This window comes from Gossypium raimondii, chromosome 13 (assembly GCF_025698545.1).
Source record: "Gossypium raimondii isolate GPD5lz chromosome 13, ASM2569854v1, whole genome shotgun sequence".
Taxonomy (NCBI): Eukaryota; Viridiplantae; Streptophyta; class Magnoliopsida; order Malvales; family Malvaceae; genus Gossypium; species Gossypium raimondii.
Window position 1 is genome coordinate 25,295,590 of NC_068577.1, and position 72,089 is coordinate 25,367,678.

At 33.2% G+C, this 72,089-nt stretch overlaps 1 non-coding gene across 1 annotated transcript; it reads left to right on the forward strand.

The window, feature by feature from the left end:
- Window positions 1-21,064: 21,064 nt before the first annotated feature.
- LOC128036408 (small nucleolar RNA R71) lies at window positions 21,065-21,171 on the forward strand. Its single transcript, XR_008193205.1, has one exon. It is a non-coding gene; the product is annotated as a small nucleolar RNA R71 (small nucleolar RNA).
- Window positions 21,172-72,089: the final 50,918 nt, after the last annotated feature.

Here is a 72,089-nt window from a genome sequence, read left to right on the forward strand (position 1 = left end):
TAGATGTCATTTCTGGCATCAGTGAGTCACCAACTGTGGGTGTGGCCACTTGTAAATAGGTGATTGATACTTTTTGTTTCTTAATTGTATGGTATAATAATTTTTTTATGCAAAAAAATCCAAAATATGAATGTGTTTTTCAGATGGGCGACGATACCAGGAATCAGATGATCGTACACCATTTATGTATACTGCCAGATGGTAGAGGCTCATTCTGGGAATAATGTAAAATACACTTCCAAATTTATTTTATTTACCAAAAAATTTAACTTAACTAAAAACGCCTGCTCTATACTGTGCAGTTTCTATGGATGTCGTATAAGGAGGAGAAAATTGCGGCCCTCATACCATCATGGGTTCACGAGTGGCAAACTCTATTCGTGACAAACGTCCCATTGATTAATTTTTATATGGTCGAGTGGCACGTAGTGGATCGGGTATTGAAACAGTTCAGTTGCATGCAACCTATCTCGAACCCTCCACAGGACTTCAAAGAACTCCACGAGATAGAAAAAAAGGGTAGAGACACCATAAATTGGGTGAACCAACATGCTCCGTACATTATTCTATGGAATGCCCGACATCAAAGGTGGATCCCCTTGTAGTCTCAAAGACTGGGTTCTTTCCTACGCGTGAGTACGCAACTTAGTACATGGTCCCAGAACACGTACAACCAGGATGTTCTCGATGGCAACGAATGAACACATGGCCATGCTATAATCGAGTTCTACCATTCGGGAACACAAAATCTGCCTCATACCCTGACCCTGAGCCCCAATATACGACATTCAGATCCTCATCGCGTACCCTATACTCCTAACAACAACCTTTTTTGCTCGAGGAGATGTTTGGCGATGACCCCAACCTTTAATATTCGACACACTTCGAGTCATCCTTGTACAGCCTAGAGCTTCAAGAGAAGTGCATACACCTATCGTGGAGGATATTTTTGGGTCAGCCCCTCAGGTATCGCAATACCCCGTCACACCCAATGATGGGACATATGATTATGCCACTTTTTTAGTACACTGGTACAAACACTGGAGGCTGGCCCAAACATTTACCAATCCCCACATGCAGGTGCACCCCCTCGCCAATGGAGATAGCCCGACCGTTACACTTTGAAGCCAGGGACGTCACCAGGATCCAAACAATTCTGATTTTTTGTAATTATTAACTTTGGACATATTCTTTCAATACGAAAAAAATATATTTTAACATAATATTTTGTTTGCATAGATGAATACAAAATATTAAGTATAAAAAAATTATAATTCGACCAACAAATAATATAGACCAAAATTGGTTTATAGATACAAAAATATATGAATATTGTATACATTTGATATACGAAAAAAAATCCAACAACAAATAATACAAACCAACATTGATTTGCAGATAAAAAAATACAAACATTTTGAATAGTAGTTTTTTCACAGTTAGTCATCTTCTGCTTGAATCAGGTCTATTTTGCATTTAGTAATTTTTACCATGTTTGCCCGCCATCTTCTTTAACTGTAACTGGTCTACACAATTTGTCATCTCTAATGAAGATAGTCATCAACTTTTGTAAACAGTAATCGGGCGTAACTGGTACCTCCACCCTTTGATGGTATAACCTTTACGGTTCACGTGACAATATATAATTCAACTCCGCTAAAACATGACAGTTTATAATTCAACCCTAAAATTCGGTTGTACACTCCCAAACATTCCCATCTACAATTCACTACATCACACCTATTTGATGGTACACTCCAAAATTTGGTATCCCTATTTGATCGTACACTCCAGTTGATGGTACTCTCAACAATTTTTTCCCTCCAATTACAATACCACAACCCAAAGAGCTTCCATATATATAGATCAAAGGGGTGCTAGCAATCAATGTCCCAGCAACCCAAATTTTTTTTTAAAAATCTAGTGCTGGGGTGCTGACCATCAATGTCCTAGCACCTAAAAACTTTTTTTTTAATTTTAAAAGGGGTGCCGGTCATTGGTGTGCAAGCACCCCAAATTTTTTTTTCAAATATTGGTATAAATGTATAACAGTATGATACGGGGTGAAAAAATTACAAGGGTGCTGGTCATCTAGTGTCCAACACCAAAAAAATACTTTTTTTAACTCCTGACACTATCATTAGGCAATGATTGTGTTAGGAAAAATACTGGTGCAAGCCATTTAGTCTCCCTTATCCAATTTTACTATTCATTTTAACTCATTTAGGTGATTGTTTTTGAATCAGGGTCATTTACGTAAATAATTAATTTTTTAGGTCATTTGGGTAAAATAGCCGATAATTTGTAGGTGAAGTAAGATACAATGGTAGATCTCAAAACTAAACAATATTTTTTATGAGTAAATTACGATAATTGTTACTTTAAATTAGGTTTATATTATTTTAATCACTTTAAAATTTTTTAATTTATATATTTTAACTAAAATAATTATTTGAATTAGTTATTGTCATTAAAAACTCCGTTAATCTAATAACGGATTGTCAACATGACACATTATTCCATTAAGTGACTAACATGTTACAATTTTTTGACTTTTGATTAAAGTCAGAGACATCTTTATAATTTACCCAAAATACTTTGTTTTTATTTTTATTTTTTATTCTTTCTCTTCTCTTCTCTCATTTTTCTTTTGTTTTATTTTTGTTTTTGAGATGACATCAACATATTTAAGCTGTAAGTACTTTCACAACATCACCAACATTCACCATAATAGCATTACAAATTGATTTAACTAGAATTTATTCGTCTTTATGCCAAATTTGGAGTCCATGAGCCTCGTTATATTGCCAAAGTAATGTTACTATATCTAAATTAGAGTGAAGGCTAAAAGAATAAGATCAACCTTTGAGCATGGTGAATAATAGTTTTATCCAAATATGGGTTTCCAGAAAGATAAGGGAAATGATTGGGGCAAATCTCTGCTATAGATTGGATAGATAATTGGCTTTTACTTAATGAGGGACACTAAAAGAAAGAATAAGTCTTATTATTGATACATGTGAGTAGCATTCTTTTGATACTTCCAAAAGTGTTACTGCGCATTTTACTTGTGCTTAATGGTTCTCGATTTTACTCGAAATCATATAAGAGCTTGTTATAAGCGGATTTATCGAAGTCATTCATCAACGGTGGCATGTCACAATTCCCTTTTCTTTTTGACTCTGCGCCAATAATTCCACTATTATTAGTGAACAATAATGGAAAAAATTAAATTCCTTCATATTTGTTTCATATTCATAAAGATAGGGGACATAATACACATGGATATAGTAAGTCTTGCTTGGGTTGCTTTAATGGTAGTCTTTACATTTTCCCTTTCACTCGTAGTATGGGGAAGAAATGGGCTCTAGGGGTACTCCTTGTAACACCCCTTACCCGTATTCGATGCCGGAATAGGGTACGAGGCATTACTAGAACACATACACTTGCATACATATTAAACCGAGTTATAAAATTTCATTCAAATTAAGGTTTTCCAAATTATTAACATGCTTTTATAAATCTTTACATTATAACTTCAAAATACTATAATTATAACAAATAGGGCCTACGAGACCCGATACTTACTCATGTAATTCAATGCTTCATTTTTATTTCATTCAATTCACAATTTCTCATGTTCACAATTCAAATCAATTTCTCAATCCAATATACATTTCAGTACCACCATAATTCTTTTAATTCAAAACATATCACTAGAAACTTTCATTTAATTTATGTACAATTCAATATCATTAAGTTCAATACTAATACGTATTCACCATTTAACTCAACGTTTATTGATTTTACCCTTCATTAACACATTTATAAAATTCTTAGTATTGCAATGCAAACATCACTTAAGCTTAAATAACAACATTGAATCAACTCACCATCCTCTTTTCATCATTTTATTCTTCAAATATGAACTTAGTATTTCATTTCCTTTCCACACCCATTTCCTACTGAATGTTACACAAAATAATAACATATCATTCAACCATAGTCGCAAGCTAGTGCATTTAATCCATATACCATTCATTACTTCATACCAAATCATATACCAAATATACAAGACATACATACTATGAAACTTTATTTTCCTATATGAGCTTAAACCATGATCAATAACATACAAATGTAAGCATCATTTCTATTTCCACGTTTATCGATTATAATCGATCATATAACCAATTACACATAAATCATTCATATATATATATATATATATATTTAATTTTACTCCTCCTCCTCTCCATTCCACATCCTTAGTGTACTTAACATTCTTAGAAATAACATTTTCTATAGTTTCTTTATTCACCCTTATGTATATTCAAAGCTGTCTATCCGAGTCAGTATCACTAAATTATTTTTATCTGGAGCTACAGAACTCCAAATTAAGAAACGTTAATTTTCCCTGAAACTAGACTCACATATATTATTACCATAAAATTTTCAGAATTTTTGGTTTAGTAAAATAGTACAGTTTATTGTTTAAAGTTTACCCTGTTACGCAGTCTAACAGTTCTGACCACTCTTCACTAAAAATGAATTATCTAATTGTACAGAATTCAAATGATGTTCTAATTTGTTTCTCTTGAAAATATACTCATTAATGATTCTAAGCATATAAATTATAAGTCATAATTATTTTTGTACAATTTTTAATAATTTCCCAAAATTAGAACAGAGGATTCCGAAATCAATCCGTCCCTATCTAACTAAAATTCAAATATCTCAAAATATATAACTCTTTTGCTTGCTCAGTTTCTTTTATGTAAAAATAGACTCACTAAGATTTCATTTCATATCTTATTCACTCTATAACCATTTATTTTATAACACAATACAAGACTTCATCACTTCAGTCACTCTTTCACAACTTATCACGTTCCAATCACATACTCATATCTCCTTGAACATGTCAGTATAACAACAAATATTTGGGGTTTTTCACACAGTACTACCCATGTTACTTTTATCATTCGATACACGTAGTAGCCTTCACATAGTACTACACACGTGATCAAGTTTTATGGTTCACGTAATAGCCTTCACATAGTACTACACACGTGATCAAGTTTTACGATTCACGTAGTAGCCTTCACATAGTACTACACACGTGACCAAAGCTTTTCGGTACACATAGTAGCCTTCACTTAGTACTACACATGTGACCATCGTTTATCGATTCACGTAGTAGCCTTCACACAGTACTACACACGTGACCAAAGCTTCTCGGTACACATTGTAGCCTTCACTTAGTAGTACACATGTGACCATCATTTATCGATTCACGTAGTAGCCTTCACACAGTACTACACACGTGTTCATCGATACCTTATTCAAATCTTTACCATTCCGACAGTTCCAGAAAGATTTTTACTTTCCAATAATTTACAAATTCTCCATAGCACATTATAATATCAATCTTTCCACTCAACTCCATAACCAATTTAATAATTCGATTTAAATCACTTCAACCATTACTGGCAGTTGGTATATCCATAAACCAAGCTGATTTTAAACAAATCAACTATCAATTTCAAATTTCTAACTTTCAGATAACTATTTCATATCCAACCCTTTCGCATATATTGTCACGAAATATAACAAAAATAATTATAACAATGCATTAATTACATAAAACTTACCTCAATACAAAATGTAAAGATTTTAGAATTTAATCCCCAATCTTCTCTTTTCCCCGATTAAGGTGGACTTCTCGTCTTTCTTGATCTATAATGACACATTTAACTTATTTAACACTCACATTTATCAAAACAGTCCTTGACTCGAACTTTAGCAAAATTACGATTTTGCCCCTAAACTTTTGCAAATTTACACTTTTTCCCCAAAGCTCGGAAATTAAAATTCATCTCTTATTCTTATATTTTATGATATGCTGAACATTTTTCCCTTCTATGGAAACATCAAATTCCCACTCTAACACTTACTTATGAACATTAGGTATTTTTACCGATTATGTCGTTTTACTCATTTTCAATTAAAATCGCTTAGTAAAAGTTGTTTAACATAATTTATAGCTTCATATTCTACCTTAAAACATCAAAATAAACACATTTCATCTATGAGTATTTTTCCAAATATAAACCCGAGGTTAAATTATTGCTAGAATAAGCTAAATCAAGTTACCAGGACTCCGAAAACGTAAAGAACATTAAAAACGGGGTTAGAATAGACTTACAATCGAGCTTGGAAGCTTGAAAACCCTAACCATGGCTTCCCCATTGCTAATTTCGGCCATGAGGTTGAAGATGATGATTTTTGGCCTATTTTGTCTTTTTAATACTTTTTAATTACCAAATTACCAAAATGTCCCTAACTTAAAATTTTCCTATTTCACTTATCTCATGTCCATTTTTGTCCACAATTTAACCAATGGTCTAATTACCATTTAAGGACCTCCAATTTAAAATTTCATAACAACTGGACACTTCTAACATGTAGAACTCAACTTTTGCACTTTTTTACAATTTAGTTCTTTTGGCTAAATTGAGTGCCCAAACGTCGAAATTTTCGAACGAAATTTTCACAAATTTTTTTGTGAAATTATAGACCATAAGAATATAATAATAATTATATTTTCCCTCATCGGATTTGTGGTCCCGAAACCACTGTTCCGACTAGGCCTAAAATCGGGATGTTACACTCCTAATTGGGGTTGAGGAATCAAACTGTATCAATTATTTTCTAGATTGTTTTGCAAAGCCTTTTTTTTATTTTAACTATTTTATTAGTCTTCATTTCAAAATTTTTGGATTCTAGTGGAGTAATGTATTCTATGAATAACACCTTTTCAATCAAAATCAAACAAACATTTCAATAATCCCCATATTCGTATTTTGAAAGAAAAAGGGATCCAGATTATAGACAATTATAAAAAAAAGAACCAAGCGTAAGATAAGGGAAATGATTGGGGCAAATCTCTGCTAGTACCAAGCATTTAGGAGATAGTGAGTAATTATCCCTATTAATTCCTGAAAAATACATACAAGCTCACAAAGACAGGTCACTGATTCCTCATATGATATCTTTTTCATTTCAATTCCAGTTATTTCAGTCCAAATATAATATATAATTTCTTTGCATATATATATTGGTATGTAACGAACAAGTAAATAAAGTAAAATTGAAAACATCGAACACGCAAATTTTACGTGGAAAAACTCATCAAAAGAGTATAAAAAACTACGGGCAAAAAGAAATTTCACTATAATAAAAGGAGAGTACAAAAGATGGAGAGAATCAAAAGAAAACCTGAAGCCTTGAAATAAAAACCCTTCAAAATAAATAACATAATTCTCCCAATCTAAATGTTTCTGTTATGTAAAACCTAGAGTAATTAAGGCATATTCCTAGGCTGAAATTCGTAGCATATATGACTAAAATAACCCTAGGTTAATCAGAGCTTAAGCGGGAAACTAAAATAGAGTTTAAATGGGAGAAGAAAACCAAGAAGCTTGAGAAATGCATCGCCACGTTGTGACTTGGAACTCGCATCGTTGGGACAAATGAGACGTCGCATTATCAGGACGAAAACTCTCTTCTAGTCGTGGCTTCGACTATTCGTTAGGACAAAGAGCAATTCCTCATTGCCACGTCACACACTGTTTGGTCCAAAAATGCAAGGCAAAACTTTACAAATCTCCACCTTGACTCGTCTTTGACTTCACTCCCTTGCCAAAGCCCTATTATGGGCCTAATTTGATCTTCGTCAGATACTCACCAAGTCTAAGAAATGCTCAAACTTTGAAACTGAAAGACTCTTTGTCAAAATGTCGTTCGGATTGTGTTTTGTGTCAATTTTATGAATTTGAACATCCCCTTGAATGATTACCTCTCGAACAAAGTGATAACAAATGTCAATGTGCTTTGTCCTTTTGTGATGCATCCGATATTTGGTGAGATGTATGTGTAACACCCCTAACCTATTTCCATCGCCGAATTTAGGTTATGGAGCATTACTGTACAATTGGAATAATTTTTCATCCTAATATTTAAATAAATGAAATATAAAATAAACCATTCATACACATGCACTTTGTCCTTAAATCGAGCCTTTGAGACCTTAAAAATAGCTTAGAAACAATTCGGGACTAATTTAAAACAAAACAGAAGTTTATAGATAAAATTGTAAAATTTGAAAAATAAGGGTCACACGGCCGTGTACCTCACACGGCTAAGACACATGTAACAATTCGTTTTTAGTGAAATTGAAACAGTGGTTTTGGGACCACAAATCTGATGTGAAAATATTTATTTTATTATTATTTTAATGTCTACAATATGTTAGTAGTATCGTATACAAATTTTGTTAAGAAATTTTATTGTTTGCACGTTTAATTTGATGAAAATGACTAAATCATAAAATGTGCAAAAGTTACATTCTATAAGCTCAGGGGGTCTAATGGCTATACTATTAAATGGTTGGGGGATTTATGTTGTTATTAGATCATAATTATATTGAGTGGAAAAATATGGGCATTTATTAAGTGGTTTTAAGGTTTATAATAAAAGATTAATTAAGTAATTAATAAATATGGTTAGTAAAATAACCAAAACAAAAGCCATCATCTTTGTTTTTCCATTTTTGACCGAAAATAAGAGTAAAAAGAAGTCATAGCCAAGCTTGAGTATTCGGTCATCTCTTCCTTGTGCATGTAAGTGATTTTTCATCCCATTTTTAATGATTTTTTTTATGTTTTTGAAGTCATTGTAGCTTAATCTAGCTAGCCTAGGGACTAATTTGCAAAACTATTAAAAGTTTAGGGTTTTCCCTTGAATGTATTCATGTGGTTTTGATGTTTGATGGAAGAAAATGAATCCTTGTTGATTTATAAACAACTTTTGTAAAGTGAATTTTGTTGAAAATTTTAAATAGGGATTTAGTTTAAAAATGTGAAGTATTCATGGTGAAAATTGTGAAATAATGAATTGTATGAGTTGATTTGGATCTATATTGAATTCGACTAGCTTGGGTTAGGGATGAATTTGCATGAATTTCAATTTACAAGCTTAAGGACTGAATTGTAAAGAAATCAAAATAATAGGGGAAAAGTGTAATATGCAAAAATATTATTTTTGGATTAAATTGAATAGAATGATTATTGAATGGATTGAATTTGATTATTTAGATCAAGTTAAACCTCGTACAAATTTAGATCGAGGGAAAGATAAAGTGTTGGACTAGTCAATCCTATTTCAACATTTTGTGATCAAGCTAAGTTCATACGTTTAAATAGTGTTTTAATGTATTTGATTTAAATGCTATTATATTATTTATCATATCATGCCATGACAGAAAATTCAACGATGATATGACGACTATTGAGCCCCGTTTGAACCTTAGTAATATATAGGATACAAATGACATGTCATTAGGGTTACCATGTTTCGGGTGCTAGTCTTGAACGTCCTACCGATGGCTGAGTTTCGGCATTTGTTGCGAATACTCGTCAACTTCTGTGAGTGGCATTTTTTTTGCTATGTTTCGACCATCAACTTGTGTGAGTAGGCCTATTTATTGCTCGTAGGAGCGTTTACGTAAAGGAAAAGGAAAAGAATGGTTTCGACCATGTGTTAGCACACTATGTGTGAGCTTTCCGTGAATTCGATATTATTTAAGTGGTTCAACATGTATGACAAGGGATGAATCGGTAAGGGTTCCAATTGATTTCACTATGGAATTATGGAAAGGTATGAAGTATTGATGATCAAGTTTGTATAGCCATCATATGAAAAGTATTGAGTTCATATGTATTATGTTCATTAAAATTACCTTACTATGTGATAATATTATTAAGTTATCTGTGTCATCACTAACTTGTGTTGTTGATGATACTTAGGCTTGTGCTAAGCTATGTTGGATTGATTCATGTTTATTTGTAAGCTTATGCATTGAAATGGTAAGCATCGTTCATGATTTACGAACTTACTAAGCATTATATGCTTACGTTGTGTTTCTTTTCTTTGTTTTATAGATTATCGGAAGCTCGAATGGTTTGAAAGCTCGTCGAAGACTTATCAAACTATTCAACAACTATATCAGTAGATTTTGATGTTTTAAGCCATGGTTATAATGGCATGTATAAGTGAATTGTGTTTGATGAAATGACCATTATATTTGGCTTGTAAATGTGGTGTTTTGGTTGATGAACTTTTGGTATGTTAATGTTTTGATGTTTGGTGTTGAAATGGTCAAGTGAAGTTATGTTTTGAATGGCTCTTTTGGTATGCTTGAATATGATTTTCATGTGGCCATTGTGGTAAGATTTGGTATGGAATTAGGTTACAAATGTTTGGTTGATGAATGGCTAAATTATGTTTATGTTTAGGTAGATTTGATGCTATGTGATTGAGGTACATTTTGGCATATTGGTTGTATGGATAAATACCATGTTGAACTAGCTTTATTATGCATGTTTTAGGTATATTTCGTAGCTTTAAATTATGCGCAAATGGCTTGTAGGTGTGAGCATGGTTTGGGTGAAAGATATGGCTTGAAAATGGACTCTTTCTTGTCCACATGGCCTAAGACACGGGCGTGTGTCTCAGTAGTGTGTGACACACGGCCATGCGACACGGCTATGTGTCCCTTGCAGGTTTTAAAGGGTTGCAAGTCAGGCAGTTACACGGCCTGGCACACGGGCGTGTGAGGCCATTTCAAGAGTTACATAGCTTGGCACACGGGCGTGTGGCTTGGCTGTGTAACCCAAGTCAGAGAGTTACACGGGCACGGACACAGTGTGAAAAATTCTATCTTTTTCCATGAAGTTCTAAATGTTTCCAATTTAGTCCCGAATCATTTCTAGAGTGCTTTTAAGGCCTCGAGAGCTTGAATAAGGGACGTTATGCATGAGTTTGATTGAATTATGCCATGATTTATAAAATGGTTGAAATTGAATGTTTTAAGTTAAAATTTTATGGTAATTCTTTGTAACCCTATTCTGGCAACGAATACGAGTTAGGGGTGTTACAACACACGCTCGTGTCTCAGGTTGTGTCACCTTCAAACTAGGGACACACGGCCGTGTCCCAACCCGTGTCCTCACTCGTGTAACTCTTTGAATAGGGTCACACGGTCGTGTCTCACGCTTGTGTAACTCATTGACTTGTACCCTAAGAAATCCTCAGATGACACACGGCCGTGTCGCCAGGTCGTATTCCAAGCTATGTGAACCCAAAATTTACCTATAAACAAGCCATTTCACAACCATTTCATGCATAACTCCCTATACCATTTGTGCACACTTTTAAGGAACTTAAACATCATTCAAAAATACATAATCTTGCAAATTCAAACAACCTAAATCACCTAACCAATATGCCGTTCAAAGGAACCACATTTACATTCAAACACCATTTACCAAAACTTGTTAACATTTCTTAATTCCATGCATAAAGGCTAATTCTATTATATGTTTAACCACAACATAAATACCTACTTCAAACAGCTACCTAATCATACCACATTTATCACTTTCAAGCCATTACAAACATACCATGACACCATACATTTCAATTACCTTAAAGTAGTCAACAAGACTTTATTTAACAAGCTTTATAGGTTCGTCAACTAAACATCATCTTCAAATACCTAGACATGCTAAATCAATCATTTTATTTATCTATAAATCATCAACACAAAAGACTTATACATGTTCACATTTCCATTTCCATACATGATAACCTAATTCAAGTATGAACTAAAACATGTCACAAGTAACCATTTTCAAGCCATCATCATCATGTCAAGATAACCTTATAAACAAGCACTTTAAAGTAACCAAAATCACATAACTTGGTAAGGCATCAAATTTTATCAAACCAACATAGCTTTCCAAAGCTTACACATGCCAAAACAACAACAACAACACATACACCATAATACCATTACAAAGCACCCTATACATGTCATTATAAACCTTAACCAAATTACTCAAAAACTACCATATTGTCTACTGGATAGTGTGATAGATCTCCGATGAGCTTCCAACCGATCGAGCTTTCGATAATCTATAAAACAAATAAAAATAACTACGTAAGCAATGAATGCTTAGTAAGCTCGTAAAAACTTTAAACATAACATACCATTTCAATAATGAAATTTGTAGAATAAGTATAAACCTTTACCAATGCCATAAGCATAATAAAGCCTATATAACACAATCAAACTCACAAGTTAGTATACTTGTTCATGATACATATGAAATCAACCATATATAAACATAATATTTAATTTATCATCGTTACCATACGATCATGATTCATTCCATTTGTTTACTTACCATTTCTAATACCATAAGTTTAATATAAGCCTATTCAAGCATCATTAAGCTCATATGTTAGTAGATTCATTGATAATCATATAAGCTCATTTATAAAATAAATAGATTTCATAAGATACATGATATAAGCATCAACCTTTTCATATAGTTATAAACCTTTCCATTAAGACACTTATCGTTCCATTCCTTTTTTTATCCGTTGAACCATCTCGAATTACATCGGATACTCAGGAAAGCTTACATAAAGTGTGTCTTTACATATAATCGTAATCTTTCATTTACATCATTGCTTACACGAGCTGTGGGTCAGAATGTAAGCTACACATGCTGCTCACACGACCTGTGGAGAATCCACAACAAGTGTAGGACCTCAGCCATCGGTAGGACATTTAAGACCAGCACCCGAAACATGAAATCCCTAATGACATGTCATTTGTATCCTAAGAATTCTTAAGGTTCAACCGAGACTCGATATCTGTCAATTCGTCATAATGAGAATAAATTCTCATATATATTGATTCATTTACATTAAAAACAACATAGTAAACATATAACTTAAATAACGTTATAACGATTACAGTTTATACAAACTTACCTAACTAAATTGCAGCAATTTTAATACGAGAACATAATAAAAGGGTTTTTAAGGTTTTTTTAATGATAAAATAAAATAACATAAAAGAAATAAAATTTAAGAGATTGAAGAGTAGAATGAATCAAATCTTGATTATGGGTGATTAGCTCGCTTCGGTAATCCCCATCAACTGTCATTTTGGGTTTCTCGTCAATCAACTAGTCGTTAACCTAGCAAGATCGTCTGATCTTCCACTAACATAACAAGTCAGCAATGACTACTTATCTTTCGACCTCACAGTCCAAACTGGCTTAGGGTGAAGGTGTTCACAGATGGGCAATACCAATTTTGGGTTAATTCCCACCTTGATGACTTCCCGGGGTTGTTATGCTTAGGGTTTGTTTCATGTTCTTCCTTTCCTAAACAATTGATCCGTTGAGTAACCCTATAAAACTATTAATAGATTATATCTCCACACGCTTATCACCCATAGGAAGATTAGTTCCTCATGGCTTTCATAAATAATATGGAGTTGGTGTAAAGAGAGAACATGATAAATGAATTAAAGTGCAGAGTTTAAGAAAACACCTAATTTGTATTAAAGACAAAAACAAATCCATAGAGTTTGACGATTTCCACAAATCAGATCTATTGTGTAACAGCCCGTTTTCTAGTGGTGTCGAAAATAGTGGTTTCAAGACCACGACTCCGATGTATCAGTCCGTAAATATTAATTATTTAATGTTTACGAGGTCATTAATGTTGGGTTAAAATTTTGTTAGGAGGGATTTAAATGGTAATTATAGTGGACATTTATGGACATGTTTTAGTAATTTTATAAGTTATAATTAAAGGGTTAAATTTGTAAATAGTTAAAATTAAAGAATTAAAAGATAATATCATCATTTCCTTTCTTCTTCATGTTGAGAGAACCAAATAACCTAGAAGAAGCTAGAGATCAATTCGGCCAAGCTTAGGTCCTTTGATTTGATCAAGAACGAGTTAAAAATTGAGGAAAAAAGAAAGTTGTTGAATAGTCCTTAAACTTTTGTCATTGCTGCAGTTTAGCTTGGTAAGTTCGTTCAGTTTAATTTAATACATTTGTTATGTTTATCTTGTAAAATTAAATTGTTAAATGTTAGTTTAAGATAGTTAATGCTAAGGTAAGGAGAATTATAGATATGATCTGTATATACCATTTATGGTAATGTGAACCCCTGTGCCAGATTAATGTAGGATAGAGTACGATTGGCTTGCCAATAGGTTATAATATGCACTGTACAAGATTGACATGAGACGAGATGATGATTCCTGTATATTTCCTATTCACTAAATATACCAAAGTGATGCATTTGTTGCAAACTATCATGTTATATTACAGTGTTTTCTGGCGTGTTATCGGGGGCGGATGTTAGCCTACGGGCTAGGCACCTAGTGCCGAGGCATGTTATCGGTTGGATTGGCTCGTATAAGTGTTTGACGTGTTTTCGGATGGTTAATCGTGTACCCATATCCATGTAATGTTCATCGGGCAATGTTCTAGTGAAAATAATTTATTATTGAAGTGTGAAAAGTTTGGTCATAAACTCCTGATATCTTTATGAATCGAAAATGAATAATCGAATCCTTGTTTAAGTATTACTCACCTATTGTAAACTGTAGTTAACAGGAACTCTGTTTATTAATCTTGTTATTTAAAATATTATGTTTAATTCGGTAAGCTTATCATTTTAATCGATGAAATTACTAAGTTTTATGAAAGCTTACTCTTGTCATTTGTCTTGTTTCTTTGTAGATATTGTTTTGTCGAAATCGGGTGATCGAATCAACTTGAAGAAATCACACTAATTGAGGACCTTTTGGTATATTTTGAATACAAACTTGACTTATATGGCATGTAATAGAAGGATTTGAATTTGTTTTATAATGGTTCATAAATACTCATGTTGTAAAACTTGTTATGCATGATGTTGTTGTGTTGGAGTAACCATTTGAGATATGCATGCTTAGTACTAATTAAAGCATAGGTGGATGTTTAAGTACCTAAGCATTTGGGAGTGAAAATTAAAATTTTTGGGCCAATTTTGGATGCACATGGCCTAGGATATGGGCTGTTATAGGGCCTACTAACATGGTAGTGTACCTTATTTGTTTTTAGTGCAAGTTGGTCCAGATGGACATAGAGATTTACACAGCCTGGCGACATGGTCATAGTGAGTTACATGGTCTGCCACACTGCTGTGTGACCTTATATTACACGAGTACAATTAGTTACATGGTTAGCGTACATGGGCATGCCAAGTAGTCACACAGGCATGTGAAGTAGCCACACGGCCATGTCTTCAGCCATCCGGCCCGGGCTTTGTCACACGGCCTGACACACAGCCATGTGACCCATGTCTTAAAATTTTTCATGTTTTCCCTAAATCTTCTGATTTGTTTCTAGTTGGTCCTCGATTGTTTCTAAACTATTTTTAAGGCCTCATAGACCCGATTTTAGGCCCACGAGTGTATATTTCACTTTAAATTACATGATAATATAAATTTTGATAATTAATTAGAAAATTTGATGCTATTTGATACTAAATGTTCTAAATTGTACTGTACTACTCTGTAACCCTACTCCGGCGATAGAGACGGGTTAGGGGTGTTACATCTTGAAAACAAAGAACAACTGAAAAATAAATTTTAAAAACCTAAGAAAGAAAGAAAACTAAACTAAATTTGAAAAGGAAAATCTAGGCTAATTGAATGATGTATATAACATGTGTCAAGGGAGCCTATTTATAGATTTTAAGTGGTTATCGTCCTTAACCCTAGGTTAGCTGAATTCTCGAGCTTTAAGTTTGATTGTACAAACCAAAATGCACCTATTTCATGTTTCTCTCTCATCTAGAGTCAATGTCGTGACACAGCAGGACCTGTGTCGTGATTTAGCAGTCAGTGTACTCCTCTTGGGATATCTTTAGGGGTATGTCGCGACACCCTTGGTCTGTGTCGTGACATTGAAGGCTGTCTTGAGCTTTTTTCACAATACTCCCTATGTTACAACATCAGACATCCTGTGTTGCGATGTAGCAACCAGTATCAGTTTAGTATGCCTTCTAAAGGTCTCCTGCACATTCACAAAGTGTGTTAGCTCACCCTTAGGCCTTATTCGACCCTTAAGGTCAATAAAAGACTCAATTTGCACATTTTATTCACTTATTAAAAACTTAAGAAAACATAATTCAAACCTATTGAAAATACTTGTCTTCAAGCTCCTAAAGTGCGATAATTAATTTAATTTGCTACACCGAATTACGACAAATCAAACTCCCCCACACTTAAGTCGCTATTTTTCCTCAAGCAATAAGAAATAAAAGTGAAGATCCTTGAGCAAATATAGTACAAGTATTGACTTCGAAGCACATGACTTAGGCTTTTCACATTCACTAACTACTTTAACATGATGAATAATTGACTTGTCACTTTTGATTACAAACATCTAAGTTCAGTATATTGAAAAATATAGAAATATTAAGGGTCTCACCCGTAAAGATCCATAAAAAAATTATACAAGTACTTTAATTATCCGATCAGAATACAAATAGTCATTTATGCAATTGTTTAGTATAAATCTATTCATGCATAAGGATATTTCGGTCACATAGGACTTTCGGCTTGTAACGTTCTGAGGCTTAGGACAGGTATGTAATTCAAGAACAGTAGGCATTAAGAAGGTTACAAACAAGAAAATAGTTTTGCATATCGTATTGATCCCTATTCTTCCCCCCTTAGTGACCCTTACCCACTCATCGTCTTATTTCTCATTCTCTCACCCTCCTTGTTTCTCCACATAGGAAATCATAGCATAACATAGTAACTATGGCTAGCCTACGAGTTTCTATGCATTAATGAACGAGTTTTTCTTATGCCTGTGACTTTGTCACTTTTCTCTTTTTTTGATGCATCTAACTCAGGAATGTTTGTTCACTATTTCAAGACTTTTTATACTCGTACTTTTTTTGCTTTTTGAATTTTTCTATTGTTTTGCACTTTCAAGCTAACCTATAGTTCCCATATCACACCAATCTTTCCTATTTAACTCTATTTCTACAAACCTCACTGTGATGTATCTACGTAACCCTTAATACATATGGCCAAACATCTATAGTCGTGTAGTGTAAGACCAAAGAAAAAAGGTAAATACAAATTAACGTTTTTAGGCTTGGAATTTGTAATGAGGTTCATCAAGAAGTGTCAAAAGACTCAAAAATTGGAACTAAAGTTGAATATGACTAGGTCAACTTTTTGGCTCTGGATGTGTTCCAAACAATACCCTAGGTCATCCCTTAATATATCACTATGCACAAATTTAATCCACTAAACAAACTCACATTCAACCATTTATCATTCATACTAGCATGCTCGTTTCCTTGTGTTTTCTATATCATTTGGTACAATTGATTACTTAATACCTATTTACAATGTAACATATAGAACTTAGTAGTCTAATAATCAAAATTTTAAAATCACCTGTCATCATGCCAAATTTATTTGTAAACACAAGCAACTTGTGTACATGCTCCTAACCAATAACTTGTATTTCTACAAGTTCAAGCTTACAAAAGTCAAAAAAGTCAAAAAAAATGTAGAAATTCAAAACAAATACACAAATTTTCTATGTTACCCTCCACACTTTAGTTGATATATTGTCCTCAATGTGTAGCCTCTAAAGAGATAAGGAAATAATTTACCCGATTGATCGTGGTTGCTCCAACTACTAATGGTGGGTGCTTCCTCCTTTGTTCATGTAACACTCGAATTGTTTGTGTCTCCTTCGTGTTAGGTTCCTACATAGAAAACTTAAAAAAAATATATAACTAAAAATCTACTATTAATCCTACTCCTACAGTGTTTGAAACAAAATCATCTAAAAACTAATACAAGTTTTTAAGAACAAAATTTAAAAAAACTTGTTCAATCTTCTTCTTCAAAATCCATCTCCTCGCTTCTGTCATCCTCTTTATCCTCTCATTCCTCTTCGCTTTCACGCCTCTCTTATTCTTATTCCAGATTTGTTGTCCCAAACATGTCAAAGGTATAATTGGGGACTCAGATGTTTTTTTTGCCTAGAAAATTCCTGAAAAAGTGGTCTCGACTCTTGCATCCATTGAATCATCCAATCTAACTTTGGATGACTACTCTCATCAACTTCCTGTTAAGCTCATGCCAACCTTTGTGACGAAGTTGGTGTAGCTGTCGGTTGTTCCAATCTTTTATTTGTTTGGCTCGTAGTTCTATAAGTTGTTGGAACATTGTGTCCTTGATAATACTTCAGGAAGGTTTCAGCGACTACTCAGTAGATGTCATAGATACACCCGTGTTTTTGCATAAGGTTGACACTAGATGGGGAAAGAAAACTCCCACCTTCTGGCCATAAATGCATCCCTTCATGTTCTGGTGGATCTATTTGCTGATACATACCTGCTTTTTTTGCAAGATTGCATATAGTAAAACTGTTCAAAAGGTATTAACATTAGAAACATTTAAAGCAGGTATTATTTGCATGCACACAAATTGAATCCACATTTTAGCCTCTGGAAACATAATAGCTTGATAAAAGGACACAGGAACATTGGTACCTGAGCAATATTTCCATTCGCCCCTTCCTTTAGTTAGAAAATTTATAATGTTATCCATGTTTATGCCTCGAACATACTCTAGATTAGTTTCCTCAATAAAATCTTTTTCATAGTATGCAACATTATAAAAGTTACAAATAATTCGAGGGGTTACTTACACATCTTTCCCTCGCACAAGTACCGATTACCACATACATAATGATGCATAAAATTCTTGAACAACAGGGACCACAACACTATCTTTAAGGATCATCCAAAGAAGTTCCCACCTATAATATCTGACAAAAGGCCATATTTCTTTACACACAATCATAGATGGATCAATTCCTCTCTCTTGAATGAATGTTTTTCCTTGAAGTTCATTAAAATATTTTTCGACATTTGGATTTGGGAAAATAGAGAGATTTTGAACCATTGATGGCTTTGTTTCCATAGCTCGCCTAACTTTTTTAGGAGGCATGATGTTTTAATTCAACAAACTAATGAAGTACTAAGCAAACAAACTCAAAAGAATAGTAAAATTTGAATTTAGGAACCCTTAACCTTAGATATATTGTTGGATTCCTTGTCACACTTTGTTTTCTCATCGTTCCTTGGATATTCTTTCATCTTTTCCGACACCACGTGAGTTTGACAGAAGAAATACCTCTACATAAATCAAGAAGCAAAAGAAAAGGGTGAGTTTTTAGGGTTTTAGGGGTTTTAGGAGATTTAAAAGATTGAATGGTGTAAATTTTGTTTAAATATGAGTTAAGTATGTTTTTAGGTTAAGGAATAGGTTTTTTGGGTGTTTAAAATCGGGTAAATGAAAGGTTAGTTCATTGGGTTACGCAAACGGGTCAAGTCAACCTTGCAAGAAATTACAGTGATGTTGCGACACAGGGGTTCTGTGTCGCGACAGTTCTTCTAGTTTGGAAATTTGGGGAGACTGTCCTCTATGTCCCAACTCGCTTCCTCCATGTTGCGATGTCGGGGTGGTTTCTTCAGTTCCTGTATTCTGCACGAAATGTCGTGACATAAGGTTGCTGTGTTGCAACACAGACTCTATGTCAACCCAAGTTTCCATCTCTAAAGATTTTCCAATCTTGAATGAACATATATCAAATAAAAGTTAACATATAAAATTTTTGTTTAGTTAAATATACAATAATTTACAAAATTTAAGCAATTCAAATATTTTTAAGTTTTACTGCTAGATATATTTGACAATATCATTAGTTCACCGATAGATGATTCTTTCGTTTTATTAATATTAGTCCATTTTCCATCGTGTTATTCCACTTGTGCCCACCTTTCCCTTTCCTTAAACTTGTTTATTCTTTCTGCATGCATAAAAGGAAGTGTGTCCCTTGACTTAGGGATGTTAGAAATAAAAAAAAGCATGTCCCTTGACTTGGGGATAATAGCACTCCAGGAAGTGTTTATACTAACATGTTCACCAACCTTAATTTTCCTATGCCTAGACATAATTTCCTTTAAAAACTTGGCTTACTTAGGAACTTTCTCTATTAATTAAATTAAGGGTAGGTTAACATTTAATGTTTTGAAAAAGTTCAAGAAACTTACAAATTTTTCATCATCCTGCTTTTGTTTTTCCTCTAGTCTTGAAGGGAATAGGATTTTTGCACTGGTAGAATCTTTAGTTATTTCCATCTCTGTCTCTATAACCCGTGTGGTTACCTCTTTTGGCTTTGGTTCATCTTCAGCCTCTAGGGATTCCTCTTAAGGGTCATCATTATTCTCCACAATTGTCTCCGGAGTAGTGGTTTCTATGCTACTCAATGCTTTGCCCGATCAGAGTGTTATCACTTTCACATGCTCTTTAACTTTCCTCTGTGGATTGTTTTCCGTGTTGCTAGGAATATATGTGCCAATTTGTCTTTTGATGTCACCCATCATGCTCATCAATTAGCTATTTGATTCTAGAGTTTAGTCAACATTCTTGTTAAGTTGGTACAATCAGATTGCACTTGCTTGACATCTGTTCTCATTGATTGCATTTCTCCTTCAATTCTATCCAGACGTTGACCACATACAGTATGGTCGCTTAGGTTGACCCTATCTTGTTGTTTCTACAAATAAGGGAGTTGATAATTAGTATTTTTAGCTTGATTTGAATTGTTACCTCTTCCTTGGTTTCCTCCCCATCTCAAGTTTGGGTGATCCCTCCAACCGAGATTATATGTATTTGAATAAGGGTTTCCCCCTATTTCTAATGTAGTTTACATCCTCAATGGGATTATTGCTACAGTGGAAGAGTGGTTTGTCTCCTCCATGTATAGATGGTGTAGAAGTAAATTTTACTGTTGATTCTATCTACTATCTACTGATACTTGTCATCCTCTTAGATAGTTTTGACCATAGTGGGTTTCTAGCCATGTCTGAATTGTTCAATCGGCCACTAACAAGAGTTTAATTCCATGTTTTCAATAATTTTGTATACATCCTCGTACATCGTATTCATAAGGGCTCTTCCTACTGCTCCATCTAACCCAGATCGTGCACTCGCATCCAACCCGTTATAAAAGACCTGCAATCGCATCCGATTAGGAGACCCGTGGTATGGGTATTTTTGAATCAACATTTTAAAACATTTCCACACTTTATAGAAACTTTCTCCCTCCATCTGTCTAAAAACAACAATCTCTCTTCTTAGTTGAACTACTTTGCTAAACGGGAAGAACTTCTGTAAGAACTTTCCAGCAAGTTCATCCCATGTTGTGATAGACCCTAGTGCCTACGAGTCTAACCAAGAAAAGGCATTATCAATCAAAGAGAAGGGGAACAACCTAAGATGAATAGCATCATCAGTGACCTTGTTATACTTAAAAGAATCACAGAGTTGGAGAAACCATTTTAAAAGTTGATTAGGGTCTTCTGTTATAGTGCCCCTAAATTGCAGATTATTCTTGATCAAATGAATCATCACTGGTTTGATCTTGAAATTATTAGCTATAATCGCCGGTCTTGTTATACATTCTTGAACCATGTTTAGACTTGGTAAGGCGTAATCCCTTAGGGTTCTCTCATTTGGAGCCATATGTACGTTTGCAGGTAGCTGTTGTGCTGGTGGGTTTCCTAAGGTGTTATCATCAACGTCACCGAATAATGGGTTTTCACATGCTACATTACCTGTAGCAGGTGGTGGTGGATCTTGCATTTATTGTTACTGCTGCTATTACTATTGGCGGTTTCTTCATATTATTCTCTCTAGATCTGTGATTGCTACAATAGGTGTGGCCCTACTACAAGTCATACACTAAACCCAGAAAGAGAAGATTAGTAAGAATAAATAAAATAAAATAGAATCGTATCTATAGCTTAAAAATTTTCTAATTATTCTTTCTACGTGAAAATTAAAATCAAACTAGTGGCATTGCCTCCCTGACAACGGCACCAAGAACTTGACCGCCTCTAGACATACTAACGTCCAGAGTGTGAATACTGTAATAAAGTATAGAAATACAAGGTGGTATCCACAAGCATACGGGTCGAGTTGTAATATAGTTTTACAACAAAGTAGGTGAGTACTCTGAGAATTGTACCTAAGGGAGGCGAGTGATAGATCAATTCTAACCTGAACACTAAAAGATATAATTAGTACTCAAAATTAGTTATAGTACAAGAACATAATAAATTGGTTTTTAAGGTTTTTGTAATGATAAAATAAAATAACATAAAAGAAATAAAATTCAAGAGATAGAAGAGTAGAATGAATCAAATCTTGATTATGGGTGATTAGCTCTCTTTGGTAATCCCCATCAACTGTCATTTGCACTACAATCAAGCCTTAAAACATACCTAAATCATGCATATTAAGACCAATTCAATAGGTCATTTATCCATACAACCAATATGCCATAAGGCACCTCAATCACATACATCAAACATACCTAACACGTGCATATTTAACCATTTATCAACTAACTTGTTTCCATACCAAAACATATCAAAATTGACACATATCAACCATACCATATTAGATTCATGCCATATCAAAATAACCTTACCATTTGGACCACTTCACACATGCATCAAAACCATCAAAGTGACACCAAACTAGCCATTTCCAAATGGTTCCAACAACTAACATATATACATACCAAATTTGACTCATGCACATCTATTCAAAACCTTTCCAAAGCATACCATAACTTGACTATGTTGTGCTCAATCCATCATCTACCATTTTAGTTATTCAAACATACATTAATACATTGTTAAAATGACACACATCAATAAGGCATCAACTAACATGAACCACAAGTTCAATTATATATGCCATTATAACCTTGATCAAGACATAAAAATCTACTAATATAATCATTGGATAGTGTGATACATCTCCGACGAGTTTCCAAACTGATCGAGCTTCCGATAATCTGTAAAGTAAAGGAAAAATAACTACGTAAGCAATGAATGCTTAGTAAGCTCGTATAAACTTTAAACATAACATTTGATTTTAAATATGAACTTTATAGGGTAATTATAAACCTATACCAACACCAAAAATTTTATCAAACTTATAACCATCAACTCATAAATGAGTAAATTCATCAATATCACTTATATTTTTCATTCCTAACATAATAGGAATTTATAAGACTTTGAGCCCTTCCATTTACTTACTTTCCATTGCATTTACTTACTTTTCATTACATTTACTTACTTTAGCTTAAATAACAACATCAATTCACTAATTAGAATATTTGTTCATGAACTAGGTATATTCATCCATAGCATACGTAAATTTCTCACATATAAGTACATCATTCAACTTATCATTCCCTTTTTATCATATTATTCAACTATGAACTTACCATTTCCTTTCCTTGCCTCACCCGTTTCATATGAATAACACACAAGACATAAGCATAACATCAACCATGGCCATAAGCTAGTGCATTTAAACATAACTCTTTTGGAATCAACTACATAATAAATCATTTCATAAGAAATTACATGCTTTAATCCTTACCACCCTTTCATGAAAATAAGCACATTTCTATTTGAACACCTACCATTTCAATGCATAACTTTAAAACTAACAAATTATAATCCAACCAATAGCTTGGCACAAGCCTAAGCATCATCAACAACACATGTTAGTGCATCAATTCATAATTCACTTGATTTAGCATAAGATAAGTCATTAAACATGAACAACCTCACTTGAAATCATCAATTTCATGAACATAAACATACTTTCATTTAACACACCCTTTTCATAGTTTTCATGATATAAGTTATTTGAATACTTATCGTTCCTTTCCTTTTCATGCCCGTTGAATCAAATGAAATAACATCAAATATTAGGCAAATACTCAAGTAACCATTTAATTCTCTAAACATACTACAACATCATGATTTAATGTATTTATAGACATAGTAAAAATATATAATTACACCAAGACATTAACATACATTATCAGACCATACTAGTCAAACATTCAACTCATATCCATACTTACGATACATACCTCACTTGAAACGTGTTACCTGAATATCAAATGATCGGAGTGTTTCATGGTGTCTTTCAACCATGGTCTTATTTATTCTCATCTTGATGCCATAGTGTCTTTCAATCATGGTCTTATTCATTTTCCGTCGTGTTGCCATAGTGTCTTTCAACCATGGTCTTATTCGTTTGATTCATGATGCCATAACGTATTTCAGCTATGGTCTTACTCGATAGAGTCGTGATGCCATAATGTCTTTCAGTCATGGTCTTACTTGATAGAATCATGATGCCATAACGTCTTTCAGTCATGTTCTTACTCGTTTCTAGTATAGTGCCAAGTGTCTTTCAACTATGGTCTTATTTATTCTTCGGTATAGTGCCATAATGTCTTTCAACTATGGTATTGATCATTTTCCTTCAAGCCAATAAAATCAATTCATATATAAACAATTAGATATTAAACAATCAAAACCACAATTAATTGATTTAATCAAGTTACGAGCTTGCCTAGCTAAATTGTAGAAATGACGAAGTGCAGCGGCTATTTGATAATTTTCCCTTCTTCTCGATTTTCTACTCGATCTTAATCTAAATTAATAATTTCATACAATTTATTAATTTAGATAGTAAAATAATTTATTTTATGCAATTTAGTTATTTTACATTTTTACAAAATTACCCCTAACATTTTACTTTTTTTCAATTTAGTCCTTGAGCCTAAAACATGAAAATTAACCATTTTAATGCAAACCCATGCCAATTGAATATTCATGGCATCCAATACAGCCCATATTTGTAATAATTTTACATCAAATCCTTGTATTTTTACTATTTCCATAATTTAGTCCCTAATCGGTAAATTCATCAAAATTACTTAATAAAATACTTATAAATAACAACTAATACCTCAAACTCATCATTTAATATCTAAAATCACATAGATTCATCAATAGAAACATTCAATATCTTTAAAAGTTTCAAAATCGAAGGTATGGGCTAGCTAGATCTAGTTGTAACGATCTCAAAAACATAAAAATTAAAAGAAACAAGCCAAAAACGGACACACATGTATCCATTGAAGCTTGGCCGAAGCTTGAAGCTTCTCCCCCTTTTTGTTTCAACTAAAATGGTGAAGAAGATGAACGAATCATCTTTTATTTTCTTTTTCTTATACTATAAACATTATAACGTAATATAATGTTTTTATAAATTAATAAACATAATTTTTAACTAATTAACCCCACTAACCGTCCACCAACTTAAGAATGGGTTATTTACCCTTTAATTTCATCCAATTATAATTCTTTAATCAATTTAACACCTTTAAACTAATAGTGATTGACTTTTTCAAGTTTTACGATTTAGTCATTTTGCTTAATTAACTATCGAAACATTAAAATTTCTTAACGAAACTTTAATACAACCTTAATAACACTCCGCAAATATTTATAAAAATATTTATGACTCGTTTTATAAAAATGAGGTCCTGATACCTCATTTTCTAAAACCACTTAACTTTAGGATCTTACCACCTGAACTTAATTCATCATCATATGGCATAAATTATCATATCAAAACCTTTTTAAAACCATATTTGACTTGTAAATATTAAATAATAATATTTAGAAACTTACTCGTTGGATTTGTGGCCCCAAAATCACTATTTTCGACACCACTGAAAAACAGGTTGTTACAAATTTACCATTCAATGCTCAATATGGAGATCGGTTTACCAAATAACTTGCCAAATTTACGGCTTCAGCCCAAAACTCCTTCCCTAGTCCTGCATTCGAAAGCATGCATTGGGTTTTTTCCAATAAGGTTCTGTTCATTCTTTATGCAACTCAATTCTATTACAGAGCACCTACAATGGTGCGATGTCTCTCTATCCCTTCTTGTTTTCAGTAGTCATTAAACTCAGATGAACAGAACTCAAATCCATTTTCTATTCTCAACCGCTTCACAAACTTCTCGGTCTATTTTTCTAATAGTATTTTCCACTACTTGAAGATTCCGAAGACTTTATTTTTCTGTTTTAGAAAATAAACTCAAACTTTCATGGAATGGTCATCAATAAAAGTTAAGAAATATTTATTTCATTCTTTTGAGATGTCAGGATTTGGACCCCATAAATCAGAATGGATGTAGTCAAAAGCCTTTTTTGTTTTGTGCATTGCTAAATCGAAACTTACTTACCAATTCTAGTGTCTTCTAAAAGACCTTGTTTGCACAATGTTGTCATACCTTTCTCGTTTATATGACTGATTCACATGTGCTAGAGTCTGGTTGAAGTAGAATCTATAGAGAAAGAATCACATTGCATTGTCGCGACGTCAGGTTAGTTCTCGTCACGACGTGACGATGATTTCTGCTCCTCTTCAGTAATTGTAGTCGCACCAGTAACTGTTGACCTTTACGAAACGTATAGACTGCCCTTTTTCTGTTCTTTCATTACAACGAGAGCTCCATGAGAAACTTTTAATCAATTTGACTCAATGACTATCCTACAATCGTTGGAATAAAAAATTCCCAATGAGATGAGATTTTTTTTAAGTCGGGTACATACTTGACATCAAACAGTGTTCGAATAATTTCGTCGTGCATCCTTATTTGTATGGTTCCTATTTCGATTATCTTACATGGAGAATTATTCTCCATCAGCACAATTCCACCTTCAACTAAGTTGTACATAAAGAACCAATCCCTATTGGGACACATGTGATAAGTGCACCCTGAATCTAGGATCCATTTGGAAATAAGTTTCTAGCTTTCACTCGTCGACACTAATAAAAATTCATCACCTCTATCTTTGACTACACTAGCATCAACAATTTAAAATTTTTACTTATCTTTCTTGTCGTTTTCGGTAGCCCTTTTAATCTTATTCTGAAGTTTGTAGCTTTCCAACTTGATGTGACCCTTCTTGCAGTAGCCACATTCTTTGTCTCAATTTCTGGATTTAGATCTCGCCCTAGACCTATTTCAATTTGGTTTTTTACATTATTGTTTGCGTCTTGCAATTAGAACTGAAGCTTGCCTGTCTGATCTTTTCTTTTTGGGCCTAACCCATTGTCGAGTTTGTCCTTACTCAATAGATTCCTCTTCTCATCCTCAAATGAAAGATGATCTCTCCCATAAATCAAAGTTTCCCTGAAAGTTTATAAGAAGACGGCAAAGAAAATAATAATAATAACATAGTCTGATACTCGTTGCTAATCTCTACTTTGAAATTCTTTAGGTCATTTAGAAGGGTAACAAACTCACTAATATGAGCTCTAATAGACTCGCATTCAGCCATTCTAAACATGTAGAGACATTATTTTAACACTAACCTATTGGCCAAGGATTTCATCATGTACAAGGTTTCCAATTTCTTCCCTAATGTAAACATTGTTTTCTCCTTCAAACCCTCATGTAACACATTATTTATTAGATATAATTGAATTATGGATAGAAATTTTTATCTAACCTATCTCATTCTAATTGTTTCATGTTTTTAGGCTTTTTCTCTGTAAGGTTCCTCTCAAGATCACTCTAAATCAGTATGGCTGACATACGAACTTGCCACAGACTGAAATTTGTGAGGTCGTCGAACTTAACAATACCAAACGTTGATGCTGTCATCTCAAAATGGGTTGAATAAGGAAATCAAACTAGATCTGATACTAGATTGCTGGGAAATAACTCTTGTATACAACGAACAAGTAAATAAAGTAAAATAAAAAAAATCAAACACGCACATTTTACGTGGAAAAACTCCTTAAAATAAGGTAAAAAATTACTGGCAAAAGGATATTTCACTATAATAAGAAGAGAATACAAAAGATGGAGAGAATCAAAAGAAAACCTAGAGCCCCAAAATAAAAACCCTTCAAAGTAAAGAACAAAATCCTTTCAATCTAAATATTTTTGTTATGTAAAACCTAGAGTGACTAAGGTCTATTTATATGCTAAAATTTGTAGCATATAAGACCAAAATAACCCTTGGTTAATCAGAGCTTAACACGTCGCCACATCATGACATGGCATTCATGTTGTCGAGACGGAGGGGACGTCACGCCATTGGGGCAAAAACTCTCCTCTTGTCGTGATGTCAGCTGTTCATCGAAACGAAAAACACCTCCTCATTACAACATCACACACTATTTAGTCGGAAAATGTGAGGCATAACTCTACAATATATATAATTTCATTCAGCCTCAAAGCAGGCATGGTTGTAGCCTTATGGATGGAGCTTTCATCCACCAAGAGCAAACAGGCTCAACCCAAAAACTAGATTACCAATTCAAGCTTTGGTTGTCTGTACCAAAGCTAAAAGCTAGAAGCTTTTGGGTTCCAAAATTTGTTCAAAGCTTGTGCTACAGAGTTATAGAGCCAAATGTGTGTTGCTTAGAGAGATTAGATTATATTGGCATGATAGATAACAACTCTTTTTTTTGTGATTCACTTGGTGTTATTGAAGAAAAGAGAGCTAAAATGGAGGGTTTGGTTGAGAAAAAAAAAAGGTTTGAAGAGAAAAGTCAAAGCTTTGGTGAAAATGGGGTTCAAATGGGGACCTTTCCTGTGTTGCTTGAAGACAAGGGTTTTACAAGTAGTTCAAGTTCTTATCTTATAAAAAAAAATAGTTTTGAACTAATTATAGAGAGGTATCTAGTTTTAGTCAAAAGTTAAAAAAAAAATTATCACATGTTAGTTACTAGACCTGATCATGGGTTGGGTCACCCAGCTCGGTCGAAAGGTGGGAGGGTTTGATAAAAATATAGGCCAAAAAGATGGGCTTGGAAATAAAATAAGACCTATTTAAATAAGTCGGGCCTTGCGTAAGCTTTTTTGGCCCAGGCCCGTCCCGACTTGAATTTGCAAAAAAAAAAACTACTTTTATTTTGCTACTATTTTTCCACTATTTTGCTATCATTTCACTATTATATTGCTACTATTTTGTTATTGTTTGGATATTGTATAACTCTTATTTTATTGTTAATTTTGCTACAATTTTAGAGTTATTTACTTGTTAAGTTGCACCTATTTTAGTGTTATGTAAGTATAAAGACTTTTTTAATTTATTTTCAATTTTTTGGAAAACATTTATTTTAATATTTTTAATGTATTTGATGTATTATATTTTTTAAATTTATTTTTATATAAAAAGATAATATAAAAAAATTTAATACAGGCGGGCCAGGCTAGCCTTGGTTTTAGCTTTTTTATTCAGGTCGGGCTTGGGAAAAAAATTAGCCCTTTTTTCGAGTCGAGCCCGAGCCTATAAAATGGGTCTAAAATTTTGGTATGACCCGGCCTAGCTCATGTTCACCTTTATTAGTCACTCAATGCGCTCATGTGCCACGCCAATAATTCATTAGTGGATTAGCTGAATTTTTAAAGCCAGTGACTAATTCGGACAATTATCTTAAATAGAATGACAAAATTGAAAAAAAAAACTAAAATAACCAAAATATGACAAATCCTATTTTGGAGTGACCATGGGTGTAACTTACCTTTTTTTTTATTTAATATATAACTAGTTTATTATCGGTTTTGATTTGAGTAAATATATAATTATTTATATCAATTAAACTAAATTAGAAATAACTTTTAAAAAAATTGTTAATCTAATGATAAATGGTTTTATTAGGCATAAATTGATTTATACTAAATTATGGTTATGGTGATTTTACTATGTTTAAATTTAGGATTTTGTATCTATATTTTAATTTGATGTAGTTTACTTCATTTACATAATATTATTAATTAGTTAAATAATTGATATCCTTAATTATTTTAATTAAAATGTTGAGGTCAAATTTTTCTTAAAAATATCCATTCTAATTTCATGCAAATATATATGTTTTGTGTTCGAAAAATATTTTAAGAGAAATTCGCATAATCATATTAATTGGAATAGTAAAGGATATTGATTATTCGAGCAACTAATGCCATTGTAAAAGTAGAATGCCAAATTATAATATAAAGACCTGAATCTCAAATATCAACATCATAGAGAGATCGAAACTACAATTTAATCATTATCTTATAATGACGAAAAAAAGTAAAAAAAAAAGAAATAGTGTGAATAGTTAGTTTAAATATTTAGTGCCCTTAATAATTTCAATAGTTAACATGATTTTCTAAAACATTTATTCCAACTTGTTATGTCATTTTTTTTGTCGAACAATATTTAAAAAAACTCATCAAAAATTTAATCAAAGTAGTCAACAATATTAATCATTTGGACTAAATAATAACATTATAAATATAGGGACCAAATTATATTTAAAATTAAAATTTAAAGATTAGATCTTAATTTTTGATACAGAGAGAGGCCAAAAATGAGATTTGATCCTTGTAATATAAAAAAATATGGAACATGTGTGAGGCAAAATTTTATATATAGGTATATTTATATCAAATACTAATATTTTAGCACTTAAATTACAAAAAAACCTATTCGTTTAAATTATAATTAATATTATTCGATGACATATTTTTTTATACTTTTATATCATTTTAAATAAAAGAATTATAAATTATAAATCCAAGATTGAACACATGTTCAATAGTATCAAGTATGAGTTTATTACCATTCCACCTATATTCGTTATTAAATAAATTTCAAAAGGAAATATTTTTAACATAAAATATTTTCTTTCACTCTCATAGTGAGTGTCAAAATCTAGTTGTTATTTAAAATTTTTGATTGAATTGATGGCATCATCAACTAGGTCCCAACTACATTATGAAATTACAAAAAATCCAACATTTTTAGAAAGCAATAAATATAATTTTGAGTGTATTTTTTCTTTTTGCATATAATTTACAGCAATACATGAAGACCTTCAATCCCCCTACGATGCACAAAGGTTACTTTGTATGTCAGTTAGTACGTTTCCAATGAAGGATCGACAAATTTAGAATTTTATGCCCAATGATTTGTATTCCGTCAATTTGGCTTATAAGATTGTTTTGTCGAGTTTCACTAGTATTGCTAAGTTTAATATGGAGGGTCTTTGGCATATTTTTTGGGGTTAGAATCTGCCTCCTAAAATTAAAGAATTTATTTGGTGATGCTTGAGGGGATTTATTCCTTGTTGGGGCTAACTCATATGAAGAGGAATAACGATCAATCCTTTGTGTTTTTGTCGTAATCAGGATGAGGAAAGCATTGATCATGTGTTATTACATTGTCCATTCGCCGAGGCTATTTTGTAGCTAGCTAACATTGACAGCCAAGCTAGTTTGAATAAGGAATTTATTGAATCTGTTTTGGTGTCAAACCAAATCGAGCAGGGAGGCCAAATGTTGTGTATTATGTGGAGGATCTCGTATTTTTGTAATCTGGTTTTTGGAAATAGATTTCCCCGACCGCGGGTCAAATTCTGCATCATGCTCTTTCTTATTTACAAGGCTGGACAGCTGCTCTATCGGTCTTGTTGATGTTCCCCAACAATTGCCTTGGACCGGTGCATATTACTAGTGCAAGCCTCTGTTGCAAATTATAGATTGCAAATTAATTATTCATGAGCACTATTCAAATTAAAAGCGATAATTTATCATCTTACAAATTTAATTATCCATAAGCACTATTCAAATTAAAAGTGATGATTTATCATCCAATGGATACATTTCCATGGAACATGTTTCTCCCAAGAAGTATGTCCAATATGAAGGGTTGTGGCTCTTCAAAATAGTGTTCATTGAGTGCATATAAATAGAGGCATTATGGTGCTCACAAATCACTTTTTTTTTTACAACCAATCCTATTTTCAAAAACTAGAGTAAGAGTTAGGGAATTCCTTGATTTTGCTAATCAAAGGAAAACCTCGTTGTATCCCGGGAGGACCTTTATCTTAACCCACTAGCAACTTTGTGTGGGGGTAAATAGTTCTCTTTGGAAAGTGTCACCCGCGCCTTGAAGTCTACTGTTTATTTCCATATAGTCTCCAGTTCTATCGTCTCCACTCAATATATCCAACAATCAAATAGAACTATTTTGGAGATGGCGACGAAGACTACCACTGCATTCACAGTGATGAACCAAGAGTTTGTGAAACTTGACCAATTCGATGGTCAAACTTCAATCATTGGAAGGATAAGATGTTGTTCCTTCTTACTGTCTTAAATATGGCATACGTTTTGGATCCAAACCCACAACCCGTAGAGAATCACACCCCCAACGCAAACTTCGAGGAAATTGTGAAAGTGGATGAACTCAAGAAGAAGCACGAAGAAGACAATTTCACATGTCGAGGACACATCCTCAACACCTTGTCTGATCGACTGTATGATCTCTACATGTCGATGCAATCCCCGGTGGAAATATAGAAAGCTCTTGAAGAGAAATACAACACTTAGCGACAAGTTACTAATAAATTTTTAATGATGAAGTATTTCGAATTAAAAATGCTCGATAGTATCCCAATCATGGATCAAGTCCATGAATTACAAGTCCTTGTAAGCAGGCTTCATGACTTGAAAGTTGTTATTTTGAAATTGTTATAATTCAGGGCTATCATCTCAAAGTTGCCCTTGTCTTAGAACAATTATCGGAAAAAAATTCTGCATATGGCAGAGGACTTCACTATGGAGAAAAATACTTAGGCATTTGCATATTGAAAAGGAAAAAGCGTGATGATGTGTATCTTCCCCAAAGTTCTAAAGTGAACCATGTGAGCGAGTCTAAGAACTCTCGAAATGGTAAGCGAAAGGCCACATCTGATACCAAGGACATGCAAGACAAGAAGAAAAAATCTCGCAATTAATATAATTGCAATAAGAAAAGGCACTATCTTAAGGATTGCAAACTTCTCAAAAAAAAAAAAGTAAGATACCACAACTTCCAAAGCCAATATGGTGGAGGACATAGACTTAGTGGCCATGGTTACGGAAGGGATCGAGAGTTTGGAGCTTGGTATGATATCGAACTTAATATAGACATGAATGATAAGTCCTGTAATTGGTGGCTCGACACCAAAGCTATTGTTCATGCGTGTAATGACGGCAACAATTCAAGAGTTATGAACTAGTGGAAAACCGTGAAGTGCTTATGGGAAACTATCAATCGATTAAGGTGCTCAGTCAAAGGACGGTGGAACTCAACTTCACATCTAGAAAGAAAATGACTTTGACCAATGTGTTGCATGTTCCTAATGTGAGAAAGAATTTAGTGTCCGCAAGTATTCTATGTAACAATGGGTTCAATATTATCTTGGAATCCGATAAGTTTGTCTTGCTTAAGGGTGATATATGTGTAGGAAAATGATATTTTAACGAGGGTATGTTCAAGTTGAGCATTGATATGAATAAATTTAATTCTTCTGCTTATATTGTTGAGTCTTATACTATGTGGCATGCACGTTTAGCACATTTTAATTTTAAAACTTTATAATATATGCAAAAGAATGGTTATATCAATCTAAGTAATGATGAGTTTGTGGATAAATGTGAAAGTTGTATTCAATCAAAAATTACCAAGAAGCCATTTCCTAAGAAGTGTGAAAGGAATTCGCAAGTGTTAGATTTAATTCATTCAGATGTTTGTGAATTAAATAGAATTCTAACAAGAGGTTGAAAATGATATTTTATCACTTTTATAGACAGCTTCTCTATATTTACTTATGTGTATCTCATGAGAAGTAAAAACGAGGCTTTTGATATGTTTAAATGTTTTAAAAATGAGGTTGAGAATTTTTTTAGTAAGAAAAACAAAGTGCTTCATAGTGATAGAGGTGGTGAATATTTTTCAAATGAATTTAATGTATTTTGTAAGGAATAAGGTATGGTACATGAGTGTTCCGCGCCTTATACTCCGCAAAAAAAATGGTTTGGCAGAAAGAATGAATCGTACCTTAGTGGATATGCTAACTCGATGTTATTAAATGCTAAACTTCCATATAATCTATTGGGTGAAGCATTATTGACTGCATATTATATCCTTAATAGAATACCATCGAGAAAATTCAAAGTATCTCCATATGAGTTATGGAAAGGTCGGATGCCAAACTTATACTATTTCAAAGTGTGGGGGTGTTTGGCTTACTATAGAGTTCTCGACCAATGGAGAATAAAGTTAAGATAAAGAGCCATCAAGGGTGCATACGTTGGATATGCCCAACACTCTAAGGCTTATTGTGTTCTTGACTTAATGTCAAATACGATAATTGAAACAAGAGATGTTGTATTCATTGAAAATAAGGTTTTCGATGACTCAATGAATTCGAAAAAGGAATATCAACCAATGATCTCAAGTGATCAAACCAAAAGAAGTCTTTGTGATAATAAGGGTACGGAGTCGAGGAAAAGTCAATGAATGAGAAAAGTAAAAGACTTTGGTCCTGATTTCATTTCCTTGCATTCCTCGTTGAGGGAAATAGAGAATCTGTAATTAGGAAGATCCTCATAATGTTTAATGTGAATTGTGATCCACAATCCTATGGTGAAGCCATGACTTCTAGGGATGCAACATTTTGGAAAGAGGCGATCAATGATGAAATGGATTCAATATTGTCCAACAAAACTTGGATTCCAGTTGATCTTCCTCAAGGATCGAAGCCTATTGAGTGTAAATGGTTGTTTAAATGGAAGAATACTCTAATAGGGGGTTCTCCAACCTTTAAGGCTAGGTTGGAGGCTAAAGGATTTAGGCAAAAGGAAGGCCTAGATTATTTTGACACCTATGCACTAGTGGCTAGGATGACTTCCATTGAAATTCTCATATAACTTGCATCTATCCATAATTTACATGTACATCAAATGGATGTTAAGACCGCTTTTTTGAATGGTGATCTCAAAGAGGAAGTCTACATGGAACAACCAGAAGGCTTTGTGCTTCTTGGGAATGAACATAAGGTGTGTAAGTTGATCAAATCATTATATGGTTTAAAATAAATTCTAAACAGTGGCATGAGAAATTTGACTCGGTTATATTGTCATATTTTTTTTTACATAATGGTGCAGAGTATTTACCCTAAATTCAACGACAGGTATGGTGTAATTATTTGTCTCTATGTAGATGATTTGTTGATTTTTGGGACTAATATGGAAGGTGTTCGTGAGACCAAAGAGTATCTAGTCTCAAATTTTAAGATGAAGGATCTCATTGAAGTAGATACAATTCTAGGTATAAATGTGAAAAAGCATGAAAGGGCCTTTACACTAAGCCAATCTCACTACATCGAGAAATCATTAAAAAAGTTCAAACACTTGAATATCAAGGATTCGAACACTCCATACTATTCAAACTTTAAGTTAAGTGAGAATAATGGAAAGGCTATGGTGCAACTTGAGTACACCAATGCAATTGGAAGTCTAATGTATGCAATACATTGCACTAGACCCAATATCGCATTTTTTATATGCAAATTGGCAAGATTTACAAATTGTCCTTGTAACACCCCTAACCCGTATCTGTCGTCGGAATAGGTTTAAGGAGCATTACAGTAAAAGCATAAATTAAAAACATTCATTTCCAAACATTTCATAAATTATATCTTAGTCCATTCAAACACATGCATATAGTCCTAGATTTGAGCCCTCGAGGCCTTAAAAAAACTTTAAAAATGATTCAGGACTAAATTAGAAACATTTAGAACTTTATGCAAATAGATAGAAAATTTCATACTGCAGGGGTCAAACAGCCGTGTGGCCAGGCCATGTGACTCACACAGCTGAGACACACACCCGTGTCTCAAGCTATGTGGGTATTCGAAGTAGGGACACACGGCCATGTTTGCGCCCGTGTGACTCACTGACTTGGGTCACATGGCCAAGCCACACGCCCGTGTATCAAGCCGTGTAACATTCGAAATGCAACCTTTAAAACCTAAAAGGGATACACGGTTGTGTCACATGGCCATGTGTCACACATGCCTGTGTCTTAGGCCATGTGGACAAGAAATAGGCCAATTTCAAGCCACTCCTTTCACCCATTTCAAGCTCACACCTACAAGACATTTGCACATACAATCAGGCTTTAAAACATACCTAAAATATGCATAATAGGGCTAATTCAATATGGCATCTATCCATACAACCAAAATGCCAAAAAGCGCCTAAATCACAATAATCAAACATACCTAAATTTGTGTCCAAATGGTCATAATTCAACCAAACATACTTAACTAAATTCCATATAAAAACATGCTCTAAATGATCACTTTGTAAACATGCCAACACTTACCACTTTGAACATAAAACCATGCATCAATATGATCATATAAACACCAACCATTAACCATCAAAGTGTCAAAAGCACACCAACCATCAATGTATCAAAATAACATAAGTTTTACAAATTCAAAGCAACATTACATGCCAATATCGTTAACAAAATATTAGACATAAGTTCACCTATACATGCCATTATAACCATGACCAAAGCATCAAAATCTACCGATAAAATCAATGGACAGTGTGATGGATTTCTAACTAGCTTCCAACTCGATCGAGCTTCCGATAATCAGTAAAGTAAAGGAAAACAACTACGTAAGCAATATATGCTTAGTAAGCTCGTATAAACTTTAAGCATAATATTTCATTTCAATAATAAACTTAATATAATGAACATAAACCTATGTCAAAGCCATAAGATTCATAAATATATATGATCATTACGATCATCGACTCACAAATGGGTAAGTTCATTAATGTTGCATATATTTATCATTCATAACATGATAGGGTTTTATGGGACGTAATATATAATCATAAACCTTTCTATAAGATTATACATCTTTCAATTTACTTACTTTCCATTCCGCTCCCAATGCTTATCATAAGCTTAAACGACGTTATCAATTCGACTTAGTGTATTTATCCATGACATAAGTATATATTCATCCATAGCATACATAAATTTCTCATATATAAATACATCTTTCAAACTCATTATTCCCTTTTCATCAAATTTCATTTCAACTATGAATTTACCATTTCATTACCTTTCCTCACCCATTTCATATGCATAACACACAATATATAAGCATAACACCAACCATGACTATAAGCTAGTGCATTTAAACATAGCTCTTTTGGAATCAATTACATGATAAACCATTTCATAAGAAATTTCATACTTTCATTTATACCACCTTTTCATGAACATAAGCACGTTACCAATTAAACACTTACCGTTTCAATGTATTTCATTAAGATTAAGCATGATATAATCCAATCATAAACTTAGCACAAGCTTAAGCACCAACAACAACACATGTTAGCATACTTAAACAAAATTCATGTGAACTTAACATAGATAACCATTATACTTAAGCATGATCCAATTGGATTTATCATCCTTCATAACATATCATGTTTTCCATGTATCACTATTTCAAATAGTTTCATACATACATGTCCTGGTTCATATTGACCACTTACCATTTCATTTGCATAACACATAAGACATAAACATAACATTAACCATAGCCACAAGCTAGTGATTAAACACATAACTTAGTAAGAACATCACATGTTAAGATATGGTACATAAACATAGCATCACTTAAATCATAATTTTCATAATCATGAATGTTCATACTTTGATCATCAGTACATCATACATTTCCATAATTGTCGTAGTGAAATCAATCGGAACCCTTACCAGTTCATCTCTTTTCATGCCCGTTGAACCACTTAGAATAATATCAGATACACGAGAAGCTCACACATAGTGCTAACACATGTTCGAAACCATTCCTTTCCATTTCCTTTACGTAAACACTCTTACGAGTCATAAATGGGCTTGCTCACACAAGCTGACAGTCAGAACGTAGCTACACGATGCCGCTCACACAAGTTGACAAGTATCCGTAACAAATGTCAGAACTCAGCCATCGGTAGGGCGTTCAGGACCAACACCTGAAACATGGTAACCCTAATGACATGTCATTTGTATCCTATATATTCTTAAAGTTCAAACGGGGCTCGATAGTTGTCATACGTCGTTGAATTTCCATCATTTCTTTACATAATAAATTTCATAATAACATATATATTAATTAATTTTCAATAGAACCATAAATTAAACATTCAATTTAATCAACCATTAAATGATAATAGTTCATACGAACTTACCTGGCTAAAATGCAGAAATATCAAAGTATAGGGGCTTTTTGGTAATTTTCCATTCTCCTCAATTTTCCACTCGATCTTGATCTAAATTAATAATTTCATTCAATTTATTAATTTATTCATTTTATTTCATTCAATTTAGTCTTTTTTACATTTTTAAAAATTTTCCCCTAACATTTTACTTTTATTCAATTTAGTCCCTGAGCCTAAAACATGCAAATTAACCATTTTTAATGCAAACCCATGCCAACCGAATATTCATGGAATCCAATACAGCCTATTTTTGCAACAATTTCACATCAAATCCTTTTATTTTACTATTTCAACAATTTAGTCCCTAATCGAAAAATTCATCAAAATTACTTAACAAAATACTTTTAAATATCAACCAACATTTCAAATTAATCATTTAATAAATAAAATGAAATATATTCATCAATGGAAACATTCAATATCTTTAACAGTTTCAAAATCGAAGGTACGGGCTAGACGGACCTAGCTATAACGATATCAAAAACATAAAAATTATTAAAAACGGGGCTAAAACGGACTTACACGCACTAGGTGGACTTGGATGAATATTGAGCCCTAGCTATGGCTTCCTTCTTCAACAAATTTCGATGAAACAAAAGTTAAAGAAGATGATGCCATCTTTTATTTGTTTTATTTTTCTTTTAATTACTAAATTACTAATTTAACTTTTGTTATAAAAATCCAAATTCACCTATTTAATGTTTATCTTTGTCCACTATTTATAATAATGGTCTAATTACCATTTAAGTCTCTTTTCCTTTATTCAATAAACCATTTAATCACTCAAATCAAATAGTGATAAAATTTTATATCCTTTACAAATTAGTCCTTTTAATTAATTAACTATCGAAACATTAAAATTTCTTAATGAAAATTTAATACAACCTTAATGACACTCTGTAAATATTTATAAAATTATTTACGGCTTGGTTTATGGAAACGAGGTCCTGATGCCCTAAACTTAATTAATCATTCATAAAACAAAAGTTACCCTATCAAAAACCTTTTTAAAACCAAAGTGACCTATAAATATTAAATAATAGTATTTATGAATTTACTCGTCAAATTTTATGTCCCCGAAACCACTATTTTCAACACCACTAAAAAACAAGCTGTTACAGTCCTAGTATCAATCATTGGAAAAGATTTTGTAGGATTTTTTACTCTCTTAAGAAAACAAAAAATTTGGGATTATTCTATAGTGAATATCTCACGATACTAGAAGGTTACTCAGATGCAAGTTGGATTACAAGTCTAACTGACAATAAGTCCACATCAGGATGGATTTTTACGATCAGAGGTGGAGCCATTAGTTGGGCTTCCAAGAAACAAACTTGCATCTCAAATTCAACTATGGAGACTAAATTTACTTGGCAACTACTGGCTAGGAAGCGGAATGGCTAAGAGATCTCTTGCTAGATATAAAGTTGTGGCCACAAGGTAGATTCGCCATTTCTGTATATTATGATAGTGAATCCACCATGTCTCGAGCGTACAATAAGGTGCACAATGGAAAGTCTAGACATATAAGTTTAAGACGTGAGCATGTGAGACAATTGATTAGGGACGGTGTGATAACTGTTACATATGTTAAGTTAATTGAAAATTTACCGGATCCATTTACAAAAGGTTTGTCAAGGGATTTGGTTAAGAGTACCACCACTAAGATGGGATTAAAATCATTCTAATTACATCATTGATAATAGAAACCCTACCTTTTTCTAGGCAAAAGTTATTTTTGAGGTTCAAAGGGTAATAACAAGTTATCAAATGACAATGTGCACTGAGATTCAGGATTTAGTGTTTATGTTTTAGGAGGATGAGTTTTACTCTTAATGGATAGACATTAATTGTCATCAAATCCACCTATATGGACATGAAGTGGTGTCGTTTCAACGAGATTTTCTTTATGGTTTTCTCTCGTACATGTTTATGAAAAGGAATGAGCACATGGTCATAACGGTGCTAAAGGAAATAAACTCTTACTCTAGTACTTTATGATTATGTGTGAAACTTTTTCGGTGTTGAATTTAAGAGTGATGGTTCAAGCGACTAGCTACCATTCACTTTGTTGATACTCTGAGAGTTTGCACTAAAGGAAGGTTCAATCTGCGGACCCCTTTCTTTATGCATAATCGTTGTGCACTTATTTTCTAGAATTAGTAATCTAGTTGGGGATTATTGGAAATTATAGATTGCAAATTAATTATTCATGAGAACTATTTAAATTAAAAGTAATGATTTATCATCTTACAAATTTAGTTATTCATAAGCACTATTCAAATTAAAAGTGATGATTTATCTTCCAATGGATACATTTCCATAGAACATGTTTCTCCCAAGAAGTATGTCCAATATAAAGGGTTGTGGCTCTTCAAAATAGTATTCATTGAGTGCATATAAATAGAGGCATTATGGTGCTCACAGATCACTTTTTTTTACAATCGTAAGAGTTAGGGAATTCTTCGACTTTGCTAATCAAAGGAAATTCAAAACTTCGTTGTATCCTGGGAGGACCTTTTTCTTAACCCTCTAGCAACTTTGTGTGAGGGCAAATAGTTCTCTTTGGAAGCATCACCCGTACCTCAAAGTCTACTGTTTATTTCCATATAGTCTCTAGCTCTAACATCTCCACTCAATATATCCAACAGCCTCCTGCTGGTAAGTTGAAGTGCAACATAGATGCTATCGTTTTCCATACTCTTGAAACTAGTTGGACAGCTCTAGTTCAAAATGAATCAGGGGAATTCATTCGATGTTTTACAGGTTATTGGAAGCATTCACTTGAGCTCGATGTTTTGTTCTTTGTCATTTTGTTAGACACGATCGTCTGCTAATAAAGTTTCTCACACTTAGGGAAGGTGACTTTGATTGAAGAAAACTATTTGGATTATGTTACTTATCCTTCTATTATTTTCTATCTTTTGTTTTTGGATTCTATTGATGTTTAGAGAAATTAGGAAGGGTGTATTAGGTAAACCTGATGGCTAGGGTATAGATTTTCCACTATGTTCTGGTCTATTTTATTGATTAATGAAGTTTATGTGTTTTACCAAAAAAAAATTTACCAAAGCCAAGTTCGGTTTTTATGTTTTTTTATAGGTTTGTTACATAAATTTAGTATAAATATTACTTTAAAAAGATGTTAAGGGAGCCTTTCAGAGATTTATGGAGATTTGTCTAAGGAACGTTTGTGATTGCTCATTAGCTTCAGTTTATATTTCAGTTTTTTTCTTTTCTTCAAACAATTACTGCTTTTCTTTTAGGTAATCAATTTCAATTATTTTAATTACTTCCGTTCGTTATCAAAAGCACTCGATTGAATCAATTCCAAGGAGATTCAGACCCCATTCCATCATCATTTACACTGCCAGAGCTTCAACTTCATCATTGAGCATCTCTAAACCCTCACTTTTCTTATTGTTAATTTATTTAATGGCATCTGAATTAATAGGGTTTTGTAGTATGAAGATGGGTAGGAAATAAATTCACTTGGAATTGTGTAAACGAAGTGGAATCAATTAATCTAGGGCTAGGGTTTAATTAAAGATAATGGGGTTAAATTGAATGAACTTTAAAACCTAGAATTGATGACATTAGGTGAAAACTTAGATAAGTGAGACCAAAAGGGTATCTTATTGGACAACAAATTCAATTGTCCCATTTAGTTCGATTGAGGTCAAAAGATAAGATTGGTCTAAATTGCTAGTTGTAAGTTACATGCCAAAAGGATCTTTAACAATTGATGTGTTATCCGCTAAAATCTCTAACCCAAAGATTAATTGTGACCATAGAGATTAACCAATTCCTATTTATCACTCACATTAATTCCATTGATAATTTTGGTAATTTTGCTAGTAAGTCCTCTAATTTAGTTAATAGTCTAATTTTCACTTTATGATCCGTTGTATTATAGTTAATAGATGTTCATGTTAGTTATTTAGCCTTTTTATTGCATGTTTTTACTCGACTTGATTCAGGTTTAGCTCATACCTCCATTGGGTACGACGTTCAGAATACTCTAGTATTTTGAATTTTAAATTATATTACAATTTGACTTGTAACTTGCAAACACCAAACTTCATCTTTATACTTAATTGCATTGTTTTTAGCCTTGGTGCACGTACACTGGAGAGCAGTCAAGTTGCTTGCTTCTTGTCGGAGAGGTTTTCGGTGTATAAATTTGAATTTTTAGTAGTAATTGCATGCTTAGGAATATAGTAGTGAATTTTAGTATTATAGATACAAAAATTTATTCCTTTGCAAATTTTATTTTTCTTATTATTTTATACTATCAATTTAGTTATCTTGCTTTTTAGAGTATGACTCAAAGCAGGAACAGCCCGATGGTATCGGATCTTGAACCAGAGAGGACACTACACAGAGTAAGAAGAGCAAATTCAACAACCAAATGAGTCAATTCTACAATTAGGAGAGCGAATGGCCGAACACAATTGTACATTAAAGGGACTATTCGATGCCCAATCTGGAGGCTGTGCAAGGCAGCATCAACGGGCTGATAATTAATACCGATAATTTGAGATTAAATTGGCCATGATCCAAATGATTCAGAATAATCTATAGTTCTGGGGTTCAATGAATGAAGACCTAAATCAACACCTTAAGCGATTTCTGACCTTATGTGATCCTTTCAAATATAATGGGGTGATTGATGATGCTATTCATTATCGACTCTTCCCTTTTTCATTATGTCATTACGCTTTTATGTGGTTGGATTCATATGCTATAGGTTCCATATCCACTTAGGAGGAGCTCGCTAATCGGTTTCTTTCCAAATACTTTCCACCTAGCAAGATGATGCAGCTGAGGATGGGCATAACTAATTTTCAGTAGCTCGAAAGGGCACTTTCGAGCTAATGTTACGTAAATGCCTATATCATGGTCTTCAAGACTAGCTGCAACTTCTGACATTCTAATATGCATTGGATGGAAACCTATGGCCTAGTTTAGACAGAGCATTTTTTAGGGAGTTTATGTCTAAAACATATGTGGAGGGGGGCCAACTTATAAAGGAGATGACCATGAACTCGTACATGTGGCCAATTGATCGATCCACGTACAGAGCCAAACCATCGTTCGTGAATGTAGTTAATAGGGAAAACAAGTAGCAATAGATTTTAGAGAGGCCGAATCACCTTGAAACCAACTTGAATAGACCACCTACTTCTGACCAATTTCATCCTAGGGTATACATATGAGTAACAATAGTAAGAACAATACACGGGGTAATAATTTAGATAGCCAATATAATGAGGTTAGCTATATAAGAATAGGGGTAATAATCCTTATTCTAGTATTTATAATCCAAGGTGGAGAGACCATCTTAATTTGAAATGGGGAGGAAACCAAGGCGGAACTTCCAACCAAGGAGCAAGAAACTTTAACCTACCTAGGCTAGTACGTCCCTATCAGCCACCTCATTTTTACAAAAACCCATTAACCCCAAAAGACATCCAATATGCATGATAGCCCATCTGACGAGATTAAACTTAGTAATCTCGAAGAAGATATGCAGTCGATGCATGTTGATATGCGCCAGATAAAAAACTAGATGGATCAGATACTACAAGCTTTACAAAAACAAGCCAAAATTGGTATACATGGTAACACTGAGAACAACCCAAGAAGGGAAGGTAAAGAACGTACGAAAGGTATCACTCTTTACTTGGGTACAATAGTGAAAAACCCAGTTGACCAACCTTCTGTAATAATAGAGGACGAGGGTGAAGAAATTTCGAGTGTTGAGATGGAAAGTATGAATAATGTTGAAAGAGAAGAAGATAGGTTTGTAACCTCCCAAACCCGATCTAGACATTATGGTTGAATATTGAAGGTTAAACTAGCCACCGAGATGGCCAAGTAAAAAAATTCGATTTAAAAAATCGCTATTTTAATCAATTTTCGAAAAAACTTAGCGTGGTTGCACTAGCCTTGTAAAAAAAATCAGATTTTTAGGTTATCTATAGTATAAGTTCAAATTTATTAAAAGGTTGTGACGTTTGAAATAAAACTTAATTGGTTCTATTAGTAAACCTATTAAAAAAATTTTGTTTTACTATTACGCAGAGGAAAAGTGTTGCATTTGCTTTTCGTAAGAAAATTCGTATTTTAAGTCATATTAAATCAATTATTAAATTTGTTTGGTTTTCGTCCAAATATTTCATGCATGCAAAATCCCAAATAAAAATCACTCATACCATAGTCTATACTTAATAAAAATTACAATCCCAAAATAAAACCAAAATAAATAAAGTAAAATTTAAAAATACTTTATTATGTGAAAATTCGAGATGAAACCTCCGTATGCCAAATCCGACTTTAGTCCTGAGGGTTATCTGTAAATAGTAAACTATGGGGTGAGCTTAAAAAGCTCAATGTGAGTCTAAGGAAAAATAAGCATTTCATAGGCATACAATCAACCAATAAAGCATACAATTATTATAACAGATCATACAATTTATCATGGCATAACAAAACTTTTGTATATGGCATGCTCGAATGAAACAATGTAAGTCATACCCATCCATCTGCGACACACCACGAGTTCCCCACAACCCGTCATTCGGATACCAACAATAAGAGCTGAAACTCGATGTGTTTAAACCACCAGTAACTGTATGCAATTAAAACTATCAATAATTTGTAGGCAAGCTGCTAGTAAGATGCGATAAGTCGTCAATACTTTACAATACTCCGAGGTGCAAATATACTGCTAAACAATAACATTGCAGATAAACCGCTAATACTCCATGAAACTCCTTCATCAAACATCAATACTCAAACTCATGCAATGCAATATTATAAGCATGTAGCATATCATGCTAATCAGTAACGGTAACAATATCAATGGCATGCTTTACATGCATCCAATAAACACGATGATATTCAATGGCATGCTTAATCATCCATTCAATAACAATATCATATCATACAATTCAGTAAACATATTATCAGTAATTATAATCGGCACCCACACAATCATTTAATCACAATTAAGGCCATTTAGCATTCGACCACTACCCTTTTTGTACTTACCTTAATCGACAACCCCTAATCCGACTCAAAGTCATTCAACCAAGCACAAATCAACATGTAAAACTAACATCATGTGTATTATACAATTTACAGTAATCACACAACACTCAAAGGTAATACCCACACTTGATTATGCAAATCCAAAACACTATCGCTTTTTCACATCTCCAATGCTTTAGATCTAACTAGCTCCAACTCAGATTTGTACCCAACAAAAATCGAATGTTAAAAAAAACACCTATTAACACCCATATAGGGTTCAGCCAAAACAGTGATGATAACCGAAAATTTTAGATATGAAGTTGAAAGTTAACACTTACTCTGTTCGACTTACGATGGATTTGCAAATAAATTTCTCAATACTATGGTTGATCCGTATGGGTTGGATTTGGATCTTGAATCAATCAAACACAAAAAGGATGAAACTTTGTGAGACTCAGACATATCATGAATCTTTCGGCCATTAAAGAATATGAAAAAAAATAACTTAGATCTGATTACATGAAAACTTCACTTACACTATCCGTTATGGATATGTGGTAACGGTTTAACATAGAAAAGATGTGTTCACTAGCAAGGGACAAAAAGAATTTGGCCAAGGGCCGGTATGGTGGTTTTGGCAGCAACAATATGAGACAAGGGGGAAAGAAAGGAAGAAAAACAATGGGCAGCGACTAGGGTGGTAGTTGATCGCCACGGCGGTGGTAAAGGAGAAAAAGGATAGAGCAGAGGCGGCAACAATGAAGAACAAAAGGTGGATAGCAATAATTCCACTTGAGCGATGGATTAACTGATCAAAAATGAAAAAAGAAGAGTGTGGAATAGAACTACTAGGGGCGGCAGCAATGGTGGAAGAAAGGGAGAGTTAAAATTATAAAAATATATATAAATAGTATAAAAAATATTTAAAAAATCTAATAAATTATAAAAATTAAAAAAGTTTTTATAAATTTGAAAAACTTATTTAAAATTAAAAATGTATTAGAATTCTTAAAAAATAATAAAATTTGTAAAAATGATAAAATATTAAAATATTAAAATTAATATAAACTTATAAAAATTAGTAAAAACTTGAACTGGACTGGTTAGCATTAAATTGGCAAGGCTATCGATATAAGGAAAGCCATTAGATTGATTGACTTGGGAACCGAGCAATTGAATTGAATTTTTATTCTTCAATATTTTTATCAAACCAAATTTTCATTATTCAACTATTGTATATGTTAGAATGAAATATTCTAACCAAGATTTTCATAATCGAATCGGTGGTCGAACCAATCAATCCACCAGTTTGTCTGTTAGTATGATCCATCCAGTTCAATTAAATAAAACATTAAGAAAATAAAAAGTATATATATTAAAAAATCGGCTCAATAGTCTTGTTCCCAGATCAACTGGTCTAATGCATTTCTCTGGACTAATACTCTTGTCGATTTCGATCTAATCAGTTCAACCAACTGATTCGATCTAGTTCAAGTTTTTATGAATTTTTTTTTATAATTTTATAAGTTTATAATAATTTTAATATATTTTTTTATTTTTATGGTTTTTATAGAATTTTAATATGTCGTTATAAAATGTTAAATATGTTTTATTAATCTTATAATTTTATAATTTATTATAATTTATATTTTTATAATATTTATAATATTTTATAATATTTATAAGTTCATATAAATTTTCATTTTTTAATATGTAATAATTTTTATATTTTTACAATTTTTATGAATTTTTAATCATTTTATGGGAAAAATATTAGATTAAACTAGAAGTCATCACAGATCACCATTTGATTAGCCCGTCAATTTATTTTAATAGTCAACGTGGTTAATGAAGAAAATCGTCAATGGATGGACTTAATTGATTATTTTAATTAATAAAAAGAGCTTAATTGAGTGCAAATTTAATACAAACATTTTTAATGGCTTTTTTAACATATAAGCCAATAAAATATTTTCAAAACGTGCATTTTAATTTGCAATATATTTTAATATAATTGATTTATATAAGTACCCAAATAAATCTCACTAAATCAAACCTTTTTAAATAATAAATGTTTTTAATCATTTTGAGAGACACTACACCAAAACTGGCTTTTAGCGGCATTTTTAGTGGCGTTTGGATAAAAAACGCCGCTAAAAATTAAGCATTACTTTTAAGAAAACGCCACTAAAGATCGAGTATTAGCGGCGCTTTCAGGAGAACGCCGCTAAAAATGAGCATTAGCGGCGTTTTCCAAAAAGCGCCGCAAAAAAACCTAAACCCAACCACGTCCTTTTTTGAGTTTTTGGGGCTTCAGCGGCGTTTTTTAAGAAGCGCCGCTAATGCTCGGGCCTTTAGCGGCGTTTTTAAAGAAGCGCCGCTAATGCTCGGGACTTTAGCGGCGTTTTTAAAGAAGCACCGCTAATGCTCGGGCCTTTAGCGGCGTTTTTGAAGAAGCGCCGCTAATGCTCGAGTCTTTAGCGGCGTTTTTAAAGAAGCACCGCTAATTATCGGGTCTTTAGCGGCGTTTTTAAAGAAGCGCCACAAAAAATATTTTATTATTTATTATTTTTTCCCCCTTCTTTTCCCAAAATCGATTCCCCCCACTCTTTTCCCCCAATTCCTTTCTCCTTACCCGATTCCCTTTATTTTCCCCAATTTCCCCAAATCAACAGCCCTTTTATTTTTCCCAAACCATTTCTCCCCTACCCCGATTCCCTTTATTTTTCCCCCCAATTTCCCCAAATCGGCAGTCCTCTGCATCTCCTTATCTTCTTCCTCACATTTCATTTGTCCCAAAAAAACATTTTTATTCCTCTTTTATACAAACAAAAAACAATGGCTACACCGTTGCTTCATCTTCTTCCTTTACCATGCTTCATTTAGCTTCATTGTTCTCCATTTTCGTATTAGCTTCATCTTCTTTCGTTGCTTCATTGTTCTCCATTTTGACACTTTTAGCTTAGTCGAAATGTTTCTAATATGTGCTTGAAGTTGCTGTGTATTCCAGGGGCTTTGGGATGTAGAAAGCGACAATGATGGCCAACAAGAAGGCTGCGTTTTGCGGGTTATATTCCAGTTTTAGTCATTCTATCTAAAATGCGATAAGAAATTTTTATTTAAGAAATCAAGTGGAATTAAGATTTTGTTTTAGTATATTTATGGTCTTAACGTTGTTGTCGTTAATTGATATTTTTAGGTTCAATTGATTCGAATACAAATGAGAGTTCCCGAGTATAGTTGGACCACGCAGAAGGTCTTCCATTTTCTAAATTTTCGGTGAATGGGGTTTGTATTTATAAAATTTTAATGGAAGCTTTTTATTTTTAGTATTTTGGTTTACGTATTTAACGCGATTTCTTTTTTAACACGATTCGCTTTTAGTTTTTGTTTTCGACGAGTGTGCGAATTTACATCCGAGTTTTGGGACACCATTGCTCATTGTGTTTATATTTTGAAAATATATACTGCACTTAAGTTGTTCATAATTTGTTGGTTGATTTTCGCATCTTTTTAGATTGTTCAACATATCTTGCTTGACATGCCGAGTCTAGCTTTCTTCACGACATATGCACTTTTGATTTTGTTTTGGTGAGATTTACTACCGTGTTAGGTTATTTAAGCTTCATGAGTTGCCTCCTACCTCCTCGCTTTCTAATTTTATGAGACTTTATCTTAAACATTGTCTATCGTAAATGTGCACGTCTTGTATCAACCGATAGATTAAGGCCTAGTTTCTTTACAATTAATCTTGTAGTTTATACTATTCAGTGATATTTATGTTCTATTATTTTGGTAATGTGCCCATAGAAAGGAGAATTTGAAATTGTTTTTCTCTTTGTTTGAGAGCTAGTAATGTTTGGTCCAGAACAATAATGTTATATAGTTTCACATAACTTAGTTTGTTGATTTGTCACATATATTATACATGTTAAGTGGGGAATGGTGTATATAGCATTTGCAGATTTTTGAAGGTTAGAAGAATATGATATTTATTTTGCCATTAGTTGGATGAGGGATAAACCATAAAATAGGTTAGTAAGTTAGAATACGCTATTTCTTTTGCTAGAACAATGCAAGGATATTTCTAGCACTTGCAAATTTTAGTAGTAAATATGAACCCACAAAATATATCTAAGTTGTTCGGACTCTTCATTTTTCATGAAGTACCCATGACCGACATTTATGTCCGAAACATGGATATGAAGATATGACCTCCGAGGATCCTTCAAATACATAGGAAAACTAACCACACCTATGTCAGATGCATACTCATATCTGACACTCATACCTGAGTCCAAGTAACATAGGTATATATTTTTTCTTATCTAGCAATTTTAATGATTCTGTCACCTTTGTAAGTGTTGTTGCATAATTGATTTCCTTTGAAACATTGCTTGCACAAGATGTTAATAAAGTTTCTCTAACATGAGGTCAGGGGTACTTGATTTCAGATAGCAATGTGGTGATATTGTGGTGGAAATATATTCCACTTTTAGTCATTCTATCTAAAATGTTCTTTGCGTAAGTCTTTTGGTGTTCTTAATAGATTTTTAGTAGTTAACTGTTGAGTAACTTTGGTGCTCTGTTGATGTACCATGATTCAGGATAATCACTTAGTTTAGATGCTTTATAAATGTTAATCATGTTGTAATTTGTTTCAATAATGAGTGGATATTTGATCCTCACTATATATGCGCAGTTTGTCACTTGCTTACTGACTTGGCTTTTTACTTGTATGGTGGAAGGTAATTGCATTGACATTTATTGTATTATTTCTAATTGTTTTAATAGAGCTAGCTTAGTGTGATAATTTGTTTTATGTTTAGGAGCACACATTTTAAAACACAGATATCATTTTTCTTTTTATATGTTGACATAAGCTTTGATATATGGTTTGTGAATTAAAGGAGTGGATTTTTCCATGTTATAACAAAACCGGGAAGGATAACGGTGCGTTAAGCATTTAAATATAATAAAAAATATATCATGTTGATATGAAAAAAGCAATATATCACTATATTGTACTAAAAAACACTCACATCTGCATACAATGAATGTAAAATATACTAATGATGCAGCTCAATTAAAACTTCTTAATATGGATATACTTTGATCACATGTGTGCACCTAGTTACTGACACTTAGGCTTTGCTAAACATTTGTACTCATTGTTGATAATCCTGTATGTATCAACATTAGAACAAATATTTAATCGGTGTGGAAAGGTTTGCCTTTGCTGAATGATGATGAATCTCTTGTTTATATAGTGTGTTCTTTTATCATTTATGTTAATGTGGCTTCGTGTGCTTTCCTCTGTATATCCCCAAAGTTTTCTCAATCTCAGTGATTTATTAGAGTTAGGTGGTGAGGCTTTATTTATGATATGAGATTCTTAAGAGAACCAAGAAAATAAAATAAATGAAAACACTGATAAAGATTCCATGGGTTCCTTGCACCTATGGTTGATTGCATCACACAATTATGATGGAATACTGTAGAAGTTCTCATATAATAATTTCATATCTCAATTGAAAGAGTAAATTGATTAATATAGACTCCAAACATCCTTACTCCTAGAAGAAACAGAAGTTTTACTTTAATTTGGACTTTAACGACTGCGTAGACTCCAGGTAGGAAACTAACTAAACTAACTAAACTTTAACAGAAGTTTACCTTCTCATCTTTTGTTGTATTCACTAATAATCATAAATTGATTAAACATATTTTAGAAGAGAATCATTTATATTGCTAGATCTTTAACTTGGATGTTATTTATGCTTGTTATTGAATATTACAAAAAGGGGAAATCATTAGTACCTGTTGATTGTTGGATGGTGTAAATTATTCCTTAGACTCTAGATACTAAAAGGAATGCACAGCTTCACACTTAGATCTCATCTTTGCCTTAAATTTGTAAAGAAGATAAAATAATTCCATCGTTGCATAAGGATCACGCCCTTCTTTTTTTTCCATTAGCTGCATTTAGTTTGGATTTGAAATGAATCAAATCTCAAGTCGAAAGTTGAAACAATGGATGGAGAGACCAAAACTTACAACTTTTCGGCATTTTGTTTGAATGATTGTGCTTGATTTTTTCATTAATTGCTCGTATGCTTGACCAACTTTTTGAGTAATTTAATGTAAGAAATGTCACTGGCTTGTGTCGTAAAAATAGAGAAATTAATAAAAATCATCCGTAGTACATCCAGCACTTTTTGTCAGATAACTTTTGTTCTTCAACTCTTATAGTGTTGGATCTCTATGTTTAATTTTGATGATTCTCTTTATTATTTAAAAAGAAAACATACTCTGATCTGGTAGGCTAATAAGTTTATTCCTCCATAGCATAGTTCCATCTCCTTTTTGTAGTCATAATAGTGGGTCTTTACCTATCGTAAGTTGCATTTGTCACCACCAATATTTTTGTATGGATTTTAGCTCAAATTTATTTTTCCAGATCACTGTGAAAGAGAAGCATGATCTTCATGTTTTGAGTTATTTTTAGCTGTTATATTCTTGTTGATATTTCTATAATGAGGGTGTTAAGTGCCAACAAGTAACAATTTGGTTATTTAAGATTACTTTTTATGCTTTACGACTTGTGAAACAAGCTAATCTACCTCATAATGGATTTTGTTCAAGCATCTTTGAGCTATTCCGAGTGCATTGCAAGATTTTCATTATTTTGTAAATATATTAAAAATAGGAATTTGTCGGTTGTGAAATATGGATTAGACAATATGGTGTCAAACACCTTGTAAGTTTCATCTATATTTTTGATGTTCTTTTTCGTTATTGTATTCATGATGATAGCTTATTGTTGAAGTACTAGCTTTATGTTTCAAATTATTCTTCATGTTCACTTGTGAAAGAAGCCATTCTCCTCGTATTCATGGCTTAGCTCGAAAACAACAGTTGTTGCGGTATGTATGCATATTTTTGCTAATTAACTTTAATTATATTATGTTTTCATAACTTTATACTGACACCTAACACTCATACCTAAGTCCGAGTAACATGGTTATTTTCTTTTTCAAGTTCTAAATTGTTTAACAATAGGTTCTTTGTTTTCTTAAGCGGGGATGATGAAGATGATTACATTGCCAAGATGAAGGCAAATGAGGAAGCCTTGGAAGCAAAACAAAAAGTAACAAATAGCTTGTCTGCTACCTGTTCTTTTTTTTTATCATGTTTTATAATTTTGTGACAAATTGTTCTTGGTACTTTGAAGATATTTATGCAAAATTACCCTATGATTCTATTTTATTTATACTTGTATGGTTGCACCATGTATTTCTTAACTAGTTTGATAAATTTTATGTGTGGTGTTTAATTTTTCGTTATTGTGCATGTAACTTGCAGCAAAAACCTACATTTGAGCTATCTTTCCATTGTTTATTTTAGTTTTGATTCTAAATTCTTATTTTTACTTTAATATTTACGACAACTTGAGTTCTAACTTTTGAATTTTAATTGTGTTATTAATTTATTATTTTAAATTCTAAAATTAAATTCATTAATTTTTATATTTAGTTTTAAAGTTAAAATTTTCATAGAAAATTTAATTTAAATAATATTTTTATTTATCCTTAAAAAGTATATTTAAAGTTCAAATTTAAAAATGAAACATAATATAATATTTATCATAAAAATAAATATTATTTGATTAAAATAATTTTTTTAAAAGATTATGTTTTTAGTGGCGTTTTTGTTAGAAGCGCCGCTAAATGTTTGTTCTTTCGCGGCGTTTTTCATAAAAGCTCCGCTAAAGGTTATGGTCTATAGCGGCGATTGTTATAAAAGCGTCGCTAAAGGTCTTGGTCTTTAGCGGCGTTTGTGGGAAAAGCGACGCTAAAGTTAGCGACGCATTCTTTAGCGGCGTTTTTTCTGGCGCTTCTCAAAGCGCCGCAAATACTTTTAGCAGCGCTAAAAAACGCCGCTAAAGGCCTAAAAAAGCGCCGCTAAAAGCCTGTTTTGGTGTAGTGAGAGTAGAGCACAAATAACTAGATTTATTTTATAAATATTATTTCTAAAATAAAACGCACAAAGATCAAATTATTTTATAATTTAATATCTTTTATTTGATATCATGCATCACACAAATATACAAACTAATATTAAATCACTTTAAATTTTTGCACAAATGTCATTATTTTCGAGAATAATCCAATAGAGGAGAAATACCAACTGACAGTAACAGCTATACTGGAAGTTACAAAAATTATCTAAAAATGCACCACCATGATGAATTGTTAATAATTGTTTCGTAGTCTCGTGCGCATCCTAACCTCATGACTGTCAGATCGCATCCACAACAAACCTTAGTCAATCAATTGGATAATGTCAAACATCCACATTAATGAAGTTTGAAAACCAAGTCTTAAATATCCTTCAATAGTGGTTCTTAAAACATCTCATCGTGCTCTTGCCTTGAGAAGTTCCATATGTGTTATAACAACTAAAAACTGACGAAAATAAAAGAAAATGAAAAAAAAAACACTAAACTAATCCTCCCAAAAACTAGTAAAGGTACCAATAACACCATGGCTTTCAAAGAAAGCAGAGCGAGTTTTTATTTATGTGCTGACTTTAGTCGGTGGTGTCTAGCGGACTTTTGCTTCCTTGAAAATCACTCAAAAGTAGTTGCAAACAAGGTGAAAATAAAAAAGAAAAATCAAGGTGGAGAGAATTTTGGCAGAGGTAGAGACATGAAAGGCTAAATTTTTTATTTTAAAAATATTGTTATATAATAATCTTTCAAATATATTGTTTAACAGATCAAGTATATTGATGTTGGACATAAATAATATATTAGAATCTAAACTACAACCACAAACATTCCATTCCAAGTTCAACCCAAAATCAAGTAAGGGTCTCTACTAAATAAAGAACTGATGGTCTTCAAGAAAATTCTAAAAATAGCTTCCTCAGCACTTGGAGCAACAAGAACCATTAGATTAGAACAATAAAAATTTGTAACAGTAAAAGAAAGAAAAAAAAACTGTTTGGCAGCCTAAAAGAGAGAATTCAATAGGGATTGTTAGAATTAAGTGACCCGAATCTTTATTTAAATAAAATATAGTGGTAAAAGAAAATAAAAGTAAAATCCATATAGAATTACACTTCTTTTATTTTATTTTAGAATAAGGTTTTTTAAACCTTATTAAACTATATCTAATTGATATTGATTAGAATAAGGTGTTTCAATCTTACTACACTCCTATTGGAATATGGTTTTACAAGCCTATAGATAGACATAGTCTACTCCTCTTGTAATCATTTGAATTCGACATAATAAATTTTCTTCTCCTCTACCCGTGGTTTTTTCCCAAAAGGGTTTCTACGTAAAAATCTGTGTGTTTTTTATTTTTTTATTCTCTTTTCTTTGTGATATAGTGTCATTACCGACATTCTATTTTTTTTACAAATTGGTATCCAAGCTTCTGGGTTGTTCATCTCGATCACGGTAATGACGTCTTTGAAGTATGAAATTTCGTTGTTGGATCGCAACACCAAATTTGCGTTGTGGCAGATTAAGATGCAAGCAGTTTTTACCCAGATAGATCTGGAGGATGCCCTGCTAGGGATAAATAAGATGCCTTCGAATTTAACGGATAAACAGAAGAAGCATAAGGATTGAAAGGCGTTAACACAATTACATCTGCATTTGTCTAACGAAATTTTTCAAGATGTGATGAAGGAAAAGGCTGCCGCTGCATTATGGAAGAGGCTGGAACAAATATGTATGTCAAAAACTCTAACCAGCAAGTTGCATATGAAGTAGTGTCTTTATGCTCGTCGTTTGGAGGAAGGTGCGTCTGTGTACGAACAATTAACAGTGTTTAAAGAAATTCTCTCAAACTTGGATGCCATTAAGGCTTAGTATGATAAGGAAGATCTAGGGTTTATTCTACTTTTTTCGTTGCCCTTTTCTTATTCAACCTTTAGAGACACGATTTTATATAGCCGCGAGTCTCTTACAGTTGATGAGGTTTATGATTCTTTAACCTCGTATAATAAGATGAAGCATCTTGTTGTTAAACCCGACTCTCAGTGAGAGGTCTCATTGTTCGTGGGAGACAAGATCGAAATGCTGATGATAATCGTGGAAGGACACAGGAACGAAATCCTTGCGGTAAATCTAAAGGTAGATCAAAGTCTTCAAATAGAGGTAAAACTTGTAACTTCTGTAAGAAAAAAGGGCACATTAAATTTGAGTGCTATAAGCTGCAGAACAAGATCAAAAGTGAGGCTGCGAATCAAAAGGGAAAACAACTAGAAAAATCTAGTGAAGCTAATGTTGTAGAAGACTATAGCAATGGTGAACTTCTAGTCACTTCTATCAACAATTCTAAAGTGAACGAGGAGTGGATCCTTGATTCGGGCTGCACCTTCCACATTAGCCCCAATTGGGATTGGTTTACAACTTACAAAATAGTGTCTAAAAGTGTTGTTTTGATGGGAAATAATGCTTCATGTAAAATTGCAGGTGTTGGAACGATTAAAGTTAAAATGTTTGACGGAGTTGTCAAAACACTTAGTGACGTGCGACATGTTCCAGAATTGAAAAGAAATTTAATTTCGTTGAGTAATCTGAATTCAAAAGGGTACAAATACATAGATGAAAATGGGGTTTTGAAAATTTTTAAAGGTTCCTTCGTTGTGATGAAAGGGCAGAGAAAGACTGCCAAGTTATATGTTTTGCAGGGTTCTACTATTACTAGTGATGCAGCTGTCGCTTCCTCTTCCTTGTCAGATGATGATTCACTAAACTTTAGCATATGCGCCTAGGGCATATGAGTGAGAATGGCATGGTAGAATTTAGCAAAAGAGGACTTCTTGATGAGCAAGGAATTTGCAAACTAAAGTTCTGTGAGCACTGTGTTTTTGGGAAGCAAAAGAGAGTTCGATTCAACAGAGGAATCCATAACATGAAGGGAACGTTAGAGTATATTCATTTTGATCTGTGGGGGGCATCCAGAGTACTTTCAAGAGGTGGAGCTAATTATATGCTAACTTTTATTGATGATTTTTCCAGAAAATTTTGGGCGTTCTTCCTGAAGCAGAAAAGCGATGTGTTTTCCACATTTAAGTTTTGGAAAACTATGATTAAAAAATAGACGGGAAAACAAATAAAACACCTCCGCATAGACAATTGCTTAGAGATCTGTTCTGATGAATTTAATGAACTATGCAAGTCAGAAGAGATCATGAGACACTTGACAGTTCGTCATACTCCATAACAAAATGGCATTGTAGAATGAATGAACATAACGATCATGGAGAAATTTCGATGTATGTTGTCAAATGCTAACTTACTGAAGTTGTTTTGGGCTGAAGTAGCCTCTACTGCATATTTTTTAATCAACCGATCTCCATCCGTTGCCATTAAGAAAAAGAGACCACAAGAGGTATGGTCTGGTAATCATGTTCATTATTCTGATTTAAATATCATTGGTTGTCCTGCGTATGCTCATGTTGATAATGGAAAATTAGAACTGAAATCCATTAAATGTGTTTTTCTTGGTTATAAAGCCGATGTAAAAGGGTATAAGTTATGATGTCCTGAAAATAGAAAAGTTGTGATTAGCAGAGATGTTGCTTGTGATGAAACTACTATGCTACCTAACTTATCTCTTAAAGACTCTTCCAATAAAGAAAATCAAAAGTAGGTGAAGCATCAGACTAATCAAAAATCTACAACAGAGTCGGCTCCTCAAGCCAGTACAAAAATTTGAAATAGAGTTGCTTCTTTACCACAATACTTTATTACCAAAAATAGAACTCAAAGAGAAATTAAGCTCCAAAGAAGTATTCCGAGACTGATCTAGTTGTTTATACTTTAAATGTGGTTGAAGATATAGATATAAACCAAAAACCATCTAATTATTTTGAGGTCGTTAGCTGTAAAGACTCAGAAAAATGGATGTTTGCTATGCAAGAGGAGATGGAATCACTCCACAAAAACAGAACATGGGATCTTATGAAACTTTCTAAAGGTAAAAAGGTTGTTCGTTGTAAATGGGTGTTTAAAAAGAAAGAAGGGACTCCAAGAGTTGAAGAACCCAAATATAAAGCAAAGCTTGTTGCAAAGGGTTACAGTCAAATTCCAGGAGTAGACTTCACAAATGTGTTCTCCCTAGTTGTGAAGTACAGTTCGATTCGAGCTTTGCTTGGTATTATGGCCATGCATGATTTAGAGCTTAAGCAGTTAGATGTAAAAACTGTATTTTTGTATGGGGAACTTGATGAGGATATTTACATACAACAACCAAAGAGTTTTACAGTCTCAGAAAAAGAGAACTATGTTTGTTTGTTGGAAAAGTCTATTTATAGTTTGAAACAATCACCAAGACAGTGGTATAAGAGGTTTGATTCCTTTATGACTTCTTCAAAAGAAGTAGCTTTGACAGTTGTGTTTACTTTGAGAAAAACAGTGATGGTTTTTTTGTGTATCTACTCTTTTATGTTGATGACATGTTGATAGCAGCAAAAGATAAAGGAGAGATAAGAAAGGTCAAAGCCCAACTAAGTGAAGAATTTGAGATGAAAGATTTGGGACCAACAAAGAAGATACTTAGTATGGAGATTCTCAGAAATAGAAAAGTAAGTAAATTGTACCTAAGTCAGAAGGGCTACATTGAGAAAGTTCTTTACAGGTTCAATATGCAGGGTGCTAAGCCTGTTAGTACTCCTTTAGCAGCCCATTTCAGACTTTCATTGGCTTTGTCTCCTTAATCAGATGATGAGATTGAGTACATGTCACATGTTCCATACTCCGGTTTAGTGGGATCTCTCATGTATGCTATGGTTTTTTTCACATCTAGATTTATCATATATAGTCAGTGCAGTTAGCAGATACATGGCAAATCCCGATAAAGAACATTGAAAAGTAGTTCAGTGGATTTTAATATACTTACAAGGTACTACTGATGTTTGCTTACAGTTTGGAAGAACTAGAGATGGAGTCATTGGGTATGTTGATGCTGATTTTGCTGGAGACCTTGATAGAAGAAGATCTCTCACAGGTTATATCTTTACAATCGGAGGTTGTCCAATCAATTGGAAAGCCACTTTGCAAACTACAATTGCTTTGTCTACCACTGAAGCTGAGTACATGGCGATTACTGAGGCTTGTAAAGAAGCTATTTGGTTGAAGGGACTCTTTAGTGAACTCAATGAAGACCTTCAAATCAGTACAGTATTTTGTGACAGTCAGAGTGTCATCTTCCTTACAAAATACCAAATGTTTCATGAGAGAACAAAATACATTGATGTTCGGTATCATTTTGTTCGTGATACTATTTCTCATGGTGATATTGTTGTGAGCAAAATTAGTACTCATGAAAATCCTGCAGATATGATGACTAAGTCACTTCTTATAACCAAGTTTGAGCATTGCTTAGACTTGGTTGGTGTTCATTGTTGAAGTTAAATCCTTAAGGAGTTTTATGGAAGAGGTGGAGAACTTGTTCGTTAAGAGTTCGCGATGAAAAACTTGTTCATTGATAATTCATGTCAAGGTGGAGATTGTTAGAATTAAGTGACCTGGATCCTTATTTAAATAAAATAAAGTGGTAAAATAAAATAAAAGTAAATTCCATATAGAAATACACTTCTTTTATTTTATTTTAGAATAAGGTTTTTTAAACCTTATTAAACTCCATCTATTTGATATTGAGTTAGAATAAGGTGTTTCAATCTTACTACACTCTTATTAGAATATGGTTTTACAAGCCTATAAATAGACATAGTCTACTCCTCTTGTAATTATTTGAATTCAACATAGTGAATTTTCTTCTCCTCTGCCCGTGGTTTTTTCCCCGATAGGGTTTCCACGTAAAATCGGTGTGTTATTTATTTTTTTTATTTCTCTTTTCTTTGCGATATATTGTCGTTACTGACATTATATTTTTTACAGGGATAAATATCAAAATTATACATGAACTTTGATTTAATCTACAATTGTGTATATATGAAATTTAATTTGGTGTAACCATACACGTGAAACTTTAATTAGGATTCAAATGTATACTTGAAACTTTAATTTTGATTTAATCATACATATTTAAAAATAAATACATCAATTTATTAATCATATATATTTAAAAATAAGTACATCAATTTATTTTTATATTAGATAAATATAATTATTTATATATGCAATATATAAACATTAAATGATATTAAATCAATAATTGTGTTAATAATTTACAAGAATTGGATCAAATCAAATTTTTATGTACAAAATTGCACAAAATTAAAGTTCATGGATACAATTGCACATTAAACCATAGTTTATGTATTGTAAAAAAATTAAAAGACATTATAAAATTCTGAAAACATTAAAATAGTAAGAAATTTAATAATTTATTGAAAACATTCAAAGTTGAATTCAATAATTAGAAAAACATTACAAAAATTAATAAAACATTATAAAGTTCTAATAATTTCAGTAAATCCTAAAACATGACAAAATTACTGAAAACATAACAAAATTTTAAGAAATTCAGAAATTAGTAGAAACATTACAAATTTACAAGAATGATTATAAAGTTGTAAAAAATAGTAAATTATTGAAAGCATTACATAGTTGGATTTTGTACTTGGAAAAATTACATACGTAATTCAAATATTTACTGAAAAATTACAATGTTATAATAAATTCAGCAATTCTTAAAATATTACAAAATTATTGTAAAGAGTTACATATTTGTAAGAATTCAATATTACTGAAAATATTACGAAATTACTGAAAACATTACAAACGGGCAATTTACCAATAAAAGCCTTTTTTTTTAAAAAATTACCGAAATGGGTCCATTATTTTATTATTTACCGAAATGGTCCAAAAATCGCGAAATCGCGTCCACGTCAGCGCGACGCGCGATTTGCTGCCACGTCAACAACTCGCGCTGACGTGGACGCGATGTCCTGGTGCGTGCACTGACATCGCGCTGACGTGGACGCGATTTTGCGATTTTTCCCACGTTAGGTTTTTTTGGCTTTTAAGGTTTAGGGTTCAGGCTTTTAAGGGTTTTTAGGTCCTGGAAGAAATAATTTCGAGTTGACGTTTCTGATAAAATAATATAAAATCGCTTCTAGCAGGATGGTATTTGAGAAGAATTTGTGAAATCGCGCCCTCATGGACGCGCTTTTGCTACAGTAGGTCACAAAGAAATAATTATTTTTTTGACGTTTCTGAGCAAATAGTATAAAATCACTTCTAGCGGGATGCTATTTGAGAAGCATTTGTGAAATTGCGGCCTCGTCAGCGCGCTTTTGCTACAGTAGGTCATGTAAGAAATATTTTTTTTGACGTTTCTGAGCAAATAATATAAAATCGCTTCTAGCAGGATGCTATTTGAGAAGAATTTGTGAAATCGCGCCGTCGTGGACGCGCTTTTGCTACAGTAGCATGTTTGGGCTGAGGCTATAAATTAGGCAGAAAATGTTCTCAGAATGCATAAGTAACAGCAGAAACAATTTAGAGAGGCTAAGAAGGTTAGAGTTTCAAATATGAGTGAACGTATTAGTGCTGTTATTTACTACGATGGTGAGGTTTGTCACACTGAGAATGGTGTTGTTTTTTTGTCAGAGAATACGGTGCGACTGGTTTTTAACCAGAACATAGATTTGATAGAACTTCATAAAAGGATTAGGCGTAAAATTTTTGGAACGACGCCAATGAAAGTTCTGTCTATCACGTATCGATTTTGTTCTTCTGTTGATCCAGTGACATATGACTCGTTCGACATAAAAGGTGCTCGTAGCTTGGAGGCAATGGTGTGGACTCATCTTGCTAGTGAAGCAGCTTATATTGAGTTATATGTACAATTTACATCGCCAACTGATGTACCTGCGACCGGTGTTCGAGATGTATACACCACCCCTGGCCGACACTCGGTCAGCGGGTTACAGAATACGGAATAGCCCATGTTCAGTAGCGGTGTCGATTGCACATCCCCTGTAAGACACTCTGTCGGTGGATGGGACATGTACGTCGGTGGCTCGATGTTTGATGCTGGAAATACGTACTGGGGAGCGGCATCAAGCTCTAGCGGGTGACAATTTACATCCAATTGGGGACGTTATCAAATGCCCAAAAAAGGGATGATGTACTCCTTACGACGTCAACCGGTGAGGGGACCTCGTACACTGCAGATGATTGTGGGTTAGAAGATGACTCAGATGTGGATCCACCTTGAGAGCCCGGGCCGGATGGTGCAGAAGTTGGCTTATTTTCTGAACCGGAGCCTATTCCAACAGAAGCTAAAGATGCTGACAGGAGTTCAGATGAGGAAGAAAATCCACGATTCAGAGCATACTCACCTCCAACCCACATGCATAATGTCGATTTGTCTACAGATGATGCGTTAGAGTTTTTAGATCTACCACACCGGTTGCGTGATCGTACAAGTTCGGGGGTAGATTTCGGTGAACTTGAAGTTGGTAATCAGTTTACCAACAAGGATAGTTTTATTGGTGCTTTGAAACAACATAGCATCAAAAATGGCGTTAACTACCACGTTGTTAAATCAAAATCTGATAAGTTTGAGGCGAAGTGTGTGGTGCAAGATGGCACATGTTCATGGAAAATCTACGCCTCATTAAGGAAAATGATAGGGTTTTGGGAGATAAAAAAGTACAAAGGTCCACATACATGTTCTGCAGGTACAGTATTGACTGTATCTGAATAATACTTTTATTATGTAATGTTGCATTATTTAATGTACTCCCTTTGTAGGTGTTTCACAAGATCATCCCAAAATGGATTCAGCTATGTTAGCTAGCTTGATACTGTCCACGATAAAAGCAAATCCTAAGACTTCAGTGCCAGTGTTAATTGCCAATATCCGTAGCCAAATGGGGTACACGCCCTCTTACCGCAAGGCTTGGATAGCTAAGCAAAAGGCGTTGGAGAAGATGCATAGTGGGTGGGACGCCTCATATAATGAAATATGGAAGTGGTGTCAGGTGCTAGAGAGATACATCCCCAGTGCCATTACAGACCTTCAAACGGAACATGCGTACTACAACGGCCGATTGCTACGTAGATGCCAAGTGTTCAAACGCCTGTTTTGGACCTTTAAGCAATGCCGAGACGCATTTCCAAACTGCAAGTCGTTGGTACAAATTAACGGTACCTTCATGTTCGGTAGGTATACTCATCAACTATTGCTTGCAGTGGCACAGGATGGCGGTGGGAGAATTCTTCCAATTGCATTTGCAATAGCACCGGGGGAGTCGTCTGATGACTGGGATTTCTTTCTCTCTAGGTTAAGGAGGCATGTGTGCCCCCAACCTAATATCTGTGTTATTTCAGATCGGGGCGCCGGTATACTAGCTACATTTGATCGAGAGGGAAGCTTATGGCAGCGCACACACCATAGATATTGCCTAAGACATGTTGCTTCGAACTACTACAGGCAATATCCATCTAAGAGCGAACGGCGACAAGTGACCAACATGGGTATTTAGTCTATTTTTGTGTTATTTCGTTTGTCAATTTGAATTAGTTTTATTGCTAGAAGTGGTGTAAATTATTCGCTATGATATTATATTGGCAGGTTATGAAATAAATAAAGAATGTTTTCACGAGATGTTGGCAATTTTACGATCCCAAAACGGCGAAGGGGCGGACTACCTTTGTAACATACATTTCGAACAGTGGGCACAAGCATACGACGGCGGCCTACGATATGGCCATATGACGTCGAACCTGGCAGAATGCATAAATTCTGTTTCTTAAAGGAACGCCCCACCTACCAATAACATCGGTTGTGCGAGAGACATATTTTCGTTTAGCGGCACTATTTCCAAAGCGAAGCAAGAAGTTATGCGAGCGATGCAGGGAGGCCATGTATGGTGCAGTAAGGTAGTTCAAGAAATTAACAAGGCCAAGGCGAGGGCAAACACCATGCACACAGTGTGTCACGATCGAGACAATTTATGGTTTCACGTGACAGAGTTTCACAGACCGCACCAAGGTGTTGTTGGCGGGCAATATCGTGTACACTTGCGAAATAGGACTTGTGACTGTGGGATGTTTGATGCACTTCGGTATCCATGCGCTCATGTTATTGCAGCTTGTCAGAAACTCCGTCTGGGTCCGATGAGTTATGTGGACGAAGTGTACAAATTAGAAAACATGTACAACGTATGGAGACACGTTTTCCCACCGGTCTCAAATGAACGTAAGTGGCCGCCCGTAACTCTTGGTCCTTTTAAGCTGTTACCGGATAGAGAATTACGTCGCAAACCAAAGGGTCGACCTTGCTCGACTAGAATACGTAACAATATGGATATCCGAGAAACAGCCAGTCAAACGAAGTTGTGTGGATGGTGTAGGAATCCAGGCCATACAAGTCGATCATGCCCTAATCGCAATAGTTGAATGTAATTATAAAAAAATTAAGTTTGTGAAATTATTAATTGATAAATTGTATTAAGTCAAAAAAATTGTATTAATGGTTAGTAAAATTATCAAATTATATACAATTATTAATTGTTAGTGCCAGTCAAAACATTTTTCCAAATCTAACATTATGTGAATGTAAAATTATTAAGTCAAAAAAATTGTATTAATGGTTAGTAAAATTATCAAATTATGTAAAATTATTATTTATTAGTACCAGGTCAAAACATTTTTTCAAATCTAACATTACGTTAAGGTTAGGGTTTTTAAAATTAAGGGTTTAGGGTTTTTAATTAAATTAGGCTAGGGTTTGTAATTAAATTAGGCTAGGGTTTTTAATTAAATTAGGTTAGGCTAGGGTTTTTAATTAAATTAGGCTAGGGTTTTTAAGTTAAGGGTTTAGGGTTTTAATTGAATTAGGTTAGGGTTAAGGTTTTTAATTAAGGGTTTAGGGTTTTAATTAAATTAGGCTAGGGTTTTTAATTAAATTAGGTTAGGATTTTAATTAAATTAGGTTAGGTTTTAATTAAATTAGGCTAGGTTTTTAATTAAATTAGTTTAGGGTTTTTAAAGGGTTTTAATTAAATTAGGTTAGGATTTTAAATTAAATTAGGCTAGGTTTTTAATTAAATTAGGTTAGGCTAGGTTTTTAATTAAATTAGGTTAGGCTTTTTAAGTTAAGGGTTTAGGGTTTTAATTGAATTAGGTTAGGTTAGGGTTTTTAATTAAGGGTTTAAGGTTTTTAATTAAATTAGGTTAGGTTTTTAATTAAATTAGGCTAAGGTTTTTAATTAAATTAGGTTATGATTTTGGGTTTTTAATTATTTTAGGTTAGGGTTTAGGGTTAAATTAGGTTAGGGTTTTTATTACATCAAATAAACTTCTATTTTATTACATCAAATAATATCAAAATAATTCAAAAAATTTCTATTTTTTACATAAAATAATATCAAAATATTCAAAATATTTGTACAAATAAATTTAAATACGGCAATCAATGTCTATGCCCAAGGGATTCAGTGCCACATGGCGGCCGTCGATGGTTACGCGCTGGATTCCTCCTTTCTCTAGCTTTCGGTGGCGGTTGTTGTTCCTCCGGTGGGGATTCTGGTTCTTCTGGTTCTTCCGGTTCGGCATCTGGTTGTCGGACTTGGGACGATGATCCACCTTCAAAGAATAGTGTATGTAGAGGTGTTTGCATCTGGAACAGGGACGGTGTTTGAAACCCATACGTTGGTGGGGATTGGCAAAAAGGAGAGCTCCCCGACGGCCCCCCTTGCGATCCCTCGTGCGCCCTTGGCCTATACATCAGTGGTCCGCTCGGCATAACAGGAAATGGAGCTAAACCGGGCATTTGGCTCCAACCTGCCATAGGACTCGGAAAAGGATACATATAAGGGTTAGGGTACATATAAGGGCTAGGAACGCACCTTGCATCATCTGAAAAGGCGGTTGCGTGGGTATCATCAGTTGAACTGCTGCGTCGGGTGACTGCGTCGGTGCTCTCGTTGGGCCTGGTGATTGCATGGCCGCTGATGATGAGCCGGGTGAATGTCTGGGCCTCGTTGAGGGGCTGCCTTCGTCTTATCGTCTTGGATTTAGAGGTCCGCGCCTTACCCTTTCGACACGTATTTGTCGCTGCCTCTCCTCTGGCGTCAGTAAATACGGCTTGCCTTGGATCCTAAACCATGGCATGTATTCTGGAACGCACGATAACTCCGAAACGATGATTGGTTCCCGAGTAGGTAGATATTCATACCGATCTTCCCACATTTTCGTGTACTCGCACCGAGATCTCGCCAATCCGTATTCAATTGCCGAAGGTCGACTTTGTGTTGATCGTCAAACACCTCAGGATCCACCGGAATCGGTTGTCTACATCCAAACTGTCGTAGCACTCTATCTGTCTGGTGCGGCTCCACGGTTGCGTAGTTGACCAACACGACTTTCACGTGCCAAGCTTGTGGATTTTGTAAAAACTCTTCCGGGATTACTGCCCGAATTGCCGGATCCTCGTATGATGTCCATTGAAACTATATGAACATGATAGAAATATTAGTTATATACATACATAATACTAAATACTAAATACTAAATACTAAATATCAATCAAATAGCGAATGTATGGAAATATCTATTTGCAATAATACTTACTTCGCCTTCAATCGTTGGTCCAATAGAAGTCAGATATCTTCAAGAGAGGACAGAATCGAGCATAACTTGCCGAATGGTTCCACCTAATTAAATAAATTTCTAGCATACTTTTATTTTTAAAAATCTATATAATAATTGTAAAATGCAATATAATAAAATTTACCTCGTTATGAGTGGGAATGTATATGGGTGGTTCACTCGAGGACGTAGAAATAGAAACTGAAACCGTGCTCATGACTGCAGTAGTGACAGGCAACCTCTGATGTATGCTCTCCTTGGTCTCGTCGCCCCGCACATCTCCCGATATAATGTTGCCAAGACGGCAAACCCCCAACTAAATTCACCGGCTGCTCTAAAATCAACAAGTTTTAGTAGCCATCTTAGATGTACACGGCTCCGTGACGTGTCGAGCATCAGATAACCTCCAATTAATTAAAGAATGTATGCCCGAGCATATCGGATTCTTTCAATTTCGGTTGAATCTTCATCCGAATCAAGGAATGTGTCACGTAACCAGACCATCTCGACCTTACCTCCCTCCATTTTCTCTGGAATAGCGCCCAAAAGCTCGTAGCACACCGCCTCCCAATTGCTAGATTGGGCGCACCCGTGATGGGTGCCCGCCCACCAAGCAATCCCAACTGCAGACTAACATCTTCTAGAGTGATAGTGCACTCTCCACATGGAAGATGGAATGTATGCGTCTCGGGTCTCCACCTCTCGATCAACGCACTGATCAGTTTCGGGTCCAACTTGCATCCCCGGCCCACCGCCGCCACGTACCAAAAACCTGCTTCCCGCAGGTAATTCTCTACCAACAATGATGGAGGAGCATGCATATTCCGGATATTGCATTCCAATACCCGATCTTCAGACTTTTATAACAAATAATAAATTAATAATTATCTAAAAATGCATAAATAAAAAATTCTTAAATAATATTTAAAAATTAAATTTAACACTTACCATTGTCATTTGTTCCACCGATATGTGATGCCTATCAAGACGAGTCAATGATCCGGCCATTGATGAAATCGGACAAATTTTTACGATTTATAAAAATATAAAAAAATTTAAAATTATTTTAAAAAAGGAAATTGAGAAGAAATTGAAATTAAATATGGATCTGAGAGAATTTTTGAAGGAAATTGAGAGGAAATTGAAATTAAATATAGATTTGAGAGAATTTTGGAAGGAAATTGAGAGAATTTTGGAAGGAAATTGAGAGGAATTGTGAGGAAATATGAGAGAGGATTTGTTTGTGAAAAAATAAAAAGGGGTGGGGGTATTTATAGTTTTTTTTTACCGTTGGGGGGGCAACGGTCACATTTTTGACCGTTGGGTACTGTTCACGCATGTGAGTACATTATGTCCCGTCGCCAAGAACTCATGACGTGAACGCGATGTCTGCTGTGTAATCGACATCGCGCTGACGTGGACACGATTTCCCAAAAAAGGACCATTCCAGTAAATAATAAAATAATGGGCCCATTTGGTAATTTTTGAAAAAAAATGATTTTATTGGTAAATTGCCCCATTACAAACTTGTAAGAAATTCAATAATTACTGAAAATAATACAAAATTACTAAAAAAATTAAAATTACTGAAAATATTACAAAGTTGTAAAACATTTAGTAATTTACTAAAACATTACAAAGTTGAATTCGGTAATCAGAAAGACATTACAAAATTTCTGAAAACAAAGTTGTAATAAATTCAATAACTCTAAAAAACATTACAAAATTGAAAACGTCACAATGTAATAAGTAGTTCAATAATTTACTGAAACAATTACAACACTAAGAACATTATAAAGTTGCGAAAATTCAACAATTTCCTAAAAATATTACAAACTTTGTAATAATTTTTTTGCAAAAACTGGTTACCTATTGCACAAGTGAAACCTCGCGGAAATCTCTTTTTAAGGATAACCCATACCACAAGATTATGAGTGGGCTGTCAATGTTATTTACCTTCTGGGCTTTTTTTTATGATTTAGCCTATCAACTATTTGCGTTTTCCTATCTACACTTTTTTTTCACTAAGAAAAACAAGTTTGATTAAACATTTTAAAAATGATTTTTGTAAAAAAATATGTGAAAATTAAAAAAATTAAAAGTTTTTTATTGCTTTCACTAAAAATGATGAAAACAAGGGTATTTTTAACTTTAAATAAATTAACCTTGTTTCAAACCCATAAAATATTCTTTTTAATAGCTTTTCAAATATTTAAATTTGGTATATGGTTTGAATCTATATTAATGTAGTTTATTTTATTTTATTTCTTATGCTTCTATTATAGAAAAATAGGTACCAATCATGTTTTTATTATTCAAAACAAACTTTTAGGGTTCTGTTTGATTACCAAGAAAATATTTTCCGTAAAATGATTTGGGAAAATGTTTTACTTTTCTCAAAATGATTTATTGGAAAATATTTTCTGGTTTTGATTGAATCATGTAAAATATTTTCTACTGCTTATGATTTCGAAATATTTTTGAAAAAATTGTTTTTACATATATTGATATATATTAATAATTTTTATATTTTAAATTATTTTTACATATATTGCAATGATTTATTTATAATAATACTCAATTATTAAGCTACAATATTAATCGTTATAAATTGAAAATTAATATCAAATAAATTATTTGTAATTATGTTAAAAAAACAAGTATTGAATAATTAAAAAAAAACAAGTTACTGGAAAATAAATAAACAGAAGCAATTTTCTACCGGAAATGAAGGAAGGAATGAAGGAGGCGATAGAGAGGAGAGCACGGAAAATGTCTTACGGAAATTGAAAGGGTAAGACATTTTCCCTAAAATGTAACCCATTTTCCCTTGTTTTGGAGTTCATTTTCCAAATGGAAAATGTTTTCCGCCAATCAAACGCTGGAAAAGTTGGAAATGATTTTCCGGAAAATCAATTCCTTGAATCAAACAGACCCTTATTTTCATTTATCAAATGTGTTTTTCAATTTTTAAAAAATAGAAAATGAAAATAAAAAAATTCCAAAACCATGGTTTCAAGAAATTGATACCATTTTATTTTCGAATTCTTGGAAAAGGAAAACATATTTGGTTGAAAATTTGAAAATAATTTTAAAAATAAAATTTGTGAAAATTAGAAAATAATAAAATTTACTTTCATTATTTTCATTAAAAATATTTTGTAAAATTAAAAAATTTGAAAAAAGCTTTAAATTTACTTAATGAATTGACTCTGATTTAAATTTATTAGCTTTAAACACAATATATTTTTTAAACAATTTTGAATATCAAAATCTCTTACATTGGTTCAAATCCATGTAAATATAATAACTTTTATTTTATTTCTCATGTTTCTATTATAAAAAAAGTATATCAAATATGTGTAATACCCTAAAAAATTTTATAAGATATATGACATTGTTTCGAGACCAAATTTAGTGATTTTTGAGAAAATTGAAATGAATCAGATAAATAATTTTATAAAATAAAATTGATAATTGGATGTGAAATCAATAAAAGAACTATGGATGTGAGAATGGATAAACGGGACCAAATTATAAATTTTAAAAAGTTAGAGGATTAAAATGTAAATGTACCAACAAGAGAAAAGATGAATTGTTATTGATTATTTGGTTTGAAAATAATTGGGAATATGTATTGGAGTGAAGAAAATCACTTTAGGACAAAATTAGAAAAATTTGAAAGTACAAGAATTAAATTGTAAATTTCCTATTTTGTTAAGAAAACCGTAAAAGTGAAATTTCCTCCATCCAAGGATTATCAATAAGAATCAAATATGATTTATGAGGATTGAGTTGATAATAATATTTTTTTATGTGAACAAAATTGTATAAATAAGAAAAAAAGGTAGAATAGTAATTTTTCCATGAAAGGGCATTTTGGTCCTTTCTTAATAATTATATATTGGAAATATTATTTCTTAATAATTATTTTGATTCATTGGATGTGATTATTTTGAGGAGATTAAATGTGGACCACATATTAGCTATTTTGACTCGACAATTGTTTATGAGGTTGAGTGGGACTATAATACTCATATTGAAATGGTGATTAAAACTTTATCTAAGGACTTTGCAGGCTTTAAGGTCACTTCTAACTTAGGAAATAGACCTTACATAGCTCATGAAAGAGTTGCAATCTTATAAATTGATATTATGGTGGACGACCAATCTAGAATAAAGAAGAAGCTAGCTTAGCGATGTCTTCCTTATAAGCCACCATTTTATTAGCCTTACAAGCAATATGGTCACTGAAATCTAGGCATTATGAGATGGTTTTTTACTTACAAAAGATCTGAACATATCTCACTTGTAAAATACTTTTCGTAAAGGAAGTAGGTGTGTTGATACACTTGCAAGGAAGGCTAGTAGTTTTAATGCTTTAATGTTAGTTTGGTTGATCGAATGTAATATTATGACCTGTAATGTTACATTCTGAAATGAGATTATGATATTTGGATTGTTAACATTTCGACCATCTTGTAATCTTACATTACAGAATAATATCAAAATGTCATAATATAGGGTATAATCTCATTACTACTCTTTCTTAGATTATCTAAGATTCCGAATGAAATATAAATTTGAGACAAAATACTCTTCGATTTTATTATATTAATAAATATAATTTCAATAATTAAAAATAACAGTGACTTATGTATAGAGGTGTCCATGGACCGGGCGGCCCGGCCTGGCCCGATGGCCCGCCCGAAATATGGGAGGGTTCGGGTAAAAATATAGGCCCGAAATATGGGTTTGGGCAAAAAAACGAGGCTCGTTTAGAAAACTAGCCGGGCCTCGGGCACCACTTTTTTGGCCCAGGCCCGGCCTGAATATATAATAAATATTTATTTTTTTATTTTTTTATTTTAAAATATTTTTTTATTTTTTATTTTTAAAATGATTTTTTGGTGTTTATTAAAAAATGGGCCGGGACAACATTTTAGGCCCATATTTTGGGCCGAATCCGGGCCTAGCACGCGGGTCGAAATTTTTTTGGGCCTAGCCCGGCCCAGCCCATGGACACCTCTACTTATATATTGTCTTTTGCCTTTTTATAAGACTTTGTTTTCCCGCCCAACATTTGCAAAGACTAAGGCTAAATGCTCCTTTATTTTCCAAAACCATTTTGTATAATTAAAAAGCAATTAAATAAAAGGATAAAAGCCATCCATATTTTCAAGGATTACATATTGGTAGAAATGAAAAGCAAATTTAGAAGTACAAGTTTCTAAATGAATTAAGATTTGGACTTTGAAATAAATTTATAAGTTCATGAATACAATTACTTTACTTTCTTAATCAACATGTGAAATATTTTTTTATTAACAAGGTCGGGATCCTTTATATCATATAAGTCGTTGCAGTTTCACTTATTGCATTTAATGTTGTTAAAATAGTTAGAATTTAATTTATATAATAAAATTAAAATGGATTCCTTAAAGTATTGTAATTTTATGAAAATATTGAAGGTAAAAATGTTAAATGAAAGAAGACAAAATTTTATAATAAGGACAATCTGATAAAATTTATTTTAGGTGATATTATATTTGTCTATCAAATATATGGATATTATATTTCAATTAAATTAATTAAATAATGTAATCTCATATTTTACTTGTAATATTACAAAATATAATCCAACATTTTAAGGTACCATAAAAATTAGAGACAGTTTAAATCACTTTAATGAAGGTTGAATTTCATGTATTATACTTTTATGACCAAGTAGGCAAAACGCTTCCTCAAGGACACGTTTTGCCCGTGTCTCCTACGGTTAGAGTTTTGGGTTATTGGTTTAGGGTTGGGGTTAGGGTTAGGATTTTGGTGTTTTTAGGTCTAGGATTTTAGTGAAAAAATTAAATAAATAAGGGATTAGGGTTTAGGGTTTAGGGTTTGTCAATTAAATTAATTATAAATTTTTCAAAATTGGATTAGGTTTCATGTTTATTGTTTTTTGAGAAAAAATCAATTAAATTAGGGTTTAGAGTTAAGGGTTTTTATGGAAAAATCAAATAAATTAGGGTTTAGGGTTACTTGAGTAAATTAATTATAAATTTAAAAAAAATTAGATTAGGGTTTAGTGTTTAGAATTTTTAAGTAAAAACTCAAATAAATTAGGGTTTGGAGTTTAGGGTTACTTAATTAAATTATTTGTTAATTTAAAGAAGCTCTCACGTTGACGCGCTTTTGCTACAGTAGCTTCTGAAAAAATAATTTTGAGTAGACGTTTCTGAGCAAATAGTGTCAAAAAAGCTTTAAGCAAGATGCTTTGTCAGCACACTACACCAAAACAGGTTTTTAGCGGCGTTTTTTTAAGCCTTTAGCAGCGCTTTTTAGCGCCACTAAAAGTATTTGCGGCGCTTCCTAAAGCGCCGCTAAAGTTGCC